A 72089-nucleotide genomic window follows, 5' to 3' on the forward strand; every position below is an offset into this window, starting at 1 on the left:
TAATAATTAAAAGCAGTAAGATGTCATATCACGAATGCAAAATCATGGAGAGAACGAATTGGGGCAGGGCCACAATGGCTACTTACGGTTGATGAGGCGGTGATGGAGTTGCGCTTTCCTAAATCTAAAGGGTGGCATTCTGGCGTTGCGCTCCTTGCCGTGTACAGGCGCTCCCCATTGTGGACTTGCAAGGTGCTTCACAATATTCCCAATCACCGGATCTAGGAAGTTGGGAATCAATATCGGATGTGGTGGCGACTCCGTCCACGGTCGCAGATTCTATGGATTTGGCGGAAGTTCCTCTAGGCAGCAGCTTTACTGAGAAATTTAGATAGAATCGACCTGGTTGCTGCTCACCTGAGAGCCACATCCGGCGCGACTTCAGCCCCCCTGCCCTCTCTCCCTGGAGGTGGCGGCACGATGTGCGTCTCCGCCTCTGCTGCCTCCGTGTGGGCGAACAACAATGAATTAAGGTGGTCGGGAGTTGGGAGAAGGCGGAAGAGAAGCAGGGCGAGGCGGCGGGATTCTTCGATTCCTGGGGAACTCGCGAGGAAGAGGGCAATCTAGCGGAACCGTTTCGGTGTTCTTCCATAATCTCGGGCGGGATATTTTTTTATATACAAGGGGCGTGGGAGATGGTCCAGCGAAAATCATGGGTGAGGAGAATGGATCATTCTGCACCGTGTGATGGGAGTGAATGGAGGGTTTAGATTGTATTTTCCAACGGCACTTCGTGCCTTTATAAGTAGTAGAGATAGAGATTATTTATTAATAAAGGAAGGAAGGTTTCTCCCCAAAAATTTCGTCCGTTTTTAACCTGCCCTTGTTTTTCAGTCGTAATTACAACTCTGCCACTGCCTAAGCAAAATACCGGACAAACAAATCCCCTCCCCTGTCTCCGGGACAGATGCGTGCTCACGATCCCTCCCACAGCTCAGGAAAAAAAATTTCTCGATCGATCCCATGTCGGGGTGTCTGGCCGTGTGCTGCTGATCACCTGGCTCTGTCCGACGGTCTCCCGAGTCTCGGTCCATCGGTGAGGCCCTCTCCTGGCCACCAGAGACGCCACCGATTTGAGTGGAGCCAGGATTCCCCTACGTTGACCCAGAGCGCGTGAGGTCCCAATCCACGATTAACTACGCCGCTTGGCCAATCCCTCGAACGCCGAGGGCCATGGCCATGAGCGCACCGTTCGCAGCTGAGGAATCAAACATACAGGGACTCAAGGTAAGGGGACACGGCGCGCGTGGTCGGACATCGAGCCGCGCCATTAGCAGAGAGGGCGATTATCCTGAAGAGAGCACGACTTAGACCTCTAGGATGTTGATTTGCATCTTGGATACTCGAATTTATCTTCGATCTAATCGATATGGCAGCTGAGACTATTGACAGAAGTAGCAGCCGATTGGGTCAACGAGAGAAGAAGAGTTAGGAGAAATAGCAGCAAAGAACGGCTCGCGTCAGTGGGAGACGGAGTAGAAGAAGTCGCGGTGTTAACTCTGATCTCATCAAGCAGCCGAAGGGGGCGAAGCAACCGTCGCCGCCCTGTCCTCCACTCAATTCTCCACTCCCAGCCTATCCCACGTCCGTTCGCTGATTCATTTTTCTCATATTTCAGAAACCTGCCTGGATGCGGCACGGCGGGAGCCTGATGACGGGGCATACGAGGAGATGGTGTCGGCGGCTGCTCACCTGCGCTTCTACGGTGAGCGGCAACTACGATCTCTCGCGCTCGTGATGGCGCGCTCCAAGATGTCGCGAGCAAGCGGCGGCTAACCAACGCTTTATTCGGTGACTCCGCTCCAGGCAATTTCTCTAAATCCATCCTGGTGGAGTTCATGTCCTCCTCTTCCTGATTTTTTATTGTGGAACTGTATGCAAGAAATAGACCGTGCAAGGAATTTGGTCGATTGATATGGCCGAGCAGTGGTGACGCCAAGACTGTCGTGGCTCGCTGGACAGCGGCAGCAAACATCGTTTCTGATTATCCACGATTCAAATTCAATGATTTTTTTTCAGAATCAGAATGCTTTATTGGTTCAGGATTGGTCTAGGAGCACAAGCAAGTTCCGAAAGACCATGAGAAGTGAGAAAGCTACGTTCAGATACGATTTTCTGCACTTCTATCTACACATCTTTGTGCTAATTGGTCTGATCCTATATAGAGTAAATTTCATTCGGTAGCGTTTATTGACTGATCGTAGAAACACTAGATCAGTTCAGGAATTCACCCCATCAATTTTGTTTGGTGGTTTAGGATCATGTAATACAAATCCAAACATGTGTGAAAAAGTTCAGTCTGTACAAGCCGAGAATCGTGGCCATGTGAAGTGTTGCCGCGTCGCTAGCAGCTGTGGAGTCTAAACATGGGTGAAAAAAGGTGAGCCCAATCGATTAACATGTAGGTTGTAAGGGAGTGTGGACTTTTTTTCGCCCGAGTTGTACATAATTTTTTTTAAAAATTGAAAACAATATTTATGGTTTCAAAAAAAATCAAAAAAAGGAATCTTGACATAGACAATGCTGTGATCTACCTACATGCAAAATATCAATTCCAAATACCATGTATTTGGGGCGAAACAAAAATGTCAAAATCTGACAAATTTTGATGTTTTGAAATTCGCGCTGTTTACTATACGATGGTAGAACACAATATTTATTCACATCTTCCTACTACAGCTTGATGATGTAAAGTCAAGATTTTTGTGAACTTCTTTACAAGAATGTGCTTATGTTTTCAACATTTATTTACTATACATTGTGTTTTAGTGTTCTTACATTGAGAACTTATTTGGTGGATTTTCTGTCAAAATAGTACAAAATTAGCATCAAACAAGAATTAGCATTCTTCTTAAAAAAAAATATTTATTCTTTCAATACATTGTCTTGTCTTAAAAAAAATTCAATTATTCATTAATGAAATTTCCCGTGGACCAAAAATATTAGGTACAGTAACAGAAAATATAATTGGGTGACTCATCTTTTTCGTTTCCGTTGCAACGCACGGGCATATTTACTAGTTTAATAGTAAAGAAGATTGGCTATATATTGGCTATAAATAACATTGCATATTGCTTGTAGCCAACAACCGACTATACTATTAAAGTTGCTCTTATAGAGAGCGGCGATCCCATGGATCTGGTCCGGCGATAACCAGAGCGGAGGATGACATGGACCTCGAGGTCAACCATGGCATATACTAACATTACAGAAACAATAAAAGAGAGGGGCAAAAACAGAACGTGAACCTTGGCCCACATTTTTTGTATTATTTGAAAGTTATGTGGATTTGCTTAAATAATTTGTGTTTGGGTTATTTTGGATACTCTAAGCTAATGGTTCGTGGATTTTGAGTACTCCTAGGTAAAAAGTTGGCAGACTATATTAGACCCTGTTGCCAACAAACTTGCGTAAAGCAAATCGCCCCATGCATTCATTGGATCTAGATAGTAGGGGTGGACGCTCGGTCATGGTCGACAATTCAATCTTCGTATTTCGGACTATTTTAAATTTAGCCATCTAAAATGAAGATTAAAATATACTCGTCACTTTTACTACCGACGAATTCGGGTACTCGATAATTCAGATTCAGGTTCGGTCATGAACCAAAAGTATGGTCGATGTAGTCAACACAAAAAGTAGACAATATTTAGTCAAAAATTGCAGTATTTTAGCTCAGTTTTGTAATTTTTTGCAATGCATATATTTTATTAATTGGAAAAAATAAATGTTCACCAATACCAAACAAAAATAAAATCCATGCTATAGTGTTTGATTGGCATACCGCAATACCACAATTCATTCACATCACACAATTATGGAGTTTGGGGTGGTCACACGTATAGCTCGATCAGTTCGGTTTATTCGGTTGTTAGGAACTAATGACTGAATTGGCTGATTTAAATTTGATCTGAATTTTTTTCTAACCAATTTGTTGATTGATCTTTTCGGTCTCGGTCTATTTGGGTTTGGTCTCGGTCTTTTCGGTTTTGATTTTCGATTATCAGTTTTTATGCCCACACCTAGATCCAGAGGCGGTGACAAACTCACGAGGACCTTTTTGACATTTCAAATACCCATTGAATATCTATCCATATAATACATTTCCTGTAAAAAGTTTGTAACTAATTTTTCAGCGGTTTTCTAAACTAGTTTTACATCTTTCTTATCTCGAAAAGCGCTTTTGGCATATGAGCACAAGTGCTCCTAGTTGTTTTTTCTTAAATCAAAAACATATTTCTATGATTTTAAAAATAAAAAATAAATATGCACATACATATACTCATTCTGAATGAATGTTATAATTTTGGGGAAACATATGTTGTATTTTGAGCTATATAAAATAGACAGATTTCTGATAAAAAAAATATGACTTTTCCTACCTGTACATAACAATATTTTTTTCTGTAACTCAAAATACAACACATTTTTTTAACAAAACGTCACATCAGTATTCAAAACATGTGCATGTAGTTATGGAATAAATTTTATAATTATTTGAAATACAAAAGTGTTTTGGGCTTGGAAGTACCGAGTTTGCCTAGAGGTCGGATCAGTTGATGCACTCCTGGTACGGCCCGTATCGGTAGCCCGCGAAAGAGCAGTTCTAGGCTCAAGGGTTCCGCTTCAAGGGGCGGCTCTACAAGTGCAGACGACGAGCAGCGCCAGGGCAGAGGAGGCGGACGCACGGCGTACGACGGAGGTTTCTGGACGGGTGCGGGGAGGTAGGAGTAGCGGCAGGCGGCGCTTCAGCACCAATCGCCACCACCAGCAAGCCAACCGCCGCCACCACCGGCATCTGTCGAGCCAGTGAGTGCCCTCCTGTACTCTTGTTCGATTCGCCGGGTCGAATCATTCGCTATCTCCTGAAGCATTATAAATTTTGTGGTATTTTTTCTCCTTAACAATTGTTTTGCGGAAATTCTTTCTTACATTTGCTTAACAATTGCTCAGTGAGCAAGGGAGCCAAGATGACGGAGCCGACCACTATTGTAGGCTGTTCTATCTTCCCGTTCAGAGTAGACTACGAGCAAAACAAGAAGCTTCCCATCGGGGAGGCCGTCCACTCCGACGTCGTCTCTGTCGGGGGACACCTCTGGAGGGTCGAGTGCTTCCCGCGTGGTTATGATGAGGCCAACAATGGCGAGTATATTTCTATCTTCTTCAGCCACGCGAGCCGATCTAGAAGCGTCAGGGTCATCGCCGAGGCCTTCATGATTGGTAGGGACGGCGAACCATCTATATCGTACGAGCGGCGCATATGTGAAACCTTCGCAATCAGCGGAGATGAAAGGCTCCACGACTCCTGGGGATGGACTCGGTTCGAGAAGGTTACTGATGTGGAGAATTTTTTTCTAATAGAGAGGCATGTCACATTTGTATGCACCATTGTGGTCATGGATGACAGTCCTATTCCAGTCCCTCCTTCAGACATTGGGATCCATCTTGGCCGCCTGCTAGATCACACTGACGGGACAGATGTGTCATTCATCATTGATAACGAGACATTCCCTGCTCATCGAGCGGTTCTTGCTGCCCGATCACCGGTCTTCAGAGCAGAGCTCTTCGGTTCCATGGCTGAGGCTACCATGTCGTCCATCACACTGCACAACATCACACCTACAACATTTAAAGTTATGCTTCAATTTATATACACGGATGAATTGCCTGCAAAAGATGACCTTGAGGACTCTTCCATTGAGATGATTCAGAATCTACTCGCTGCAGCTGATTGTTATGCACTTGACCGATTGAAGTTTATCTGTGCCCAAAAGTTATGGGATAAAGTGTCGGTAGATACAATTGCAACTATCTTAGCTTGTGCAGAAACCTACAACTGTCACGAGTTGAAGAACAAGTGCATTGACTTCTTTGTGCTGGAGGAAAATTTCAAGCAGGATGTATTCACTGATGGTTATGTAGCATTGGTTATAAAATTTCCATTGGTTGCCGCTGAGCTCAAAAAGAGGGTTAGGGCATAACACGGGTTTGAAGTTCAAGCCTAGCTCTAGTATGGTGTTGGTATATGGTGAGTAATATTTGGATCTTCTGAAGCATACAATCTCTGTTGGCTTTGTTTGGGAGCTTGATATTGCAGAATCTTGTTATGTGTTGGGCTCAGTTGATACCAAGTATTGATAGGTATAATTGAGGTCAGGTGGAGCATGTTGTTAGATGACTTAGATGCAAAGTTAAGGACGCCGTGTTAAATCAGTAGCACATTTTTGTTTTTATCTTTGTGTTGGTCTGAGCATGTCGTGTCCTGAAGCTTGCAGGATTTTCGCTTTTGCTAATGCAGGTGCATAACTATCTAATTATCTGTAGTCTGAGCTCCATGGGTACGTACTATATATGATCAGTGCAAAGCAAGTCAGAGTTGGTCGACAAAGTTCTGGAGTATGCCTTCTGCACATTCCAGTGTGTACTTTAATTACTCGATTCATCTGGTACTGAGTACTGAGATCAGTGATGTCCTGATTGCACCTATCACGTGGAAAAAACACTAACAAAGTTTTATTTTCCATCAGGAAATTTTCCATCAAACATCTAAACAAACTTTGCTATCGTCACTAATCATGACCTGAGTTATAAGTGGAGTTACAACTGAGATTTTTTCCAGTTTCAAGTCGAGTTCCAACTGGGTTCTTTTAGTTACATGTGAGGTTACATTTGACATTTTCTAATTGCAACTGAGTCTTTTTCCCCTAATTGGAATTGTAAAATAAAATATACAAAAAATGAAGTCATACTATTTCTATGATGAAAAAAAGAAGAAAAACAGCCATATTACGACCCACAAATGAAAAAGGAACCAGCCCTAATTTTTTATTATTAGCAATAGTTTCCTATTTATTTAAAACTCAAATATTACAGGAATATCCACATCATCAGGTTGATTAATTGGCCAAAGAAAACGGCCAAAGCTATTAGACAGAGAGAATCTAGCCAGATTGTGAGCTTCTTGATTAGTGAGAAGAATCGAGTGAGAATGAAGTGAATGGATGATTTATTGAAAGGGACTGCTGGGTATTTATAGGTCCCCAAGAGTCGTTTACATGTCGGTTACAAAGCCTCACGGCTGTTCCGAATAGACGTGGTGTCGTTTCGGTATGGGCAGCGTTTGGACAACGCTAGATAATAACTGACAAGTTAGCCTATATCTAACGCTAACTGCTAACTGCTATTTTATCTCTAACACTCCCCCTTGGACAACGCTGTCCAATTTCCATTGTGACGCCATCGTCTTGAATCTTCACATAGTCGTGAGTGTTGAAAAACCCTTGGTTGATCTTGATGCTCTCCGATCTTGTGAATCTTGAGAAGCTTTGATATCCTTCTAAATCCTGTGGAAAAATATAAGAAGGAAATATAGAAATTTTGCTATACCGTAGGTATAGTATTTGTCTCATTAAAACCTATATGAGAAATCCGTTGGAGAACTCATAAGGAAGAGAGTACAATATTTCTTATTTATAAATCAGATGATAATTAATAAGTTCAGTTCTAGGAGTTTCTCCCCCTGAACTTTGCATTCATTTTGCAATATTGTTCTATATATAAATAATATGCATTTGAATAATACAAATGGTATTTTCTTGATAGATAATAGTAGATGATTCTGTTGAATCTTAACTACATAATATCCGTCTTGATATGATTGCGAACACTTTTCAAGTGTTGTATAGACTTTGATTATAAAATCATCGGCATATACATAGGTCATGTAGAATCCAGGGAGGGATTTTCTTAATAACTGCATGTATGCAATCTTTATCCGAGTATCCTTTTAATAGGGAACTCTCATAGTCGATTGTACCACACAATTTTCGACTTTATTTAGTCATGGAGTGACTTTTGATGTTTTACACATTATATTTTGTGATTTGTTTTTGGACATCCATATAGATATCCGAGATGAGTGATCCATATGAGTATGAAATCACCGCGTCTATGAACTGCATGGATAGTTTATTTGTACTGCCAATAATATTGATATCGAAACGTAATTCCACTTATACCAAGAGGGTATGTTACATCATAATCGATGTCGGGTCTCTGCGTGAACCCTTGTGCTACAAGCATCGCTTTTTCACCACTTCATTATGAACAAAAATTCATTAAGTTTTCCAAAAGGGAAGATGCTTATGAGAAGAATGTATTACTGTGGTAAATACATCTCTTTTGTTTAGCGAATGCTATTCCTAATTGCCTCCTTCTAGTTGAACCAATATATGAGTGCATGAGGCACTCTACCATGGATTTTGGTTCAGGGCCCTAAAGGTTTTAGCAATTTAAGGATAAATATTTGTCGACAAATGTAGTCTTTATGTTATATGATTCTGTTGAATCAACGAAAATTATGGAAATAATATTTACATCTTTATAACTCCTCGTGATTTCCCATAACAATGGAGTCAAGGTGTTTCGATTTCCCAACACTTCAAATAGTGTGCACATATGTTGGGTTTGGATGATGAGCATCCGTTATGTTTTATTCAACTTGAGGTTGAACTACATTTACTAGTTGAGGATATAATTTCCTCTATTTCCGCGGATACATAGGAGAACTCATTTCTCATGTGACCATGTTTCTCCCCCTAATGCTCTCATTTGGGGAGAATAGTGGTGGTACGAGATACTTCCACTTTTATGGTACATTGCATGCATGCATAATGTAATTTCATGACGTTTTTGTCATAGGTAAATGTATGTGGTAGATTTGCAATGTGTTGCAAATATATTGAACTTTATGTTCAGTTAATAAGTACGTGAATATGAGGACTGAATGTCTGATGGCATTTCTAATTTATCGGCATTCATTGTGGTACGAATCTCCCCCTAATGCCGAAAATGTCCTTATATTAAGTGTAATCAGCGTATGGGTTATAAGCTATTCTCCTGATAGGAGCTTGAGATATTCATGATTGACGGACAATAAATAAATAGTAATATCTCACATAGATCCTATACGCTGGAGTGGTGATATTGGTAAGAACCAAAATATCGCAGATAGGAAATACTTGTTTCATTTCCACGTACTTACTGCAAGGGGAAGCAGTATGATATGCAGTTGGAATGATCTAGAATAGATCTGCGCGTGTAAGACCGCAGGTCTCCAACAAGATGTTGGTATATTAAGATTATGTATAAAGTGGTCATTGTAATTTTAAGGTGAGAGAGCCTTAAAATTATTTTTCTCATGGCACATGTGGTGCACATAAATTCTGATGACTTGAGATTTGCAACTTTTAAGTTGTGACCAACAGAATTGTTAATAATTTTCTTATCATACCTGTTCCAGGATGATCAAGGCAATCTTGCCAAGTCTTGAATTTATCAAGATTTTGAAAATTATCTTGTAACATAAGGTACGGGTTTTATGTATGTATAACATAATCCGAATGAAGGTATAATCAGTACACAAGAGTGCATTCTGATCTACAATAATAGTACCTATAGGGAGTATGAATATGGTTCTTTAGGAACCAATAATTGTTGTGTTATGCCTATTTACGGTCATAACATCGTCCTTACTCTTAGTAAGAGTTTGGAAATGTTTCGTTTCCCTTAAAAATGATAGAAGTGGTGGTACCACTCACTTAAATAGGATTTTTTTTTTCATCGGATTGTTTCCCGTAAATAGAATTGAATGTATAGAATATATTTTTACTCATATATTCACCAACATAGTATTTATGTTACAAATATCAAATATAAATACATTGCAGTATTATGTCTGATTCACATAATACAATATACATGGTCTGATAGACTTTTATTCTACATAGTCTGATAGACTTTATTCTACGTATTGTTATACAATATAACAGTTTGTAGTAATTTAATGGCTAAATGACATCAAGTGTTTATGGAGTTTAATTGAGGTCTCCAAAAACATCTTGGGTGTAGTCCACAAGCATGTCTTCATCGAGGATGATATCGTCTTTTGGCTCGAATTCTTCAATAGAACTTTGAGATGGACCAACTTGAGAGTTGTCTTGTATGTCGTTGAAGTGAGCTTCAGCTTTGTTTTCATGAACTTGTTTGACTTCTTTGCCATACTTCATGTATAGTTCCACGAGGTGGTCGGGCATACTGCATTCATTAGTACGATGATTCGTACATCCACACATTTGACAAGTTTGAGAGTTGTCATTTTGGTTATTTTTATTAAATTGACCATTCCCCTTAGAAGGACCGTTGGTCTTTTGACCATTGTTCGGTTTCCACTTTCCCTTGAATTTTCGGAAGTTCCATTTACGGTTTCCAAATTTACTAGTAAAATGAGCATTAGCATGTGTTTCAGGGATTGGCATGGCGCCCGTTGGGCGAGCATTGTGATTTTCCATGAGAAGTTCATCATGCTTCTCAGCCTGAAGTAATGTGTATATAAGCTCAGAATACTTTGTGTATTTTTGTTGACGATATTGCTGTTGCAATATCCTCATCGAGGGGTGGAAAGTGCATAAGGTTTTCTCTATTAAGTCCTCGTCTGAAACTTGCTTATTGCAAAATCTCAGTTTGGAATTAATCTTATGCACTGCAGAATTATATGCAACCACAGACTTAAAGTCCTGGAACCTTATGAGAGACCATTCTCTCTGGGCTTCCGGCAACATTACTGCTCTTTGCTGGTCATATCTCTCCTTGAGGGAGTTCCATAAGGCTAGTGGGTCCTCCTCCATTAGATATTCAGTTTTTAGACTGGGATGGAGGTGGTGCCTTATGAAATGTAATGCCACATACTTTACCACTTGTGGTATTTCTGGGGCATTTTCGGGGGGTGTGAGAATGCAAGGGCCAAGGTTACGTCCAGTCAAATTTATCTTTATATCCATGGCCCATGATAGATAGTTACTTCCATCAACTTGTAGTTCTTGGAATTCTTTATTGTTGATGCCAGCCATTTTTCCTGCATGTATGATCATGCATTTTATTAATTTTACTTGATAATAAAATTATTTTGGTAAACAACAATTTTGTTCTAGAGGAACAATTTTAAGCTGATGCTTTAAAACCAAAATGTGTAGATCTTCGAATTTCAAGTTAACACATTGTAGATAATCTCCATTTTATGGAGTACATCTCTCAGTACTAGGAAGCATAATCTGACATATGTCAGTAGACGCCCATCTAGTACCCTGTGTTATACTTTGACTTCAATATATTTGGAAGAGCACTTTGGAGATAATCATTCATCGTAATGACAAATGAATATACCTCACAGTAATGGATAATCTGTATTTGTACAGTAGATGCCATCACCTTGTGATTCGCAAATATGATTCGAGATAGTCACATTCTTTTTATCTCATATTTTAGTAATGAGAGCTTTGCACGAAATTATATTTCAAATGCAAAATAAGATAAAATAAAATAGTTGTACCGAATAGACATGTTATAATATGCTAGAGGCAAATATATAAATAACATGTCGTATTATATTTACAACATAATACATGCTTAAGCTGACTAAAGGACAAACTGAGGGTCCTAAATATAAATTTACGGTACATTTAAATCAGCATTTATGTTGTTCCATGTGACACGAGCGTGGCCTGTAGGCCTTGGCCCATGCGTGTGTCAGGCACCGCTTGCACGAGCAGGTCAAAAGGGGAACAGGGAGGTGCGACTGGAGTACGACCCCAAATCGAAATCCTCTTCACCCGATCCACCCATGGCCATGTCGTGCTGCACGCCGGCGCCATGGACGGTGACTTCAGCACCGATTCGTCCCCTCGGAAGGGTCCTCGAGGCAGAGCCCTCCCAGTCGGTTGGTGATGTCGAGGAGCGCGGGGAACCATGTCCCGGCGTGGATTTCGGCGGGGCGAGCCGCCATGGCCGACGTGAAGGTGCGGAGGAGGACGCGGGCCTCTGGCAAGGGCGTCGGGATGTCGATCAGCGCGGCGTTCTCGTTCTCCTCTGCCTGGGCGCGGAGTACCGGGGCGGCCGGTGCGGGAGCCGCGATCTCGACCTCCTGCATCTCTGCCCCCGGCTGGATCGCGTTGGGCGGCGAGGAGAACTCCGGCACGGTGTCGTAGGCGAAGTCGTGCTCTGGGTCGTCGATGAGTCGCTCGCATTTGAGTAGTTCATCGGCGTCCACAGAGGCGTTGGAGGCAGAGGCCTCGTCCTCGTTTAGAGCATCGACCAGTTCTTCCGCGGCGACCTCCGGCACGGCTACAACGGCTGGTTCGGCAGAGGCCACCTGGTGGCGGCGCTGCACCCAGCGGTTGCCACTATGGTGGCGCCAGGGCCTCGAACGGTTGCCGTTGCGGTGGTGGCGGAGGCCACCGCCAGGGCCGTAGCGGCGGCGACCGTGGATATATGGTGCCCTGCGGTGGTGGAGGCCACCATTTCTGTCCGGGCGACGCTGCTGGCGACGGCGGCCGTGGACACCATATGGTGCCCTGCGGTGGCGGAGGCCACCGTTCCTGTCCGGGCGACGCTGATAGCGACGGCCGGAATTCCAGCGGCGACGGGCGGCAACAGGACCGAAGGTCCGGCGAGCGGGGCGATACTGTCTTGCGACGAACCTTGCAAAGGCAAAGGCTAGTTCCGGCAAAGTTGCCATTCTTTCTCACCTTTCTTCTTCTGGCATGTGCTCTCTACTCAGAGCGAAGCGTGCTGATAACGTGAGAAGAATCGAGTGAGAATGAAGTGAATGGATGATTTATTGAAAGGGACTGCTGGGTATTTATAGGTCCCCAAGAGTCGTTTACATGTCGGTTACAAAGCCTCACGGCTGTTCCGAATAGACGTGGTGTCGTTTCGGTATGGGCAGCGTTTGAACAACGCTAGATAATAACTGACAAGTTAGCCTATATCTAACGCTAACTGCTAACTGCTATTTTATCTCTAACAATTAGAAGCTCGCCGTTCGAAATAGAAAGCGGCACTGTGAAACTCAGTGCTCCACTCTGAAACCAGCCCCAAATGGATATGCGTTTTATGAAAAGACGAGTAAGGACCCCTACACACAAAGCCTACAAGGTCAACTTGGGTCACTACAAGCCCTTTTGGCAGATTACACATACAAATATAAACGACAAAAAAAAAACAGTTTTTTTTTTTTTTTGACAGGGGAAGGGGCCTCGAAGGACCCCGAAACTGCATTCATTGCATCGTCGGTGGGTTACAACTTACAGAAAGGATCACAGAAGAAAACAAAAGTACAACCAGATCCCTGAAATTTGCACTAAAGACCCTAGAATAAAAAAAGAAAACGCGATCCAGTCCAGGTCTTCTTCCAGCTCCATCACCACCGAGATTTTCACAGATCTTGCAAACACGGTCAACCACAGCACCACCGGGGACATGGCCACTTGGAGCGCTGCAGCGGGAGCACACCGTGTTGAAGACGAAGGGCCTCCATATCAGCATCAAAGCCAGGAGGTTGAGCAAGACCTTGCACTGTCAGCAGTACGCTTACTCTCATCCGACTCCGGCGACCAAGGCGAGAAGCGACCGCCATTCGGCTAGAAAGTTCGACGACGTAAAGCGAAGTGCCGCCGAGAAGAAGCTCTCAAGAAACGCGTGGAGTGGCGGCGACACTGCCCAAGATCACGACGGCGGAAATCTGCGTGTGTGAACTCCACTTTGCGATCGAACTTCCCCACCATCGCCGTGCTCCGGAAGCGAACGCAAGACCACATCCTCCCCTCGCCGCCAAGGCCGGCCGGAGGAAGCTTACCCGCGCCAAAGCTCCACAGCACAACATGGCAAAACAAATCCACCAGATTTGATGGATCTTCGAGCTTATTTGAGATAGCGCCTTCTCCAAATCTACTGCAATCCGCCTCCATCCACCATGGACAGTAGCAGAGCAGCAGAAGGAACCTTCTCCGATCGGCCGCTCGGAGGCGATGGAGAACGACGCAGCAACGGCATATCGCCAGAGTAGAAGGGAGAGACGGCCTTATTGCTGGAGATGTCTCGCTCCAGATCCCTCGTAAGCAACCGCTCCTGCCACGAGAGCGGGCCGACGAAGAAGACGGAGCAAAGAACGCACCCGATCCGGCCGAAGAGATCCGGTGACCGACTCCAAGACGCCATGAAGGACAAAGCACAAACCCTAAAACAACTAGAAACTACTCTGGCTCTGCTCCATGTCCAGCTCCGGCCGGCTAATCCGGCGGAGAGGGCATCGGAGAGGCCCCACACAGAGAGGAAGACTCGGGAGCTACTATTCAGCACTGAGAGAGGGGAAGGGGGAAAAGTGCTCAGTCAAAAAAAAAAAAAAAAAAAAAAAAAAAAAACAGTTTGTACAAATCCCGTAAGATATGGGTATCCAGTTTTAGGTACTCCCTCGGATTCAAAATAATTACTCGAAATCACCTAATTTTGGGAACCTTCTCTCCTCTACCAAAAATTGGTTTCGGCCGCTAAATTTGGCAATTCTGCTGGAGATGTTCTAAACGGATGGTTAGGAAAAGGAGACTGATTTCTCAAAGATGGTACGTACATACTCTAGGGAAAAGGCACACTTTGGTTTGGAACTGTGCATTAGGAATTAGACTTCAAGAGTCCTACACACTGTAGAAAAAAAAGTCAAGAGTCCTACTCCAAACCGGACTAGAGCTAGTTCAGATTCTGTTTAATTAATAGAGTGCTGACACAGTGACACGTGAGTTTGTAAACCACCAAACCGGACTGCGGGACTAGGGTGTTTGCATCGCATACGGGTAGCCTCGTGTTGGGCGAATCCCTCTGTATAGTTAGTGCCTTTGCAGTTTGAGAGTAAAGACAAAAGTATAAGTTGTAGGCAAAACCGAAAATTTATCGCCAACGTTTGTTCAACCTAGTTAGGTTTCTGATCAGATCAAGTTTCTCTCAGCTAGCTAGGTTAAACGCCATATTGCGCACACCCACGTGAGAATCGATCTAAATCTTCAAAGCCTGCACAGCAACGGAAATTGACGAGTGTTCTTGGCTCAAGGGTTTCGGCGCCATCTTGCGCGGAGCAAGTTGCCAGGGGCGGTGATCACGAGAGCAGGCGACGAGCAGCGACGGGCAGGCAGAGCAGCGGCGGAGGATCAGAGACGGGTGCCGGGAGGTCGGAGGAGCGGCGGGTGGCGCCTGATCAACACCGATCGCAACCATCAGGAGGCCAACAGGAAGCCAGTGAGTGTCCTCTGCTGCTCTGGATCGGTTCCTTTGATTGTCACTTGCAAATTTGCGTTAGTTTCTTTTGCTTGTTCAATTCTTTCTTTTTGTAACATTTGCTTGAAAATTCTTCAGTGAACAAAAAGGAAACTATTTTAAAGAGAGGGCATATTTAGATTAAGGTGGTATAATAATGTTTAGATTTTAAAATTTATTCAAATTTGAAAATTTTCCTATTTTAAAAAACTCGCGAAAACGTTTCTTCTAGAAAAATGTTATTTTGGAAAACTGAAAATATTAAGAGAAAAGAAACAGCAAAATAAAAAGCAAAAGGGAAAAGATTCGTACCTGATCAATGGGTCTTACCGCGGCCCATTCACGCACCTGACGTGTTGGAAGCCCGCAAACAACAGCTTTGTGCTCAAGGGTTTCGGTGCGAGCGGCGGCGCCCCTAGTGCGAACGACGAACAGCGCCAAGGCAGAGGAGGCGGACATCCGGTGTACGGCGGAGGTTCCTGGACGCGTGGGGGAGGTCGGTGGAGCGGCCGCAAGCGCCTCAGCACCAATCGCCATCACCAGCCGGCCAACCGCCGCCACGGACGGCAGCTGTCGAGCAAGTGAGTGCCCTCCTGTACTTTGTTTGATTCGCCCGGTCGAACCATTCGCTAGGCCGTGAAGCATTGTCAAATTTGTGGTAGTATTTTTTATGCTTAGCTTAATTGTTTTCGGCAATGCATATCAATTGTTCAGTGAGCAAGCGAGCCAAGATGTCAGAGCCGGAGGCGCGGACCACTGTTGTAGGCTCTTCCGTGCAGTTCAGAGTTTACTACGAGCAATTCAAGCAGCTTCCCATTGGCAACCCCATCCTCTCCGACGTTGTCTCTGCCGGGGGACACCTCTGGAGGATTGAGTTTTTCTCTGACGACGACGATGTGGGCATTTCTATCTTCCTCAGGCACATGAGCAAATCCAGAAGTGCCAGGGCCATCTTCGAGGCCTTCGTGATGGGTAGGGATGGCACACCATCTAAGCCGGCTATGCAATGGTTATGTCAAACCTTTGAAGCCAGTGGAGATACAAAGGGCAGCGACAACTGGGGATTGTTGATGGTGGTTCCTGATCTGGAGAAAAGATTCTTAATAGAGAGACACGTCACATTTGTATGCACCATCATGGTCACCGACCACAGTCCTATTCTGGTGCCGCCTTCAGACATTGGAACCCATCTTGGCCGCCTGCTAGATCAAACTGATGGGGCAGACGTGTCATTCATCATTGACGATGAGACATTCCCTGCTCACCGAGCAGTGCTTGCTGCCCGCTCACCAGTCTTCAAAGCAGAGCTATTCGGTTCCATGGCCGAGTCTACAATGTCCTCCATCACGCTGCACGACATCACACCTGCAACATTTAAAACTTTGATATGGTTCATATACACAGATGAATTGCCTGCAGAAGACGAGCATCAGGGCTCTTCCACTGAGATGATTCAGAATCTACTCGTTGCAGCCGATCGGTATGCGCTTGACAGGCTGAAGATCATCTGTGCCCAGAAGCTATGGGATAAAGTGTCGGTAGATACAGTTGCAGCTATCTTAGGTTTCGCCGAAACATACAATTGTCAGGAGTTGAAAAACAAGTGCATCGACTTCTTTGCAGTGGAGAATAATTTCAAACAGGTCATGTTCACCGATGGTTACGCAATGTTGCTTCTGAAGTTCCCATCGATCATTGCTGAGCTGAAGAAGAGGGTTGGGGCATAACATGCGTTCTGAGGTTCAAGCTTAGCTCTAGGATGGTGTTTTGGTATATATTGAGTAGTTTTCTGACGTTAAGCCAAGCATACAGTTTCTGTTTACTGAGTGGCTAGGAGCTTGATATTGCAGAACCTTGTTATATGTTGGGCTTTGTTGATGCTGATAAGTGAGGGGAGCTGCAGTTGGCTGTCAGATAATTCAGATGCAAAGTCAAGGATGTTGTGTTAAATCAGCTGCCCATTTGTGTTTTTGTTTCTCTGTTGGCTTGGACATGTCGTGTGAAGTCAGGTGCCCTGAAGCTTTTTAAGATGTTTAATTGAGCAATGCTTGTGCAACTATCTAGATATATGTAGTCTTAACTCGATGCTACGATATGATCATTGCAAAGCATATCAGAGCTCAGGAAATCTGAATGCTTACTGTGTATGTTGTCAAAATTCTGGACTATACCTTATTACCTTTTGCATACTTCAGTGTTTACTCGAATTCTTCAATGTATCTGATAACTGAAATGGGTGATATCATCAGGATGGTGCCTTCTGGTAACAAAAAGCACAACCTTGATTTTGGTTTATTTATGTTTAGTTACGAGAATGAGTTCGCTCACTTGTATGGAAGCAGTTGTCTTCGTCTAGATATGTTTTCTGATGAAGCGAAGATCTGGCAATAGAAAAAGTGGGTGCTATTTTTTTTTTTGTTCAACTGAATATTTCCAAAATCAGCAAACATGGAATATTTGAAACCAAAAGAGCATGCGACTCCAACCGGCCCGGTTTATTAGTCCTGTGAGTCAGTGAGTGTCCTTAGGTTATCATGCGACTAAAACCACTTGAAACCAAAAGTATTCACTGTTCTGATGATGTGTTACTTTTGTGTAGTTCATAGTTGCTATTAACCCCATCCCAAGAATTAGCAAGAAACACGCTAGTGAATCAAGTAACACTGTATTGTTCTTAGGCGTGTAAGCAGCATGCCACATTTCCTGTGCCCGACTACACGTATGTGTTACTTTTGCAGCTATTAGAATGGAGATTACAAGTTAAGCAAGACAAGGTGCATCTTGCCTCAAACCAATTGTTCAATTAAATTCCATTCCGTGATGCTACCACATTGCACATTATCTAATTCAAGGCAGATCTCTCATTGTCCATGGTGATGGAAGTTGCTCCTCCCCACGTGGTAGCGGTACTGCCACCCCTTGTCTACCGCTGTCTCTTCTCGGTCCGGCCGGCTTCACATCGTTTGCCAGGGTGAGATGATGATGATGACCGCAAGATCATGGTGGCGCATGTTGACGGGCGATAAGTTTGGTGAATGCTATGGATTGTCGAGGGTTAGGGTTTTTTAGGGGTCGGGCGAAATCCTTATCTGTTCGTACGGCACCAACACGGTGACACCTGCGGGCGCCACCCTTCCTTATTGAATGGTGTCGGGTGTACCCCTTCTCCACTCCCCTCCGTGTACCGGGAAAAATTCTAGGACCAGCCCGTCAGCAGCGTCGTCATCGTCGCATCCCTTCTTCAATGTGTTGCTTGGTATGTGACGATTCAACGGCATTGGAGCATGGTGGGACTTCTCTGAAGGGCGCAACGTTTGCGGGTCACCATCGCTTTGTCGATTTTGTGTTGTTAGCATTAAATCCTCTTTCTTTCTCTTGTTTTTTTTTTCTTTCTCCTGAGCGTGTTTGTGTTGTTTGCCCCTCGTAGTTGTATCGTGCGGTTGCTATATTAATATAGTGAGGAGAAAACATGTTTGGAGGATTACTTATGTATAGTTATATTTTCATGACAAAACTCTGGAGTATAACTTTTGCGATCTTCAGTGTGTAGTTCTATTCCTTGATTCATCTAATAACTGAAATTTGTGATATGTACACTGGGCCTCAACAAAACACAACAAGATTCTATTTCGCGAAATTGTTAGAAGGGAAATAGTCTCGCTGCCAGCAAGGAACTGGATGTCCCAACATAAATGTGGTTTATCCTTAAAAATAATTGACAATGGAAAGAAAGAGTGCTATATTTTCCGTTAACTCAAAAAATCATGAAACAAGGAATGTTTGAAACAAGAAAAAATGGGAACCCGGTTGGGGGCGTACTAATGGAAGTCTGGTTCCAAAAAATTATTCTAATGACAGACGTGACACTTACTCTAAGTAGTACAAATATTGTTTTGAAGGAAACTATACATTGTTATCCTCCAGCACTTTCCTCTATCGCTATGAAGAAGACGGTGATCTAGGGTTTCACCATAGCCACCGCCATCTGCTCGTCTTCTTTGTCTCCGACTAGAAATCGATGGGTCCCGTCTCCCCTCTTTGCGGCTCATGGAAGGAGGTGGGGACCTTGGACCTGCGCTCGGCGCTGTTGTAAGAGGTCTCTAAAATAGTCATGCTTGTTGTGTTTTAGGCGGGAGATTATAGATGCCTGTTGCTTTCGTGTTTTCGTGGTGATTTGCATCGCTAAGTAAGATTGCGACCGCCGCGACGTTGCAAATAAAATACTGACTGTTTCGTAAATACTGACGCTTGTGCGGCCCATGTACGCACCTCCCGTGTTGGAAGCCCGCAAAGAACAGTGCTGTGCCCAAGGGTTCCGCTGCGAGGGGCGGCGCCACAAGTGCAGCCGACGAGCAGCAGCAGGGCAGAGGAGGCGGGCACACGGCGTACGCCGGAGGTTCCGGGACGGGTGCGGGGAGCTCGCAGGAGCGGTCGGCAGCGCCTCAGCACCATTCGCCAGCAGACGAACCGCCGCCACTACCGGCAGCTGTCGAGCCAGTGAGTGCCCTCTTGTGCTCTATCTCGATTCCGCGGATTGAATCATTCCCTAGCTTTTCATATATTGTCAATTTTGTCGTAACTTCTGTTGCTTTGCTCGATTTGTTTTGCGGTAATTTCTTCTTACATTGGCTTAAAAATTGTTCAGTGAGCAAGCGAGCCAAGATGTCAGAGCCGGATGCGAAGACCACCATTCTGGGTTCTTCTGTCTTTCAGTTCAGAGTCGACTACGAGCAAAGTAAGCAGCTTCCCATCGGGAAGGCCGTCCGCTCCGACGTTGTCTCGGCAGGGGGACACCTCTGGAGGGTTGATTTTTTCCCGCGTGGCGAGACTGACGAAGACAATGGCGAGTATACTTCTATCTTCCTCAGCCACATGAGCAAATCCTGTAGTGTCAAGGCCGTCTTCGAGGCTTTCATGATGGGTGGGAACAGCAAACTGTCTACGTCCTTGAACGCAGGAAGGACATTGGAAACCTTCGAAATCTTGGGAGATAAAGACTTCGTTGACACCTGGGGATGGACTCGTTTCATCAAGAGGACTTCTGTTCAGGAAAATTTCTTAACAGAGGGTCACATCACACTTGTGTGCGCCGTCATGGTCATCGATGACAATCCTATTCCTGTGCCGCCTTCAGACATTGGGACCCATATTGGCCGCCTGCTAGATGAGACTGACGGGACAGATGTGGCATTCATCGTCGACGACAAGACATTCCCTGCTCACCGAGCAGTGCTTGCTGCCCGCTCACCTGTCTTCAAAGCAGAGCTCTTCGGTTCCATGGCCGAGGCTACAATGTCGTCCATCACGCTGCACGACATCACACCTGCAACATTTAAAACTATGTTACGGTTCATATACACAGATGAATTGCCCGCAGAAGACGAGCATCAGGACTCTTCCACTGAGAAGATTCAGAATCTACTCGCTGCAGCCGATCGGTATGCGCTTGACAGGCTGAAGTTTATTTGTGCCCGGAAGCTATGGGATAAAGTGTCGGTATATACAGTTGCAACTATCTTAGCTTGCGCTGAAACCTACAACTGCCAAGAGTTGAAAAAGAAGTGCATGGACTTCTTTGTTCAGGAGGAAAATTTCAAGGAGGCTATTTTCACTGATGGTTATGCATCGGTTCTAAAATTCCCATTGATCGTTGCTGAGCTCAAAAGGAGGTTTAGGACATAACATGTGTAACTTCAGGCGTTCAAGCATAGCTCTAGTATGGTGTTTTGGTATATGGTTAGTATTATCTGACATCTTGTCAAGCTGCAAGTCTCTATTTGCTGAGTAGGGAGCCTGGGAGCTTGATAATGCAGAGAGTCTTGTTAAGTGTTGGGCTCAGTTGGTACCGAGTACTGATGCCGATAGCTGAGGTGACCCGAGCGTTCTGTCAGATCTCGGATGCAAAGTTAAGGATGGCGTAGCAAATTAGCAGCCCATTTGTGTTTTTGTTTCTTTTCTTTTGGATATGCCATGCCCTGAAGCTTCTTAAGATGTTTACTTGAGCTATGCTTGTGGAACTATCTAGATATATGTAGTCTAAAGTACTCCAATTTGGTACTGTATGATCATTCTAATTTGGAGAGGATGTCAGAGCTCAGGAGATCTGAGTGCTTAAGTTGTCATGACAAAGTTCTGGACTATACCTATTGCATACTTCAGTGTTACCTTTTGTTTTTAGTTACGAGAATTAGTTCGCTGACTAGTATGGAAGCAGTTGTCTGCGTCTAGATATGTGTTCTCTTAAAAGCGAAGATCTGGCAATAGAGAAAGAAGAGGGTGCTATATTTTTGTTCGATTGAAAAATTCCAAAATCAGCATGGTTGTGAAGAATTGTTCTGGTGCTGTTATAATGAACTGGCGTGTGTGTTGTAGTGAAGAAAAGAACTGACGAATGGTCCAACATATTTCGGATCAATTTGTTTTACGGTAGATGATGTCCTATGGATGCTGGAATCTGCCGCGCGTTTGGAGCTGTCATCCTCATGGAAGCTTGGGAAATCGGTACTCCATTTTATTTGTTTTGGGTCAAAATCACATACCCATGCTAAATCAGTGAATCTTCTGACGAGAACTATTCTACCCTGAAACATGCACACCTAATAATTCTTATGTAACATAGCAGGAGAGCTGGAAGGAGTAGAAGACTATACTGGCTCACCATTAGAGCAACTGAGTAATACATTCAAGGAATTGCTACAGAAGAGAAATGATTTGTAGTAATGCAACATACACGCATCAGATGGTACGAATTTACAGATGGATTATCATGTAAATTTAAAGCATTACAAATGGTTCATGCAGTAAACTAAAACTCGAGTAGATGTTGCAGCACAACAGCAACAGCCATCCATACAGACAGATTAATACCCCAGTCCACAAGAACCACTACACAACATACTAGCTATTAGTTAACATAATTCGTGACGGAAAGCTTGAGAAATTGGTATTCCATTTGCTTGGGGTAAAATATCCCAACCGCACGCTAAATCTTCTGATAAGATCTATTCTACCCTGGAATATGCTCGAGAGCTGGAAATAGTTGAAGACTATACTGGCTCGCCATTAGAGCAATGGAGTCTAAATACATTCAAGGAATTGTTACGAAGAATGAGAAATAACTGAGTTATACAACAGACACAGCAAATGGTGAATGTACAGATGGATTATTCATATAATTTGGATTTAGAACATTACAAATGGTTCATGCAACAAACTAAAACTCAAAGCAGATGTTGCAGCACAGTACAAGTCACCTCCATACACATGCAGAAACCGTAGTAACATCCACACGACAACCCAGTTCACAAGACACTACACAAGATACTAGCTACTAGGGAGTAACATAATTCAGGCTTGATGAAATTATCATCATTACTGCGTCGGGATGGGCTGCATCTCAGGAGCCGAGGTGGCAGCAGCGTCGGTAGGCGGGTAGGAGAACACCCTCGCGATGCGCTCCGTGGGGACAAGCGGGAGGTAGGTGGCAACAGAGTTGCCGCGCTTCGCCCCATCAAGCACGGCAGAGTTGTACTTGGCTGAGAGCTGTGCAGCGGTGGGGAGGACAGCCCTGGTCACCGATGGAACAAGAGGGAGACGGTTGAGGGCAGCCCAAGCTTCAGCAGCCTTGCGCTCCGCCACAGGCTCGTAGCGGGTGTAGAGGTCGCGAGCCTTTGGCTCAGCGCGAGCAATGGCAGACTTGGCCAGGCCGGTGGCGGTGCCAACTAAGCCAGTCTTGTGCACCTCAGCCGCCGCAGAGCGGGCATAGGTCGGCACCTCCTTCACAACCGGGGGGACACGGCGGTCCAGCTCCTGGACAGACTCGTCGACCTGACAAATTGAACATTCAGCATCAGTGAGACCGTTGTGCAAGACAGAGAGCATGGACATAACATTCAGTTCATAGAAAATGCTACTAACCCCATCCCGAGAATTCGCAAGAAACACTCTAGTGAATCGAGTAACACTGTATTGTTCTTAGGCATGTAAGCAGTGTGTCACATATCATGTGCCAGACTAGACGTATGTGTTACTTTTGCAGCTATTAAAATGGAGATTACAAGTCAAGCAAGACAAGGTGCATCTTGCCTCAAGCCAATTGAACAATTAAGTCCCATTCTTTGATGCCACCACATTGCACATTATTATCTAATTCATGGCAGCTACCTCGTAGTCAAATCCCATTTTACTGAATTGCCAGGTTAGATGCAAGAGAAGAAGTTGACATCTCAGCCGAAATGATCTCAATTAATCATTGCCTAGCACCAAGCCACCAACTAAGCCGCTACAAGTCAAACCTACAAGCCAGCACCAAACAGACAGATTGTGACAACCAGTTGCATCCTCATGTACTGTAGTACTACGTGTGTAGCTGATGAGAATGGTTTAATAAACACCTCAATTTTTAGGCAAGAGCACTGAACTTCCAACGAAATCATGAGTGCAATTTGAGGGCGAGTATAGCATGCAATTGATTAGTCATCCAGAGGAATGTATGAACAAATATCAGTAGCAAGATCAGACAGGGCTAACCCCAAATTTCATCCCCTTAACTCATGTGGATATTGAGGAGCACAGGGCACTAGGGTCTAAACTGAACATCAAATCCTCGCATATACAGCAAAAACAGCCAAGAGAATAATAAGCTAGTGGCAGGGGGATTTAGTTGGTCGTGCGTGCTCACCTTGCGGTCGAGGAACTTGAGGAGGTCGAGCGGCACGGCGTGGTAGCGGTCGTAGACGGGCCCGACGACGGCCTTGACGGTGCCCTCGACGTGGTCGACGCCGGGGCGGAGCGGCCCCGCGCCCTGCTTGGCGTAGGCGTATGCCGCGGCGGCCAGCACGACCGCCTGCGCCGCCGCCTGCTGCACGAACTCGAGGTACCTGAGCCTGGCCTCCTCCTCCTCGGGTGTCCGCTCCACCGTCACCTCCTCCTCCTGCACAACCCAAACCGCAGATCAGCGAACAACTCGAGAAGAGATCAAGGGGATCGGATGAAGAGAGGGGCGAGATCGGCTTACCTCGGTGGGGTGCGTGCTGATCGGGGCGGCGTCGCTGCCGGACTGCGCCATCTCCGCTGGTGCGCTTCCGCGGGTGGGGATCGAGGCTGGTCTGCGGCGGATTTGACGAGAACGAGACGAATCGGGTCGGGTGATTGGTGATTTGGCTGCTAGGGTTTTGAGGATTTGGTGGATGAATTCGGAGGAGGTGGGGAATCGGATCTCTTATAGAGAGATGAGGAAACGTTCGGACGCGTTCCTTTTTGCCTTCGGAGTTAAGGAATTTTCGCTTAATCGAGGCGAGCGGGTGCGCCTGTCCGTTTCGCGTCAGCGGCGGGGCTTCCAGAAGGGTGCCATTACGGGTCGCTGACGGTGGGGTAAGTTACAACGGGCCCACATGTCGGTGGGTGTGGGTGATGTGGACGGGGCCCGCGTGCCGGTGGGGGCGGTTTTGCATTCACGCGGGACGGGTGCTGCGAGCGTGTGAACGCCGTCGTCCGCTGTTTCCTTTTCCGTTGATCAACATTTTTTTTAGTACGAACAAAGAGGAATAAACTGGAAGTTTCGAGACTCGATCCAGAGAGGCCTGTGGTTGGACCCCGCAGCAGGACATATTTTTCGCACAATAGAGACTCGTAGTCTTGTGCCGACCACAGAACCAAAACCCCTCCACCACGGGCACAGTAGAGTACGTCACTTAGAATCTTGCATACACAAGCTTAGTTTACTATCCGCACAACCTAATCAGGACTAATCTAGTCGTTAAGTTTTGATCTTAGCAGCTATCCCTTCATCACTAATTATATTTGATCTCCTAGTGGAGCTAGTGAACTTATCTTATCGACAGGACCATGCTGATGCTATCATGTAGACTACTTCATCTGTTCACAAATAAGTGTACTTCTAGCTTTTATACTAAGTCAAACATTTTAAGTTTTGACCAACCGTGAAAAAAAAAGTAGCAACATATATAATGAGATTTTGATATAATTTGAAACTACATTTCAAAACGAATCTCGGGATACCAAATTAGTGTCATAAATGTTACTACTTTTTCTCTATATATTTGATCAAAGTTTAAAGAGTTTGACTAAACACAAAATCTAGATATACACTTATTTGCGAACGGAGGGAGTAGTCGGGATGCTCCTGGGCGGTCAATTATGTATGCGCAAGCAGCACGTCCAAGTAAACGGCATCGGGATACCGAATGCAGTTCCAGTTAACACGGCTCATCGACGTTTCCTTCTTTCTTTTACAAAACATGTATACTTCAGGACAATTCAATTCAGACAATATGGCCAACATAATTAAGTCAGAAATAAAAGAAATAGTAAACACTATTTTTTTAAACAAGGTAAAGACTATTAGGTTGATTACTAGGCACTTCCAACTATCTCATCCTACAATGTGTAGTCCACGGACTATATTTTTTTGAAAGCTGAGGCAGAAGATTCAACTCATTCACTAATTAAGAAAAAACCTACCTACAACTCCATGAGACAAACTGGCTACTCCCCAAAACACGAGACCGACCACACAAACATGAGTAGAAACGCTCCAAACACAATACTCCGCCAACACTCCAAAAAGAAGATTCACAACATCGCCAGCGTGCACTGATCTGCCGGTTGTAGCTCGAGAAAAACACATCGGCAAGGCAACGAAGACGACCACAACCATGATGACAGGCCAAGATGCTGAGAGTCATCCATCAGGCAACCGTGGACGCCTTTCCTATGGGGCAACTCTTGTTTTCTTCTACACTTGTTTCATTTCTCCTTCACAATGACTAGTCTAGGGCTATCGCACCGCCATCTTGATCTTATCCCGTATGTCCTTTTCCTTCAATGGAAACCAGTCATATTGCCAGATCCAGGGTTAGTAGCAGTCAAAGTAGCAAGGAAATCGCAAATCTCTTTAGTGAAGAGAGACTTGGGCACATGTGTCAATGCTCCGGATTTAGCAACCACGCCACCTACATGAATCACATGCCCAATTGACTTAGGTGAGAACCAGATCCCACTGTCCACATCGTCACTCTCCTCGATGTCTAGCGCCTAGCTCGGCGGTGAAGCTAGAACTGAATCTCGAGCAAGTCCACCTTCACTTGCTAGATGGACTGAGGCAGAACAAATTCCCCACACAACTCCTAAGCTTGGGTATGGTTTTGCAGCACTGAAGCCATGAATGTCAAGCTAGCCCTCGCACTAGGGGAGAAATTACCATAAAGACGTGCTCCACTCTCGTTCGTGAAATCCACATCAGGCACAACCAAAAAGGCGCAACTCAGGAGAACTCTGTATAACACATGCGGTGTCAAGGAGAGCCTAGCTAACGCAGGCTTAGACCACACCCAAAATACTCTCAATCATTAGCATCTAGCGTTGCATTGAGTCAATGACACCATGTAGAGGCTGGACCGTCTCATCAATACGAAAGGAAGCCATGTCGAGAAGTTCATAGCGTAGCTACTCAGCCTTTCCCTCCAAAGCGGACCGCAACTCTGTCGAAGCTACAAAGCCAACAAGAGCATAAGAGCATCCCCACTCGTTGGCGCTCCCCACGCCCAAATCCGGCGAAATTTTCGTCCGGATTGGAGGAAGATTTAGCGTGGGGAGGAGTAGTTTCCCAGCCGCGTGCCCAGGCGAAGACGACGATGCGAGTTTGAAAAACGAAAACTTGATAAACTTCGGCTAAATTCGGGCAAATATAGACTAAATTTAATGATATTTAGACTAAAACGGGCGGAGTTAATACATAGAGGCCGAATTCGACTATATTTCGAATTCGGCTAGGGGAATTCAAATGCTAATTTTAAAACACGGTGCTCTACATGCCCAAATGGCGGTAGAACACCGTGTAGTCGTCGCCGCCGTCGTCGGAGCCGTCGTCCTCGACCTTCGGCACCTTCGGCGGCGCGGCCTGGCGGCTGCTGCCCTGGCCGTCGTCTCCCCACCCCGGGGATGGCTTGTACCATTCGTCGTCCGAGGACTCGAGGTCGACGACGGGGGCAACGACGCCGGATGGAGGCGTCGCAGGACGGCGGTAGCGCGCGGCGTCGTCGTCGGCGGCGGTTGGAGCGGCGCGCGCGGCGAAGTCGGCGTGCGGCGGCCGTGTCCATCAGCCCGCCGCTGCTGCTCCGCCTCCTCGCGCTCCCACTCGCGCCTGGACCACGCCAGGGCGGCGTCGTCGGGGAGGGCGTTGTCGGCGGGCACCAGGTCGTTGAGCGACCTGGCGATCGCCTCCGCCACGGCAGCGTCCTCCGCGCGCTTCGCCTCCTCCTCGGCGAGCCTGTTTGCGGCGGCGGCCGCGGCGTCCTCCTTTTTCACCGCCTTCCTCTTCCGCCCAGGCTGGGAGGGTTGGTCGCGGATGACGAGGGCGCCGCTGCTGCGCCCTCTGGTCGGCGGCGGAGACGCCGGCTCCTTCTTGACGCGCACCGGTGTCGAAGGCGACGTCGCCTCCTCCCTCTTCACCGGCGCCAAGGATGACCTCGGCGCCGATCCGGAAGACGACGAGCTGGCAGCCATGCGCCGTGGCTGCCAGACGTTTCCCCGGCGGCGGCTCGCCGATGCCCTCGATGGAGGGGGCATCGTGAGCACCGGGAAGTTTCCGCCCTCGATGTGATCGAGGACGGCCTCGAGTGTCCGGCCCGGCGCGCTCCACCAACGTCGGCGGCCCGCGGCGTTGTTGCGCGGAGGCGGAGGCGGCGGGCCGTCGTAGGAGGCGAGCTCCCGCTGAAAGGACACGGATGTCGCCTAGAGGGGGGGGTGAATAGGCGATTTAAAACTTTTACGAGATGGGCTTAACAAATGCGGAATAAAACTAGCGTTTACTTTGTCAAGCCCAAAGCCTATATACTATTGTTCACCTATGTGCACCAACAACTTATTCTAAGCAATGCAAGCAAGTATGTGATAGCAAGATATATATAACTTCAAGCACGATGGCTATCACAAGGTAAAGTGCATAAGTAAAGAGCTCGGGTATAGAGATAACCGAGGCACGCGGGAGACGATGATTTATCCCGGAGTTCACACTCTTGCGAGTGCTAATCTCCGGTGGAGAGGTGCGGTTGCTTAGTGCTCCCGAACGCCACAAGAGGCTCACCTTGAGGTGTGGTTGCTCGATGCACACCAACGCCACAAAGGTCTCACCCCAAGATGTGGTACTCACACCACACACCGAACGCCACGAAGGCGCCTCACCTAAATCTCCGGTGACCCTCGCCACAAAGGCCTAGGTCACGGTTCCACTAAGGGATTTCCTTCGAGGCGGAAACCGGGCCTTACACAAAGATTGGGGCACACATTCACAACTTAATTGGAGGCTCCCAACAAATCGCCACAAAGGCCTAGAATCCGTCTAGGGTTCCAAGAACCCAAGAGTAACAACTTTCTTGCTTTCACCTCCACGAATCACCGTGGAGAACTCAAACCGATGCACCAAATGCAATGGCAAGAACACCACAAAGATGCTCAAGTCCTTCTCTCTCAAATTCCAACAAAGCTACAAAAGCTATTGGGGGAATAAGAGAGGAAGAACAAAGGAATTCACAAAGAACACCAAGATCAAGATCTAGAGAGTTCCACTCACAAAGAGATGGATTTGATTGGTAGAAATGTAGATCTAGATCTCCTCTTCCTTTTCCCTCAAATGGATTCAAGAATCATTGGAGGAGTAGAGGGATGTGGAAAGCTCTCAAGGTCAGCAATGGTGGAGAGCCAAAGGAGGAAGAAGAAGTGGGGAGAAAGAGGAGGAAGAAGGCCTTAAATAGGGGCCTCGGATTTCGCCCGTTGGGGCAAAAATCGCGACAGCCGGCGGTGCCGGCCTTGTGCCACCGGCAGTGCCGGGGTGGCCGGCAGTGCTGGCCATTTTCCACCGGCAGTGCCGGGGTTGCCGGCAGTGCAGGCCTTGCGCCACCGGCAGTGCCGGGGTGCTCCCGGCGGCAGTTCCGGCGGCAGTTCCGGCCCCCCAGTTTTTTGCCCAAACACCCGATACGAAAACTTTAAGAACTTTTGCATCCGGACTCCGATTTTGATGATCTTGGGCTCGTTTCGAAGCTAGTAACAAGCTCTACAAGATCATGCAGGGAACCATCATAGTCCAGTAAGGTAGGATAGAAATAAAAGACGAAAGGTTTGACCTGTCTAAAAAAGACATACCGGTAAAACCTCCAACCTCGAAAATGCAACAAGTTGAGTTAGGAAACTCGGATTTAGGTGAAACCAATTTTGTTGTAAAGGGTATGACAAGAGCTACCCAACAAAGAGTGAAAAGCTTAAGAACAAGTGGGGTAGGTTTTTCTATGTATTTTAGAGTGAAACCTCTCAATACGAGAAACCGAAAAACTCCAATATCGAAAACGCAACAAGTGATTCATGCGGAATCCGTTTTCGATGAACTAGAGCTTGCTATGGAAGTAACCACAAGCTCTACATCACCATATGGATAAGATCCAAATAACAACCAAGAAAGATGATGATGAACCAAACTCGAAACGCAACAAGTGATCTATACGAAATCCGTTTTCGATGAACTAGAGCTTGTCATGAGAATAAGCACAAGCTCTAAAACATCACATGGATAAGATCCAAATAACAACCAAGAAAGATGATGCAAGGATGCAAAGGTTTGAGCTCTCTCCGAATGATACGATCGAGTTACTCACTCGAGAGCCCTCTTGATAGTACGGCAACTAAACTATAAACCGGTCTCCAACTACACTATGAGACCGGTGAGAAAGAAACCCTATCAAGAGCAAACCTTAAACTTGCGCATTCCACTTGAGCTCGATGATGACGATCTTGACCGCAACAAGATGGAACGCCTTTCTTGCTTGTGCTTTCTAGACGAAGTCTTGTAGATTGCTCCCCCATAAACCACCATGGGAGAGCTTCTTCTTCGGCGCAACTTCACATATCCATGATCACCATATGGATGACAAGAGTCAATCAAAGGATCTCTTCGAGATGGCTCATCTTGAACTAGCACTTCATTTCTCCATGGCAAGCTTCAAGCTTATGATCTCTTCGAGTTGGCTCATCTTGAACTTGCACTTCAATTCTTCATTCTTCATCATGTTGATGTCTTGAAGTAACTTGAGGGCACACTTCATCTTCATCTTCAAGACATACTTGACACTTGATATACTTCATCAATTTCTTCTTATTGCAACCTTGAAGCCAACATATGGTTCAAGAATTGCCTATGGACAACTCCTACAAATATAACTCAATGCAAACATTAGTCCATAGGGATTGTCATTAATTACCAAAACCACACATGGGGGCTCCATGCACTTTCAATCTCCCCCATTTTGGTAATTGATGATAATCTCTTTGAGAGGGTTTATATAAGGAATTTAAGTAACAAATAAGTTGAATATATAGAGCAAACTCCCCCATAATATATGCATGTGTGAATGATCTTGACTTTCATTGCATATATTGGCATTCAAAGCCTAGTGGAGTTTCCTCTAAATATTCAACTATGCAAAGCAACAAGATGCAATGCAATAAAGGCACATGCTTAAGCACAAAGCAAAGACATAACCAAATTCCCTTAAACCCTCCAAACTTCTCCCCCATTGGCACCAATTGCCGAAATGGGTGAAAAATTTAGAAGGCCAATATAGTGAGAGTTCCTCCATAGCGTGTGCATTTCTCATAATTTGAGTGGAATCAAATGCACATATCCAATGACGAATATTCGGAAGGAATCACACTATAGATAGGATCAAAGATTGCAAAAAGATAACAAAGTCAAGAAGCATCAACAAATGAAGCAAGCAACCAAATGAACCACAAAGAGGATACCAAAAGAAAGATAGATATTATGATAAGATCAAGAAGATTGCTCTAAATAATATGAGGAAGCTCCCCAAGGTACATGCATAAATTAAAATGTTGTATTTGAATACAATATGCATAACATGGAATCCTCACTCCCTCATTTGAAACACAAACATTTGTAATAGATCATAGATAGAAAAATAAGCTTAACACTTGCAACAAACAAATAGTTGAGCAACAAGTAAGAGGCACGATAATAAAAGGCTCAACCAAGAGGATATGTGAAAGGCATGATAAAGCATATTATAAGACTATTACAAGGATGAGCAAAAAGCATCATCATAGTCTTCAATGAATTATATTGCTTAGCATGACCAATCAACACGCAATAAATAAATAAAATATCAAAAGGAGATGTATCATCTCTTATGTGTATAAGTTTCACTAAGTGGGCAATATCACAAAGATATTTATCCACAAAGAAACATGCACCCACAAAATAGATACGCAAGAAATATAGCATGATATCCAAGACGAAGTCATGCAATATACCAATAAGAATTTTTGCTTAATAGCATGGCCAAAGGCTCAATTTTATCTTATTGTACATTCATGAACTTCAACCACAAACACATCAAAGATATCACAAATATCAACAAGGGAAAGAAGATAGTTGAGATACTTTGAGAGGAGCAACAAGTATCACAAGAAAGGATACCACAACAAATAACTCAATTTGCACTTTCATCGATATTGCACATGTGTGAGCCTTGAGGAATTGATATGCAATAAAATTGCTAGATAGGCATAGTTGGGATGGATGAATCATGAGCATGATTTAGTATACTTCCCAACAAATGCACTCATCTCAAATTACTCACATTCACAATAAAGAGGATTCATTAAGACTTTTGCCAAAAAGCACAATATTTGCAAATCAAGAAATTCATGCCAAGATGCAACCATAAGGTTGGATACAAGAAAAGTATGCATGAGAAGATACTTGTTACCAAGATAGCATTGGTGTGGATGTAGTAGATATGTGTTCGTTGACCATCCTATCTTGCCTCAAGTTACCATTGAGTCACCACTTATTCCCAAGAGTGAGACAAGCATCCAATGCATATCCATTGTACCTAACACAAAGGGAAAGTACAAAAAGGTCCCCAAACTAATTGGGTCCGAAGTAGTTAGACACACTACAACATATAGGACAAACTCCACAATTCTATGTGCATATAGATATGAAATTGAATTTCATGCACATCTTAGCCAAATTAGGATTTGATGGAGTTTACCCTATATATTGGATCAAAGAAAGTGACACATGACATAAGATATACATATATTAAATATGCATGCACAATACTTTCAAGAGCCAAAGGAAGATACAATTTGGACAAAACACCAAATAAACCAAGAGACAATGGTTGTCCAAATTATATCAAAGAATCAAATCAACACAAGATTGACCAAAGACTTATCTCATTATAAGAAGCTAATTAAACCTAATCACAAAGGAATGAGATAACCAACTCCCAAGAGAGCAAGGTTCCAACAAATAAACCAAACCCTCGACACTTTTTATGATGGCACAAAGTACCAAAAAGAAAATTTTATGTCTCCCAAAACTAAATTTTTGATAAAGATCAAGAGATGTTAAGCATTCTAATAATATAGAAGAGCTCCCCCAAGTTTGGTGCATTATCTAGGATTTTTTATATGAATACAAAATGCACAAAACTAGGATCATCACGCTACCTATATCTTCTAACAATGCTAAGAAAGTTTGAATAGACAACTTAGATCCATAAGATGCAAGGAAGACACATGGGAGTCAAAGCACAACAAATTCATGGCAATAAATAAGGCAATATAAATACAAGAGCCAATGTAGATATGATCAAAAAATATCTACCTCATAATTGATTACCAATTGTCCTAGGACAAGAGGTATTAGGAAATATTTCCCGGTGGTAGTTTGTAAGTATACATAAGATCATATTTACAACGAACAAAGCATATGGTAAAAGATAAGAGTTAACCATCATGCAAAGATAGTTTCTTGATAGCTTCATTTAGTCATACCAACATGCAAGGCAATTAATAGTATTCATACCAACATGCAAAGCAATTAATATTATTCATACCAACATGCAAAGCAATTAATAGTATGACTTGAAGCACATGGTTTTCCAAAAATGTATTGAGGGACACGTTGGGAAAAACCATGCCAAGAAAAACTTTCACAAATAAGATCCACAAAGATATTAGCAATGAAGCCATTTAAGCAAATTGGAGCTTGTTTGAGCAAACATGCCACATAGGAGAGAGATAATTTACGGTATCAATTCTATGTGACACAACCTCAAATGTTCACATTTTCTAGGCTTGTAATATGCACAAAGCTTATTACTCCCCCATAATGTGATAAGGAATTTATTTTCACAAGAGGCAAATAAGATCCAACTAGAGATATTAATGAACATTAGAATTTGAATTTCTCATGAAGATGACATACCACATAGAGACTAGATAATCTTGCAATATCAATTCTATGTGATATTCCTCATGTACACACATTGTTAGGATTGTGAAATTCCTAAAGGAATATCACTCCCCCAAAATGTTATAGTCCATTAATCTCTCATAAGAGCCATATAAGATACAACAAGATGCAAAGAGGCTCCAACACAAACACAAATACATGGTGTGCAACCCAACATGCATAGACTTGATTTCTCAAGAAAAAGCAAGTAGGAAGCACAACATATACAAACACATGTTAGGAACAAAACTAACACATGCAAAGGGGCGAGTAACTTTCAATATAAATGAGTTGAGCACATGTTACCGCAAGGAGGAACATTGAATATATGATAGAAGCAAGATAACCAAGACTTGGCTTGAGATAATATAAATGATGAAGATCCCTTAATTCTTCATGATGTAGCCAAGTCTCCAATGCCCTCCAAAAAGCACCTATTGATCAAATTTTGGATTGTTGGTCCCCAACTAAGTTGGGTCCTAAGAGGTTAGTCACAATAGGCTTGGCAACCCAAATGGTTCTTTTCTTGACACCACTTTGAGCACCAACATATTTGGCAAACACATTGCCACCCTCATCCTTTCGAAGAGAATAAACATCATCAATGGTGATAGAGTTGGATGAGGTACCAATAGTGCAAAAGGAGGAGATGTGACCCTTCTCGCGGCATATGTAGCAAGTTCTTTTCTTCTCCTTCTTCTCACTAGATTTCTCCACAATGGGAGCATTGGCTTGATTCTTCTTGGGAAGTGGCATTTCTTCAACTTGAGGTTGAATATGAGTTTGAGCTTGAGGCCGCTTCCCTTTTTGCTTCTTCTTCAAAGGGCAAGATCTAACATGATGCCCTTCAATTTTGCACTTGAAGCAAACAATCTTGGCCGGGTCTTTGACTTGTAATTGGCCCTTCTTAATATTGTTGTTCTTGGACTTGTTCTTGTTGTTGGAGTTGAATCCAAGTCCACTCTTGTCATTGGGGGATTGTTGCACACTCAACATCTTGTCAAGTTTGCATTTCCCTTCATGACTCTTTACCAAGTCGTTCTTCAAAGAAGAGACTTGGGCCTTGAGCTCTTTGATTTCCTCTACATGGTTAGTAACAACACAAGTACTAGAGGAAGTAGAACCTACATTGTTAGAACAACAAGGCAAGGAAGATAATTCATCACAAGATTTAGCAATACTATGAGTGGATGAATTACTAGGACTAGCACATGGCAATATAGCATTTTGAGTAGTAGTGCTAGTATTCACATGAGGCTCACAAGGTGTTGCCTTTGATATGATAGCCTCATGAGCTAACTTTAGCCTATCATGAGAAGCTAGAAGATCCTCATAGGAGCTAGAAAGCTTTCCATGATTTTCTTCCAATTTCCCATAATTGCTAGTTAGCAATTCAAGTTGAGCCCTTAGCTCAACATTCTCCTTCAAGATAGATGCTTCACAAGAAGTAGAGTTAGTAGCACAAGCATCATTATTAATAGCAATGGGAGAAGGCAAGTTGGCATGCTCTTTTAAATAGGAAGCTTGAAGTTGCTCATGGGACTTGGTGAGGATAGAGTGTTCGCTCTCCAAGACCTTGTGGGCCTTGTCTAGATCATCTAGATCCTTAACAAGTTTATCATGACCAACACCAACTTTGGAATTTTCCTTTTTAAGCATTTTTACTTGAGCTTTAGCATGGTCTCTTTCCTTAGTGAGTTTAGAAACTATTTCATTTTGAGACACTTCAAGGGTTTCAAGTTGCTCTTCAAGAGAGGCTACGGTCTCTTGTTCTTCTTCAAGATCATTCTTTAGGGATGCTACATCATTGGCATACTCTCGTTCAAGAGCACCCTTTTTATCAATGGTGTTCTCATGCATCCAAATAAGTTTTTGGCTCTCAATAGCGGTAGTCAAGATTTCAAAGAAGTGAGTGCTAGCAATTTTATCTTTGCAAATAACCTTGAATACGCTCTTACCCTTATCGCGTAGAGAGACAACCCAATCCTCTTCTTCATATTCATCCTCATCCTTATCACCACGAGACATATTAGGTTCCATGGTAGGAGGTACCGTGGAACCCTTGGCCATAAGGCATATATGAGGACCGTGAGATAAAGATGAGGAGTTACTTGAGGCTCCTTTCAAGATCTTGTCTTGAACAATAGAATCTTTGGTTTCCTCTACATTGTTAGACACACAACAACTAGAGGAAATAGAATCATTTTTATCATGGCCACAAGACAAAGCAAGCATATCATCATTAGATTTATTCAAGCAACTTACACATGATATGCAAGGACTATCAACACAAGCATGTAAATCATTTCTAGTGCTAGATGTGTTTAAGTCCATAGATGAAGCATTGTAATGAGATAGAGATGAAGAATCATCAATAGAAAGCTCAATATCAACATTGCAATTTTCATCACCACTCACCATATTATTACCTTGTGTCTTGACACACTTTGGTGAAGTGGATGAAGATGAGAACTCATCACGGCAAGTAATGCAATCATCCTTCATAATATTGGACACATCATATTTATCTTGAATTTTTGTCCATAACTCATGAGCGCTCCAAAAAGGCAAGTATGGAAAAAGACCTACATCTCGCAAAGCATTCATAAGAACATAAGAAGCTTGAGAATTGAGATATAAATTTTTCTCATCCTCTAAAGATAGATTTTGTGAATCCATAGGAGGAGAAAAACCTATATCTACAATTTTCTCCATATGAGGGTCAATGTCCCGAAAATGACTAAGCATGCAAATTTTCCAAACATCATAATTTGTGCCATCTAATATAAGAGTGTTATCGTGCACTAATCCTCTAGCCGACATCTTTACTCTCAAGGCGGTGAAGCCTAAGAATGAGAGACCTGGCTCTGATACCAATTGAAAGGACACGGATGTCGCCTAGAGGGGGGGGGGTGAATAGGCGATTTAAAACTTTTACGAGATGGGCTTAACAAATGCGGAATAAAACTAGCGTTTACTTTGTCAAGCCCAAAGCCTATATACTATTGTTCACCTATGTGCACCAACAACTTATTCTAAGCAATGCAAGCAAGTATGTGATAGCAAGATATATATAACTTCAAGCACGATGGCTATCACAAGGTAAAGTGCATAAGTAAAGAGCTCGGGTATAGAGATAACCGAGGCACGCGGGAGACGATGATTTATCCCGGAGTTCACACTCTTGCGAGTGCTAATCTCCGGTGGAGAGGTGCGGTTGCTTAGTGCTCCCGAACGCCACAAGAGGCTCACCTTGAGGTGTGGTTGCTCGATGCACACCAACGCCACAAAGGCCTCACCCCAAGATGTGGTACTCACACCACACACCGAACGCCACGAAGGCGCCTCACCTAAATCTCCGGTGACCCTCGCCACAAAGGCCTAGGTCACGGTTCCACTAAGGGATTTCCTTCGAGGCGAAAACCGGGCCTTACACAAAGATTGGGGCACACATCCACAACTTAATTGGAGGCTCCCAACAAATCGCCACAAAGGCCTAGAATCCGTCTAGGGTTCCAAGAACCCAAGAGTAACAACTTTCTTGCTTTCACCTCCACGAATCACCGTGGAGAACTCAAACCGATGCACCAAATGCAATGGCAAGAACACCACAAAGATGCTCAAGTCCTTCTCTCTCAAATTCCAACAAAGCTACAAAAGCTATTGGGGGAATAAGAGAGGAAGAACAAAGGAATTCACAAAGAACACCAAGATCAAGATCTAGAGAGTTCCACTCACAAAGAGATGGATTTGATTGGTAGAAATGTAGATCTAGATCTCCTCTTCCTTTTCCCTCAAATGGATTCAAGAATCATTGGAGGAGTAGAGGGATGTGGAAAGCTCTCAAGGTCAGCAATGGTGGAGAGCCAAAGGAGGAAGAAGAAGTGGGGAGAAAGAGGAGGAAGAAGGCCTTAAATAGGGGCCTCAGATTTCTGCCCGTTGGGGCAAAAATCGCGACAGGCCGGCAGTGCCGGCCTTGTGCCACCGGCAGTGCCGGGGTGGCCGGCAGTGCTGGCCATTTTCCACCGGCAGTGCCGGGGTTGCCGGCAGTGCAGGCCTTGCGCCACCGGCAGTGCCGGGGTGCTCCCGGCGGCAGTTCCGGCGGCAGTTCCGGCCCCCCAGTTTTTTGCCCAAACACCCGATACGAAAACTTTAAGAACTTTTGCATCCGGACTCCGATTTTGATGATCTTGGGCTCGTTTCGAAGCTAGTAACAAGCTCTACAAGATCATGCAGGGAACCATCATAGTCCAGTAAGGTAGGATAGAAATAAAAGACGAAAGGTTTGACCTGTCTAAAAAAGACATACCGGTAAAACCTCCAACCTCGAAAATGCAACAAGTTGAGTTAGGAAACTCGGATTTAGGTGAAACCAATTTTGTTGTAAAGGGTATGACAAGAGCTACCCAACAAAGAGTGAAAAGCTTAAGAACAAGTGGGGTAGGTTTTTCTATGTATTTTAGAGTGAAACCTCTCAATACGAGAAACCGAGAAAAACTCCAATATCGAAAACGCAACAAGTGATTCATGCGGAATCCGTTTTCGATGAACTAGAGCTTGCTATGGAAGTAACCACAAGCTCTACATCACCATATGGATAAGATCCAAATAACAACCAAGAAAGATGATGATGAACCAAACTCGAAAACGCAACAAGTGATCTATACGAAATCCGTTTTCGATGAACTAGAGCTTGTCATGAGAATAAGCACAAGCTCTAAAACATCACATGGATAAGATCCAAATAACAACCAAGAAAGATGATGCAAGGATGCAAAGGTTTGAGCTCTCTCCGAATGATACGATCGAGTTACTCACTCGAGAGCCCTCTTGATAGTACGGCAACTAAACTATAAACCGGTCTCCAACTACACTATGAGACCGGTGAGAAAGAAACCCTATCAAGAGCAAACCTTAAACTTGCGCATTCCACTTGAGCTCGATGATGACGATCTTGACCGCAACAAGATGGAACGCCTTTCTTGCTTGTGCTTTCTAGACGAAGTCTTGTAGATTGCTCCCCCATAAACCACCATGGGAGAGCTTCTTCTTCGGCGCAACTTCACATATCCATGATCACCATATGGATGACAAGAGTCAATCAAAGGATCTCTTCGAGATGGCTCATCTTGAACTAGCACTTCATTTCTCCATGGCAAGCTTCAAGCTTATGATCTCTTCGAGTTGGCTCATCTTGAACTTGCACTTCAATTCTTCATTCTTCATCATGTTGATGTCTTGAAGTAACTTGAGGGCACACTTCATCTTCATCTTCAAGACATACTTGACACTTGATATACTTCATCAATTTCTTCTTATTGCAACCTTGAAGCCAACATATGGTTCAAGAATTGCCTATGGACAACTCCTACAAATATAACTCAATGCAAACATTAGTCCATAGGGATTGTCATTAATTACCAAAACCACACATGGGGGCTCCATGCACTTTCACCCGCTCCCACCGCCGCAGGAAGTACGAGTTCCTCGCTGTGTAGTTGTCGGGGTGGTGGCGTGGCTCGGCGCGCTCCTCATCCGTCAAGGTCATCCGCGCCTCCTCGATGGCGACGTCGAGGGCGTGGCCATGAGGCAGCGGCGGGATTGGTACGCCGCCAGCACTAAGCCACCACCCGCCGCCGGGAGGCCTCGTGTCCGGCGGGCAGGGGTACCCCGCCTGGTGGAGGAGGTGCCCCTCCCACGCGTGGAGCGACCGGCGGGGGAAGCCGTTGTTGGCTGCGCCGTCGTCGTCGTAGAACGCCATCGGGAGAGTAGAGGGAGAGTGGAGGGAGAGTGGAGCACGGGGTACGCCTCGCGGCGAGCGAACCGGCGTATATAGGCGCGGCTGGCGCTGGTGATTAATGCCGCGTGGAATGCGACGCGTCCGCGGCGAGCTGACCGGCGGCAGCCTTTAGTGCGCGCGGAAGACGATGCGCGCGCGGAAGACGACGACATTAACTCGCCGCGTGGCCGGCGAATGCAGACCGGCGGCAGGCTTTTACAGCGCGCGGAAGACGATGCGATGAGGACGACGATTGGTTTCTCTCGCCGACAAGTTGGGGCCACCAGACGCGCGGGAAGTTTCCTCGGTGTTTCCCGCGCTTTCGTTTCGTCCGGAGTCCCCGAGCGCTCCCCGAGGGGGGCGGGGATGCCGTGGGATCGCCGGATGAATTTAGGCCCAAATCCGGACGAAAACGAGGAACCGAGGGCGCGACTGGGCCAAATTACGCCGTCCGGATGGAAAAAAAGTCATTCGGGGGCCTCGTCGGGGAGACGAGTGGAGATACTCTAACGACCGATGCCCAGGTGGGAGCGAGGGTTCTATCTAGGTCCAGCCAATGCTTAGTGGCGAGTCAGGGCGACATGGACATAGCAGGGCTTCCGAACAAGCTGAGTGGACGTCGGCATTGTGACACTCGCTGCCTGATGACCGTTCCCAAGGCACCGAGAGCACCTGAAGGCATCTCCGACAAGCAGCTGCATGATGTCTAGGAATGCCATTCCCCGGTTTCGAACTTTGTTTCAGGTTGCACGCTTGGGCAAGCGGTGGAAGCCAAGCACACGACCTCGGCTTCCACGTTATCTGCAGTGTAGGACAGAATGAATAGGTCATCCTTGATCATCTCCAAGTTCTCACTTCCGGTGATAGATGGCTGCTGACAACCTGACCATATTTCCTCCCAGATCAATAATGCCAATAATGCCACACGGCATAGATAGCAACCGACAGTTCGTCTCAGCAACAATCTCATGCAGGTTTCAGCATATTCCATAGAACTTTCCACTAGCTTCTGGCCAACATGCCAACTCACAAAAGAAAGTAGAAACACAAAGCATATGCCGCTTAAGAGAAAACATACCATGTAATGCAATGCATGGTACGGAGTACTTTAAGAGTAGTAACAGTCAACCGCTTATAAGATCCAGCAGAATTAATCAAATTGGGATTGACTTTTATTGGTCAGATCCACCATATCAGCATAAAGCATGTTCTTTCAAAGTTTACCGCTGGGACTTGCCCTAACATCCTGATAATTAGAAACTGCAGACCAAGGGTCAGTGCAGTGAAGACATTCAGGATGCTTGTGGGCTGAGGCTAGTATACAACCTATCAATTAAATCTGTAAGTAAAACTGGATAAACGGCGGAGAAGCATGCCCTGCTACAAGATGACTTGCGAAATCTGCATATAATGTCTGGCATCGGCAAATAGCTGATGAGCAGTTTTCACCTTCCGGCAGGATCAAATACTATTTGCCCTGCTGAAGATTGCCAGTGACTATGATTGTATTCTAGAGCAAGCACTGTTTCTCACCCAGATCTAGTAATGCCAGAATGTTGCACTTGCACTATTGCAAGTACTCGATGCAAATTATACACTACCACGAAAAGCAGAGGCATCCGCAAGCAAAAGCACAAAGCAGAATATAATAACAAGAAGATGGAGGGCAACAACAGTAATACAAAGATCGGTGGAAGGATCATATAGATCTACCAACATTATTCAACTATAGTTCTACATGAATAAGACAACAACTCTTCAGCCAAAATTATGATAGGAACAATCTGCGGATAAGACACGAAAATTGAAACAGATACAGGCGACGGTTCAAATAAATTAGGAAAAGTAAAAATAGATGCTGATGACACAAGTAACAGATGCTCTTCTTGCCAAGCTAATAAGCAAACGATGGTTCACTGGGCCAGATGCTCCGGTAGATGGAGGCAAGTACTGGGACAAGACCCAGCAGCGCGATCTGTACCTGCTCTGAGGTGCTTGTCCTGACGGTGATCTGCCCACTCAGCTTGTTGTTCAGCCCAAGGCGGACCGCCATCTTTGAACCCCTTCCGATCGAGAACTGGGACTGCAGGTTAGCGCCAAGGGCAAGGTCGCGGCGCCACTTCATGAGGGACAGGCCCAAGGTTGACAAGGATTGGCCAATTGGATAGTCTTTGTCCTTCAAGCGCATTTCCAAGTTAGCTCCATAAGCAGTATCCCCTTGAGCTCGCATTGCTCCTGTACTTGCAACTAATGCCAGCCTCTTACCAACAGAGAGCTGGTCCTCAACCTTCAGCCCAGTTGCCACAATGTCACCCAAGAAAGTCACAGAGAATCCTCCAGTAGTCTTGTTCTTCTTGATACTCTTGAATTTGGTCTCACCACGAAGAATATACGCAAGCTGCCGCCCAACAGTCTGGATGTCAAAACCAGCAAGGGAAGACGCATCCTCTCCATGCTTTGCTGAGATGGAAGAATCTAGATGGATGCTAAATTCCTTCTTGTCCTTGGTAACCTGAACTGCCACAGTCCCTGGGAACTTGCTAAGGAGCGCGAGTGACTCTTCAACACTTACTCCATCATAACCGCAGTCATGATCCCACCCATGCGCATCTAAAACAGGCCTAGCAAGGACAGTAGAGGTTGGTTCCAGAAAGCGGTACCGGTATGTCGGATTGTCACAATCAAATGAAGGAGGCAGCACCATGTCAGGTAAAGGGACTGAAACATTTTCTGGAGGAGGATCCTGATCGTTTTCTCCTGCAATACTAGCATACCCATAAGCGTCCATATCAGACTTGCCCCTCTTCTTCATCTCCTTCAACCTGCGGAGCTCGTCCTTCCACTGTTTCTTCTGCAGAAGTTTGACCCTGTAGTCATACTCATCAAAATAAGCATTCTTCTGCTCTTTTGAGAGCCTTGAAAGCTGAGATTTGGTCAAAGGCTTGAAGGGAGGAAGCTGATCATATTCCTCTTCATCTTCATCTTGTTCTATATCAGAATACTCATCCAAATCAATATCAGAATCTCCTTCATTACCACCCTGGTCAGGGGAAAGTTTCGGGTGAGCTCTTGACTGCAAAAGGGAGGATAGCAGGAAAGGAAGCGGCGGGGAACGGAAGCGGAACCCAAAAAGCTTCCCAGGGGAAGGATCCTGAAGCTTCAAAAGTGAGTTGGCTTCTGATAATATCTTTGAAGAGTAGCACAAGAGCAGCATCTGGTGCCTCCAACTTTGCCCATTTGGAAGCACTTTCTGACCCTCACGGTTCTTCCGGCAAGAAGGGTGGTTCTCAACAAGGGCTACTGGGTTCATCAGTCGCATATCCCCTGCAGCCTGCCTGATGGATTGCTGGATAATGTGGGATCGCTGTGCCATTAATACCTCATATGTCATAGGGGCACCGCTAGGGCCTTCAGGAGGAGCAGAAGCAGCATGGGTGAGAGCAACAATAGCGTTGAACCATATGGAAGAACCAAGAACGGCAGTGATGGTTTTTAGAAGAGGCAAATCATTGAGATCACGACTCAGACTATCAAGACGGTCCACATATAGAACAATATCTGGCGGACATCTCTTGGTATATTTCTTGACAGATGCGAGAATTTTTCTGTTGTTTCCTTGGTCCATCACATTGGGCCGAAGGCCCGGTGTATCGATGATCCGTATCTTCACACCATCTACATTGCCGACAATTTCCCGTACACTGGTGGTGGCTGCACCAAAAGCATCAGTTTTGGTCTTCTCTTCACCAAAAATAGAATTTATAGTTGCACTTTTGCCAACCCCAATCTTTCCTAAGACAAGTATGTTGCATGAGAAGCTCAAATCTTCTGTTCCCTCTGCTTCAAGCTGTATGGCTTTCTTCCGTGCATTCTCAAGGCTGAAAGCTCTGTTTGTTTGCCTTCCATGTCGGATACCCTCAGCAAGGCTCAGACGGTACAGCACTTGTGCTGCCACTGTTTCTTCAGGGGTTGCCCCCAATTTATACACAAGACGCAGAAACTTTACACGGATCAACTCAACCTTGTCGTGCAATTTCTTCTCCTCCTCTGTCATCTCGTCATTAGGCTCAGCAGTCACTGCTAGCTCAGAGGGGTTGAAGAGGTTTGACCGGGCAGGTTGTCGTGGAGCAGTTGGCCTCAAAGATGGGGCTGACGAGCCCAGACCAGCAGGTCTATCCATGGAAAAAATTCTAGATCCATCTTGAGAAGAAACTGTGATGTTTCCATCAGGGGATGCACCAGTGGCTGCTTTAAGCAAGGCGGCTAAGGCAGCAGAATCAAACCCCTTCTCATCATCATCCTCATTATCGTCGTCATCCTCATCATCCTCAGAATCATCAAGCACAATCTGTCCATCCATGCTATTAGTGTACTCTCTTGAACTGCTCAAGCCAGACACAGGACTGCCACTGGAGGAACCTTCCCCAAGCTCCTTCATGATCTGCTTCGCAGCTTCAGAATTCTCTATGATTGCAACTCGTGCAGGACTCCTATCAAAGCTCACCTCGTCATCGTCCTCATCACCCTCATTACCACTCCCGTCTTCATCATCAGCTGCAGCTAAAACTATCTCGTCATCAACAGCCTCTACTTCACGGTCAGAAACATCTGGAGCACCTTCATTCTCCTCACCGCCCCTTTCTTCGTCATCATCTGCAGCTACAGCTTTCTGATCATCACCAGCTGCAGCTACAACTATGTCATGATCATCAGCCTCTTCTATATGGCCAATAACCTCTGCAGCATTTTCATTCTCCGCAGCATCATTGTTTTCCTCGATAGGTTCTGGAGCCAACTCTCGGGACAGGATAACATCAGTGCCACCAGCAACAACACTCTCAACCTCTGTCGGCTTCTCAACACTAACATCTTCCACAGTTCCACTATTAGCCACCTGGCCCTCAGCATTTTGTGCATTCTCATTACTTTCATTAAGCACAATGTCTGAGGTTACAGGGGCAAGCTTCTCTGAGATTTCCAAGTCACTGCCGTCAATAACCTGGTTTGGATCATTTGAATTGTTTAAATCCCCATTAATGTTCCTACAAGCGGAAGAATTAAATTTGACATGCCTACTTACCACATGGCTTGCATCGTCTTTTGGCTCAGGCTTTGCCGCCTCATCTTCCACATTAGCCTGGCTTCCAAAGCTAATGTTGTCAGCAACCTGCTTTGGTTCATGTGATTTGTTCAAATCCCAGCTAATGTCAACACCAGAGGAAACAGAATTATATTGAATGTGCCCACTTACCACTGGACTTGCATCATTCTCTGGCTCAGGCTTTGCCGCCTTGTCTTCCACATTAGCATGGTTCTCCAAGCTACTGTCTCCAACAACCTGCTTCATAACAATTGAATTGTTCACATCCCTACTACTGTCGACACTGCTAGCAATAGAATCACAAAGAACATGGCCACTTACCGATGGCTTGGTCACCGCATTATCCACATTAGCATGGTTCTCCAAGCTACCGTTGTCAATAACCTGCTTGGGCCATTTGAATTGTTTATATCCCTCTACTAGTACTAACTCTATGAACAACAAGAATAGATTGAACATGCCTACTTACCACCGGATTTGCATCGGTCTCGGTCTCAGGCTTCGCGGACCCGTCTTCCACAATAGCATGGTTCTCCATCGCTATAATCTGGTTTAGGCCAAAGGAATTGTTCACATCCCCACTAGTATCATCAATAGTGAAAAATAATTTACTGAAGACGCATGCTTACCACTGGGCTTGCGTCGCTCTCTGGCTCTGGCTCTGCCGCCTTGTCTTCCACAGTCTCCAATGATGCTTCTGGAGTTTCTTCACCTCCCACTGCCACCGTCTCCACAGGCGCATCAGCCTCGCCACCCAATTTGCCGTTAGCTTCAGCAACAGGAGCCACCTTATCCTCTGGTTCTGCCGCCTCGGTGCTCCTGGTGGAAACCTCTTTCTCGGTGCCGAATTCACCACCGTCTTCACCTCCAGCGGCCACCTCTGCGTCCTCCAGTTTCTCCACGGACAATTCAGCATCAGGTGCCGCCTCGCCACCATCCTTCACCTCCAAAGCCGCGGGTTCATCGACCAATTCACCCTTATCCTCCGCTACGGGTGCATCAGGGGCAGGCAGGGAAGCATACCCCTCGCCCAATTCGGTGCTGTCGGAGGGCGCCGGCGCCAACGGAGCAGCCTCCGCATCTTCCGCCTCGGGTTCCCGGTCCCCCGACTCCTCCTCGGCTGCCGCCGCCGCCGCCGCCGGCTCGACCTCCCCATCGCTTTCATCTTTCGCATCTCCTACGGCTGCTTCCGCCTCCTCCGCCTCGACCACCCCGTTGTTGGCCTCCGAACCACCGAGGCTCCGGTCCTTCCCCTCAAATCTCACCTCCTCGCCGTCAATTCCTCCGCCGCCCACCTCCGCCGCCGCTCGCTTGCTCCCCTCCGCCGCCGCCGCCGCAGACGCGACCTCGTCCCCATCAGCCGCCGGGGGGCGCTCGTCGGCCGCGGGCGCGACTCGGGCGTCGGTGGTGGCCATGCTGCCGCCTGTTGCTCCGCCCAGAAGCAAAGCAGCGGTGGAAGTGGCCGGATTCCGTCGCCGGAGGTGGAGGTGGAGGTGAGGAGAGGGGAGGAGAGGATAAGGTGAGGGTTTTAGGTTAGGGAAGGCTCTTATTTTATCTCGTGAGAGTATAAATAGGTCAATTCGATTTTGGGTTTGGACCTGGCGTGGCGTGTAATTCTGGGACGGGACGGCAGCCGTCCAGGCGCCAGGGGTGAGGTGAGATGAGGAAGGAAGCAATGGGCAAACTTGGGAGGTGGTGGGTGATAAAGTGTTTTTCAAAACAAAAAAGGTTATTTTTATTATTATTTGTGTCGCAAGCTAAATATATGAAGTATATCTAATTGATTATGAACTAATATAAGAACGGCTATATTAAACATAAAAAAAGATATATAAGGTAATAAGGTATAATCTAAGTGCTCAAAATGAGTGATAGCTCTTTGTAGTAAAAGAAGGCTGACAAGCCTAGAAGTCGAATATATGATTTTTCACTTGTTTTCAAATTTTCTAACATATCACACCTATTTTTAGCTTGTTTCATTTTTTTAGCATAATGAAGAATATTTTCAAAAATGCCCATGATATTTAAGAGAAAAATTTATTGCTCTGATATAAGTTGTTAGCAGTATATATTTTGCAAAAGAAAATAAAAATATTTATACATATATATTGCAACATAAATATATTATATATCTTCAGTTATAGTCAATGGTAAAATATCTTGCATAATTTACACTATAAATTGCTTATGAATCTAGTGCTACTTGAAAAACTGGATGCTCATATACATTATTAGTGCCACTACTCATACTATACTACTACGCTTTTCTTTTTGATATGTGATGATTTTTTCACATGGAAGATGCCTTTCCGTTGGATCAAGCAAAGCGTCCAAGGAACACAGAGAAACAGCAAAGTTACTTAGGGTTGTATCCAATGCTAGCAAAAGAGAAGCTTCAAAAGTTGTTCCCAACACGGTAAAAATGAAGCCTGGGAGCACCATCAACATTCACCATATAAATATTTTAATGAGGTAATAAGAGATAGTACATAATTAAACTACTACTTCAACCGACATGTCATACTAATCAAGTTCACCCTACTAGTGGATTAATGACGAACGAGGGTAAATAAGTGTACTCCCTCCGGCCTCAAATAAGTATACGTCAAGACATCTTAAGTCAAACTTTATTAACTTTAAACCGTCTTCTATGAAAGTAGCATTATTACGACACTACATGAATATCGCTAGATTCATCTTGGCATGTATAGTTCAATAATATTGCAATTTAATGTCACATGTATTGCTATTTTTGTGTAAAATATTGGGAAAAATCTACTATGCAAAATAGGGGGTAGACCAGAGAGGTTGCAGTAATGTAGTGAGGATGATAACCCAGATGGAAATTTATTTGAAATGGTTTTGACCATTATATGAGAGACGGACAAGATTTGTATGAATTTCAATAGAACTAGCTCTTTGGAATTTTTTAAAGAGGCAAAATAATATTTTGACTTTAAAATATCTTACTTGCTTAACTTAGCATAGTAGAATTTTCCCCAAATTAATTGACATCAAAAATTGCAAGAAATGGCATATATACCATTAGCATGCATTTTGGTAAAAGGAAAAAATAAAACAATTTTCTAGAAAATATTTTTGGGTGGAAAAGAGATGATACAACCTATGAGTCACATTTCCTATTGATAAAAACTAGAAATAGTTTTGTAGTTAAAGTAGAGAAGAAGAAATAGGGTGTGATGGTGTTGGATTTTTTTTGGAGGGAACTCCAAACTTTGAAATCTTGATTTATTACCATGGTAATTTGGATTAAGTTTTAGAGGTTAGATTAGGCCATTTGCCTACTTGTGGTTAGAGATAACCAAGTATTTCAATCATAGTCACAAGGAGTCACACACACATAAGAAAGTGCAATTCAAAAAAAAACTAGTAGACAAACCAATAAGTAGTTGCTGATCAAGTGCTCAAAGATGATCATGTCATGGTAGGTTTTTAATAGGGAAGCAAAGCTTGGGCAAGATTTTCCAGAAAATAGTGGAGACAAGAACATCTCCTAACTTTATAGGCTTTTAAAAATTGTTTGAAATCCTCTTGTAAAACATTTAGAATATAAAGTTTTGAAAAGTCGTGTGATCATACCAACTTATAGATCCCTATAGGTTTTATAGATACTTTTTTTGGAAAAACTTTTGAGTGAAAATAAATCTTGGTTCATTGTTTATAAAAAGTAATATCACTTGAAATAAGAGAAGTTACCAATATAATACTTTTGTCAAATAGATAGTAGTATTTTAAAGGACACGATCACTACAGTAGAAATATTGTGTTGGTTCACAATCTTTGTGAACAATCAACCCAAACCTATATGATGAACACATTAACCAAGACAATAGCAAGGAGATATTTTGTGAAGAGACTAACAAAAAAGTTTATGTTAGCCCTCCATAACTTTGCTTAACAAGGTTATAAAAGTTAGGTTGTTACACTCCAGTAACATCCTCTCCCTAAACCCTATGAATCTGAAAGAAGTGAGTCAGGAAGCCATCAGGCCCCAATGACTTAGTGGGAAACATCTGAAATAATGTTGTTTTCACCTAACTAGGATCATAAGATGCAGTCTACATGGCATTTATCTCAGCATAAATTTCGGAGGCACATGATCCAGAAATTGATTCATATTTTGCACCCCTTTGGATATGTAGAGGGTTTTGTAAAATTTTGAGGTCATATGTTAAATCTCCACCCCATCCTCCATAAGGTTACCATTAGATTGGGTTAAGGCCTTAATCAAAGTTCTTTCGCCTAAGCATAATCGATCTTTGATGTCGTTTTATTCATATCGTCGACTTAAAGACACTCAATACGTGAGCTTTGTTGCCACATAATCTCCCCCCTATGATAGAATTCGATCAGGCACCCATTTATTTTAATTTCAACATATCACAGACCTACTCTTAATGCGATGTTACTCAAGGTTTCTAACTCCACCTTTAGCTTTGGAATCTCTTTTCTCACCCTTCAAAACATTTATCCCCATCTTCCAAGGTTATCAGCGATGGATGTTAGACGTCCTCGAACATCAAAAACTGACTGCATGAGGCCACCTTTCCATCCTGCTATCCTGCCATGACCGTTTCTTTCATCTCCTCGTGTGTATTCCACATTGCCTCATATTTAAACTGCCCGCCATGACTCGTCCTAGTGGTCTCATCAATAAGCTTCAGTAACGAGGTTGGTTCCTAGGTCTCCGCCTCTAGGTGACTCAAACATGCCAGTAGTAACTGAGCGCTCCATTCCATCGAACCCAGAGCACGGTCCATCCGAACTCTTGTGTATATTCCTCCAACAACATTCTTTGTCCAGGTCCAAAAGTGGGACTTAAACTCCAGATCGATCAGCTCGCATGTATTAACCACGTCTCAGAAGCCTTGAATATGGGCTTGGCTATGTCCGATACCGACATGACCATCAACTCGAAGAACTTTGTTGAAGTCACCTATGCAAAGCCAAGCCATTGAATTATTCGAGCTAATGTCCTTCCATCATATTTGATGTTTTGAATCTTTCATGAGTTTTGGCCTACCCGTATACACACATCAATCTCCACATTGTGTCTCCCAGTCCCTGAACAGATGCATCAAAGTGATATTATGAATAGCCCAAAATATTCAGATTTATTTTAGTGTTCAAAGAATTCTCTAGACCTCCACTCCGACCCGTACTGTTAGAGTATATCTCTTGTATAGATTGCTAGGCAATATCTGTAACACAATCCCTCCACTGATCTTGTTTATATTCGGTTTGGTAGGTTTAGATTGTTTCCTTGCCTTGCAAGACACTCCGTATTGTGCTATATATATATGATCAAGGACGATCGCCCCATGTGTGGCGTTTTCCCTAAACTACTCGTTTGCATGGTATCAGACGCCGAGTAAACCTTCCCGCCTACGTAAACCAGCCCACCCCTATCCGATCTCCCTCTCCAACGCCGCCTCATGGCTGGCACCGATCTCTCCCTCCCCAGCAGCTCTTGTGCCACCCTCAACAGCGGCTCCGCCGGCGCCCTCAAATCCGGCTCCGTCGCCGCCCTCGCCGGCCTGCCGGCCCCGGCATCCTCCTCCTCCCTCGCGATGAACGTGGCCAGCGTCAAGACGCACGTGCCCGTCGTCCTCGACCTCGCTAAGTCCAACTACGCCAAGTGGCGCATGCTGATCACCGTCCTCCTCGGCAAGTATGACCTCACTGACCATGTTGCTATGCAGACACCCATGGAGGCTCGCACGCTGGAGTGGACACGGGCGGACTTCATCGTCCGCTCCTAGCTATATGGCTCCATCAGCGAGGAGATCCTCGACATCATCATGGCGGACACCCAGATCGCTCACGACGCCTACACCCTCATCCGCAACCTCTTCCTCGACAACCAGATGACGCGCGCCGTTCACCTCGAAGCCGAGTTCCACGCGTTCGTCCAGGGCGATCACTCTGTCACCGCGTACTGCCGTCGCCTCAAGTCCCTCTCTGACGCCCTGCGCGACGTGGGACAGCCGGTGACCGATCAGACCCTCGTGCTGACCTGCCTCCGCGACCTCAACCCGCGCTTCACCGACATCACCACCATGGTCACCATGCAGGCGCCCCTCCCATCGTTCCTGCAGACGCGCTCCTTGCTGCTCCTACGCGAGACGCAGCTCAACCACGCCGCGCCCATCAACTAGTAGACGTCCCTCTACGCCAACAACGGGAACGGTGGCTCGGGCGGCGGCTCGGGCTATGGCCAACCCTCAGGCTATGGCCAAAACAGCGGTGCCAATGGTGCCTGTAATATCCCAGGTATTGGGGTTACAAAAATAGAGGAAACAGATGTGTGCATTGCATTCATGCATAGAAAATCTGGGGAATTTTCGCGCTTTAAAGTAAAACAGTCACAGTAACTGAAGTTTCACTTGACCTTGGTGGAATTGAAGTAGCTCATCAAGTCAAGCGCTATAAACCTCAATGTGACTTTGTTAAAACCTTGTTTTGATTTGATCTAAGGGATTAGATCAAATGGAATTAACATTCAACACAACAACACCTTACTCAATGATCAATTGCTTGATCTTATAAAATATTATAACATGGTATTCCTTGCCATAACATATGAACATCCATTTAATTGGAAATCAAGTAACAATAATTGGAGAAACTGTTCTTCACTTATCTTCTCCATGTCTTAAACAAATCCATGATCCTACCATGAACATCATGGTATTCATTCCACTTCAACATTGGAATTATAACAAGGAGTTCCACTCAAGAAGTATATATTCTTCTACATTCTAAATAGTTTTACCTCAAACCTAGAGAGGTGAGAGTTCTACTATAATTATTAGAGAAGCAATAACAAACCTTGAGCTAAACCTTGGATATACATCCAAGTATTCAAATCATCATCTTAAAGAGAAACCCTAGGATATTATTCAAGACTCCCCTAAAGAGAGAACCCATTTATATTAACCATAGATATTGGTGACCACATAATTATCTTTGGAGAATAACCTTAGGTTAGTATTGAAGTCCTTCCCAAGTGAGAGAGCCCATTCATATCAATTCTAGCTTTACCTATTTAAGAATAAAGGACAACCTCTGAACTAAAGTATTAGGAGGGTAACCATTTCATCTTGGAGTGGTGAGACAACCTATCATCACATGGAATAATACCATATCCATGAACTGATAAAGTAATGAGGAGACTAATTCAACCCAGATAGCCAAGTGGAGTTTTAGACTAAAGACCTATTGAGATATTGTGAGTACACCATAACCCTAGAATAACCATCCCTTTATAAGAGAGCCCAAGCTATGGTGTTACACACAATTAGTTGGGGCAACACTTGAATATAAGGGAGAGAACTATCCATATACCAGATGAGTATATCATCATTGATTAAGTAGAACCCTAACATAATATTTCAAGCATCCTCCTGGGATATATACTTTAGAGGCAACCATAGTAAACCCATTCAAGAAGGTAAATTTAGAAGAGCTATACCTTAACTGATCAAGACAATGCTTGATCATGGAAGTAAAAAACTATTCCATTAGAAATATCTTAGGAAGCCCAACCTTGAACATTATAAATTGAGTAATGATCATAAACCCTAAGAACTTGAGGTAAAGATATTAAGAACAAGTTGATCATGCCTAATCCATGATCATGCTCTTGAGGTATGTGAGGATAAGTTAAACCCTACTAGGATAAGTAGATCCCATTCCCACATAAAATTATAGGGAGATCACTAGAAATCAAATCTAGGCTTATATCCCAACCTATACTTGTGAATCACTTGGTGATCATAAGTAGAATCCTACCACATCTATATTCCATAGATTAAAGAACCTAAACAAACCTTAGAGTAAAACTCCATACTTAATATGGTGAGAAACCATCCATCCACATGACCAAAGTTAACTATAAAAGAACTATAATCAATATAGTTACTTTAAATGATAAATTGAGGTTAATAATAGAAGCCAATTGGTAGAAGATAAAACTAATTCTCAATATCATGATAACTAGAGGAGAACCTAAAATGTTAAGTAAGTAACCATCTTGTCTGGGTTAGGGGAGATTAAACCCTAGCACATGCAATATGGAGACACCCCATCTCTATAACCTAGAATTAAATCTCAACCCTAGTTTATGTATCACTATGGTGATCATAATACAAACCAGGCCATAGTTGTGAGTCAAACCAATTGCCATTAGATGAATCTCATTAGAACCCTAGGATTGCTAATAAACTACATCTTATGTTTCAATTATGAATCTAAGATTAACCTAGTGTTAAATATCATAATTAAAATCATATGTGTGATCAACCACTTATCCCCATAAGTCAAACCCAAACTATGTTGAGAATAATGTTCACCCTAGGGCATTCAAGATAAGATTAATACAAATTCATTAGCACATAGTTATGCACATAAAATAATAGGCAAGTGACAACCTTTTCAAATAGGAGGTCAAATCCTTAGAGATATTCTAACACATGAACTTATGCTATTAAGTCACCCCTTATTGAAATTCATTAATAAGTATTACTTTGGGATTGTCTCATACAAAGTAATACCAACAAAACTCCATATATCACTAAGTAATAAAACCATCATATGGAAAACAATTTTTAACATTCTTAAAGATAATAGTCAAATTCATGTCCATATGGATATTTGAATTCAAATCCCAATAATAACAACTAAACCAAGGTTATAGTACCCACATTAAACTTTCTAATACATTATCAAAGTGGATGATGAATCTTGGGCTATTCCTTGTATTATTAAGAAATACCTGTAACATAGAAAAGGATTCAAATTTGAATTTAAACCAGGATTTAAAACAGAATTTGAAAGCAGAAAATAAAAACAGAAAAGAAGAAAAGGGGAGAAAGGCCTTACCTGGCTACCTGGACCTTGCCAAGCCGACGCAGCCCACCAACCAGCCCATCGACACGGCCCAAATACCAGCCCAGAGGGAGCCCGTATACCCCTTCGTTAAAAAAAAAATGAGGAGCTCGTCCTCATCCCTTCTTCACGCCTGGAGGCCACCTCGACGCCGTGGCCGGCTTCTCCTCGCGCTGGCGCCCTCTCCTTCATCGGCGTCGTGACGAGGCGCGTCCTGGTGGCGTATAAAAGCCTGCGATGAACCCTAGCCTCGGTTTGCTTCTTCCTCGTCTCAATTCTTCCTCAAATCGAAACCCTCACCGAGCCGGACTCCGACCATCGCCGCCGGTAGGGACCTCCCCGAGCCCCGGCGTGGTCACCGTCATCACCACCACCCTCGACATACCCAGCCTACGGGAGGAATCGAGCTGAGAAGCCCCAGAGCGTCGCCGTCAAGCTCATTCCCTCCGACGGCCGGAGCAGTCGATTCCGGCGATCCAGAGCTCCTCCGACCATGTCGTCGCCTCCACTCTGCTCGCGGTGAGCCACTGAGTCTCCCGAGCACCTTAGCTTCCCCTAATTCCCGTTGCATCGTCGTAGCACCGCTCGCCTGTGAGCACCGCCGTCGGGCATCACCGCCGCCGTCGCTCCGGCGACCATTGGGGGGCGGCGCCACCATCAGTCTGTTCGTCTTGAAGCCCTTGTTCGATTGAGCCTAAGCACAGCCCCACGCGAACCCAGACTCGCCGGCGGCGACCACCACTGGCCGCCGGTGATGCACATGGTTGCCACATCGGCACCATGTGGCAGCCACCGTGGCAATGGCCCACTGGCCAGTGGCTGTGGGTAGACTCTGTCTCGGGTAGTTTTAGCATTTAGCATTTAGTTTTAAATCCAGGAAATTACTGCAACTTCAAATAATTATAGAAAAATCATATTAACTCAGAAAAATGAAAATAAGACATCAAAATTCTTATAAAAGTAAATTCTAGTTAATAAAAATATAATATGAAATTTTTATTTTTAATAAAAATTTAATTGTTTAATACTTGTTATTTAAAGCCTTTAATTTTAATTCTAAATTCAGTTAAAATTCAATAATTAGGAAAAAGGTATAAAATAAATAAAAACCAGAAAGTAAATAAGGAAAACATTAAAATTAATTTTCCTTTTCTATTAACTTATTAAATCCTTATTAGGAGGATTTAATACCCTAATTAATAAATGCCTTAATTATTAATTGTTTAAAATAATAAAATATCAAATCTAATATTATTTTTATTTCAAAGTTATTAATAACTTCAACTTTATTAATGAAGTTATTAATCCAATAATTATAGGGTAATTAGGAAACCCTAGTTCCATTAAAATCAAAGTGATAACCTCATCATTTCATGTGTAATCCTAAAACCCTAGTGCCATTTAGACCCTAGATCCATTACTTCTTATGAACCCTAAATTGTTCCCAAACCTAAACCTAAGTAACATGTGATCATGTTACTTCACCAGTAAACATAGATTCATATCTAGCAACTAAATACTAGTTAGAATCCACATAAAATATGGGAAACCTTATCGCTACTGATTAGCATCCCATGTGTTCATCTTCATTAGACCTAAATAATCCAGTAGGGCCAACCAAGTGTAAACCCTAGATTCCATTACCAAAAACCACCATCCTTAATTAACCATGCTTATCATCACATCCTTGTGATGAACCATAATAGCAACTATACTTGCTATTCTGTATTACATACCATATTCCACTAAACCCTACTAGTGTTGGATACTTACCCACCATTCCATTTAGGAGCCACTTATTCCTTACTTAATGAATCCAATAACAAAACCTAGACAACCTCAACCTTAATTGTAATACTTCTTATTACTTAAGAAGTATGTTCTTCAAAAGTTATTCTTTTGAAGTAAATAAAGAATCATCATCAACCCTGCTTATAAGGACCTATAAACCCTAGCCAAATATCACCAACAAGGTATGCCACCTTGATAGCAACTATTGGTAATTAAGATGTTTTAGGCTTAATTCAACAATACAAGACTAGTAGCTGATGAATCCAACTAGGTTGTGATCCATCTAATACTTACTCCAGAAATTAACTGAAACCATAGTCAACCATAGAACCCCCTCAATCTAATTATCATACTTGTTCTTTATTAAAGAATATGTTCTTCAAAAGTTATTCTTTTGAAATATATGATAATCAACCATTAACCATGCCATATAGTACTAAAACTAACCACTGTTCTTTACTTGTTAACATTATGCCAATTATCATTCTCTGTGTGCTCAATTTATTACTATGCTTTATCATCTACCTGCTTATGATAACAAGCAACCAAATCTGAATAAGAACCTTGTTTGCAAATCACTCTAAAAGTGCAACACACCCTAAACCAATCATTACCACTCACTGATCCTAAATCATCGGGGTTAGGTCACGCTTAGAGCGATTGCATCTCATACCTATGCATTATTGCATCCTTGCCAATCTTTTAAACATCGTCCTTACCGGATGATGATGCTATTTCAGAATTTGGAGTTATTATGCGTCTTAGAAGACCTTGTCTGCATAATCTTGCAGTCAAGAAAGGCAAGTTCATCACTTGCTCATGTCATTTGAGTATTTCTATCAAATTACTTGCAAAGTACTATGGTTATCACTATTGCATAAAAACCAAAACCACTACTTTCATAACTATGAATATGACTATGTGGTGGGCAATGGAACCATGGATTGTGTTGATATGGTGGAGGTTCCATTGCACGGGTTTATATCCATCTAGGATTAAACAACAAATGTCGCCAGTGATTCTTGTGCCGTAATACCCGTGTTAACCATAAGATCCGGAGTGGGACGGAGTAGTCAAAAGTGTTTCCACCTCTCGTTCATCAACGGATGCGCTTTACCGTAGACACTTGTATCTGTCGGTGGCAAGCGGTAGGCTGGGGAAGCCTTAAGTCCCCACGGCATAGTCCGTAGACACTTGTCGCTCGAAGAACAAGCGGTAGGCTGGGGAAGCCTTAAGTCCCCACGGTATTGCGGTCTATGATGGGTTGCAGCTACCGGCGTAGGAGTGTATGGTAGAGCCCAGCACTGTCGTCGTGGTCGGGGTCCACCTTGAAATCTACAGGAATAATGGGACCGGCGTGGACCCAGGGTCGGGGCATGCAACAACGGGTGGGTGTTCGAGGTAGCGGAGGAACATGATTGGCTAGACCTTATACCGGGCCTCACACCAAAGGAAGTGTGGACGGGTCGCCCCCGGTTGGCACCAAGGTTAAGATCTCTTATGGGTAAAGCAACACACATCTGCAGAGTGTAAAGAACTGTGACCTGTCACTCCCTGTTCCGGGATAAGGAACTGCGAACGCGGCCGGAAAGGAGCTCCATGAAGTTCTAGTAAACCGGTGAAGGCTGACGGACATAGTTCTTCTGAATAAAAGCAACCTTTTGAAGAAATGGTTATGAAAACTTGCATTGGTATTAGACTTTCTGGTCTAATGCCGTAGCTAGTGCATTAAACACCTCTTTCCTATAATGAACTTGTTGAGTACGCTCGTACTCATCCCACTCTTAAATCCCCTGCTTAGATATGGAGGCATCAAGAGAGGATCTACAGTGCAACTCGAAGGCCGAGGAGTCAACAACTACCTCAAGAGATAAGACCCTGTCAGAGGAGTCAGATACCACATCCAACAAGGAGAAAACCTAGTGTAGCCATAGAAGGGAACCAGCTTCCTAAACCTAGTTCCTACTTAGCTAGAATCTATTCATAGCCTCTGTAGCTAGTCAAATACTCTACAAATAGAGTTCGTGATAGGATTAGACTACGAGTCGTTCTTCTGGAGTTTATTTGCAGATTTACCTCATTGTAAAGTAGGAGGCTGTGATGATCTTATGTAACCGAGTCAATGTTGTAATTCTATAGACATGCCTTGGACCCGCATATGTTTCTGTTGTACCACTCTGAGCGATATAATACTAGTGGAACGGTGTTTCATTGGTGTTATATCAGACTTGCATACTACACCATGCAGTGGTATGCTGGGTCACCACAGTGCCAACGACAACGGCAACCGGCGGAGGAACGGCAACTATGGCGGCAACACCGACAACACCAGCGGCGCTCCCCGCCCGCCTGTCGGTCCCTGGGTCTGCTTCAACCCGGTCACCGGCGTCGCCCAGCAGATGTCGGCGCCCACGTCCTGGCGCCCCGCTGGCGGACCTGGCTGATACGTCTCCAACGTATCGATAATTTCTTATGTTCCATGCTTGTTTTATGACAATACCTACATGTTTTATACATACTTTATGTCATATTTATGCATTTTCCGGCACTAACCTATTAACAAGATGCCGAAGAGCCAGTTGCTATTTTCTGCTGTTTTTGGTTTCAGAAATCCTAGTAAGGAAATATTCTCGGAATTGGACGAAATCAACGCCCATGATCTTATTTTTCCACGAAGCTTCCAGAAGTCCGAAAGGGAAACGAAGTGGGGCGACGAGGCGGCCACACAGTAGGGCGGTGCAGCCCAGCCCCTGGCCGCGCGGCCCTAGTGTGTGGGCCCCTCGTGGCGCCCCCTGACCTACCCTTCCGCCTACATAAGCCTTCGTCGATAATAACTCCAGTACCGAGAGCCACGATACGGAAAACCTTCCAGAGACGCCGCCGCCGCCAATCGCATCTCGGGGGATTCAGGAGATCGCCTCCGGCACCCTGCCGGAGAGGAGAATCATCTCCCGGAGGACTCTTCACCGCCATGGTCGCCTCCGGAGTGATGTGTGAGTAGTTCAATCCTGGACTATGGGTCCATATCAGTAGCTAGATGGTTGTCTTCTCCTCATTGTGCTATCATTGTTCGATCTTGTGAGCTGCCTAACATGATCAAGACCATCTATTTGTAATGCTACATGTTGCGTTTGTTGGAATCCGATGAATATTGAATGCTATGTTTTGTTGATTATCAATCTATCATCTATGTGTTGTTTATGATCTTGCATGCTCTCCGTTATTAGTAGAGGCTCTGGCCAAGTCGTTACTTGTAACTCCAAGAGGGAGTATTTATGCTCGATAGTGGGTTCATGCCTCCATTAAATCTGGAACAAGTGATGTAAAGTTCTAAGGTTGTGGATGTGCTGTTGCCACTAGGGATAAAACATCAATGCTATGTCTAAGGATGTATTTGTTGATTAGATTACGCACCATACTTAATGCAATTGTCTGTTGTTTGCAACTTAATACTGGAAGGGGTTTGGATGATAACCTGAAGGTGGACTTTTTAGGCATAAATGCATGCTGGATAGTGGTCTATGTACTTTGTCGTAATGCCCAATTAAATCTCACACTACTCATCATAACATGTATGTGCATTGTCATGCCATCTTTATTTGTCAATTGCCCAACTGTAATTTGTTCACCCAACATGCTATTTATCTTATGGGAGAGACACCACTAGTGAACTGTGGACCCCGGTCCATTCTTTTACATCGAATACAATCTACTGCAATACTCGTTCTACTGTTTTCTGCAAACATCATCATCCACACTATACATCTAATCCTTTGTTACAGCAAACCGGTGAGATTGACAACCTCACTGTCACGTTGGGGCAAAGTAATTTGGTTGTGTTGTGCAGGTTCCACGTTGGTGCCGGAATCCCTGGTGTTGCGCCGCACTACACTCCGCCGCCATCAACCTTCAACGTGCTTCTTGGCTCCTACTGGTTCGATAAACCTTGGTTTCTTACTGAGGGAAACTTACTGTTGTATGCATCACACCTTCCACTTGGGGTTCCCAACGGTCGCGTGCTGTACGCGTGTCAAGCTAAATTTCTGGCGCCGTTGCCGGGGAGATCAAGACACGCTGCAAGGGGAGTCTCCACTTCCAATCTCTTTACTTTGTTTTTGTCTTGCTTTTACTTTTATTTACTTCTTTGTTTGCTGCATTATATCAAAATACAAAAAAATTAGTTGTTAGCTTTACTTTATTTACTATCTTGTTTGCATTCTCCATATTAAAAACACAAAAAAAAATTAGTTACTTGCATTTACTTTACCTATTTCATCATGTTTCCTCCTAAGTTTACTCTAAAAGATATACATGTAGGAGAAGGGTCTATCATTGGAAGAGATAATATAGAAGCATTTTTCACCCATGTTAGCATGGATGAAGATTTTGAAGATATACCATTATTAAAAGCTGCTCCTACTTATGAAAGTGCCTCTGCCTGTTTAGTACACATGTTGGAAACTAGATTTATTAGTCTCAATCCCATGATACAACACATTTTTCTTACACTCAGTGATATGGAAGAAGGAGAAAAGAAAGATTTTGTATTAGAAACCCTTCTTAAAGAATTTGATGGTGTAGCAAGAGAAGCTAGAAAAGTCTTTGCTAAATATAATATGCTTGACTCTTATACCAACTTTGCTAGTACCCTTGAAAAGATGGAAAAAGATAGACAAAAGTACACTAATCAAGTTAATTATGAGGGGGATATTAAAACATCAATACCTTGCAAGCTCTTAGGAACGTGCGAGGCACTAGAAAATAACTATGCTTGGCTTGTCCCTGCAAATTTGTTTGATGAGAATAGCAAGCCTAAGACTAATGAAAAGGGAGCCTCTGAAACCCACATAGATAAAATACAATGCATAGTTGAGAAAACTCCAAACCCCGATGTTGATGCTTCATCTCTTGATAATACTTGATTCACACTTTCTGCGCCTAGCTGAAAGGCGTTAAAGAAAAGCGCTTATGGGAGACAACCCATGATTTTACTACAGCACTTTTATTTTATATTTAAGTCTTGGAAGTTGTTACTACTGTAGCAACATCTCCTTATCTTTATTTTATTGCATTGTTGTGCCAAGTAAAGTCTTTGATAGTAAGGTTCATACTAGATTTGGATTACTGCGCAGAAACAGATTTCTTGCTGTCACGAATTTGAGAAGTAGTCTCTGTAGGTAACTCAGAAAAATCTGCCAATTTACGTGAGTAATCCTCAGATATGTACGCAACTTTCATTCAATTTGAGCATTTTCATTTGAGCAAGTCTGGTGCACCTAAAAAATTCGTCTTTACGGACTGTTCTGTTTTGACAGATTCTGCCTTTTTATTTCGTATTGCCTGTTTTGCTATGTTTGATGAATTTCTTTATTCCATTAAATTTCAGTAGCTTTGTGCAATGTCCAGAAGTGTTAAGAATGATTATGTCACCTCTGAACATGTGAATTTTGATTATGCACTAACCCTCTAATGAGTTGTTTTGAGTTTGGTGTGGAGGAAGTTTTCAAGGATCAAGAGAGGAGGATGATACAATATGATCAAGGAGAGTGAAAGCTCTAAGCTTGGGGATGCCCCGGTGGTTCATCCCTGCATATTTCAAGAAGACTCAAGCATCTAAGCTTGGGGATGCCCAAGGCATCCCCTTCTTCATCGACAACATTATCAGGTTCCTCTAGTGAAACTATATTTGTATTCCATCACATCTTATGTGCTTTACTTGGAGCGTCTGTTTGTTTTTGTTTTTGTTTTTGTTTTGTTTGAATAAAGTTGGATCCTAGCATTCATTGTGTGGGAGAGAGACACGCTCCGCTGTTGCATATGGACAAATATGTCCTTGGCTTTACTCATAATGTTCATGGCGAAGGTTGAATCTGCTTCGTTAATTGTTATATGGTTGGAAACGGGAAATGCTACATGCGGTAATTGGTATAATGTATTGAATAATTTGATACTTGGCAATTGTTGTGCTCATATGGATCATGTTTAAGCTCTTGCATCATATACTTTGCACCTATTAGTGAAGAAATACATAGAGCTTGCTAAAATTTGGTTTGCATGATTGGTCTCTCTAAGGTCTAGATATTTTCTAGTAAGGGTTTGAACAACAAGGAAGACGGTGTAGAGTCTTATAATGCTTGCAATATATTTTTATGTGAGTTTTGCTGTACCGGTTCATACTTGTGTTTGCTTCAAACAACCTTGCTAACCTAAGCCTTGTATTGAGAGGGAATACTTCTCGTGCATCCAAATCCTTGAGCCAAAAACTATGCCATTTGTGTCCACCATACCTACCTACTACATGGTATTTCTCCTCCATTCCAAGTAAATTGCTTGAGTGCTATCTTTAAACACTTCAAAAGTTATTACCTCTTATTTGTGTCAATGTTTTATAGCTCATGAGGAAGTATGTGGTGTTTATCTTTCAATCTTGTTGGGCAACTTTCACCAATGGACTAGTGGCTTCATCCGCTTATCCAATAATTTTGCAAAAAGAGCTGGCAATGGGGTTCCCAGTCCCAATTAATTAACTTTCATAATTTTACAAAAAAATAGACACTCCTCCATGGTATGTGATTGTTGGACGGCACCCGAGGGTTCGGTTAGCCATGGCTTGAGAAAGTAAAGGTGGGGAGGAGTGTCATCTAAATAAAACTAAAATAAAAAGGCACTCCTTCATGGTATGAGATTGTTGGCAGGCACCCGAGGATTCGGTTAGCCATGGTTTGTGAAAGCAAAGGTTGGAAGGAGTGCCACCCAAAAATAAAAATCTTTCATGGGAGCCGCTCTTTGAAGGTCTGTCTGGCAAGGGGGTTAGAGTGCCCACTACCATTCGTTGACAACAACAAACACCTCTCAAAACTTTACTTTTATGCTCTCTTTATGTTTCAAAATAAAAGCTCTAGCACAAATATAGCAATCAATGCTTCCCTCTTCGAAGGGCCATTCTTCTACTTTTATGTTGAGTCAGTTTACCTATTTCCTTCTATCCTAGAAGCAAACACTTGTGTTAACTGTGCATTGATTCCTACATACTTGCTTATTGCACTTATTATATTACTTTATGTTGACAATATCCATGAGATATACATGTTACAAGTTGAAAGCAACCGCTGAAACTTAATCTTCCTTTGTGTTGTTTCAATATCTTTACTATGAATTTATTGCTTTATGAGTTAACTCTTATGCAAGACTTATTGATGCTTGTTTTGAAAGTACTATTCATGAAAAGTCTTTGCTATATGATTCAGTTGTTTACTCATTGTCTTTACCATTGCTTCGGATCGCTGCATTCATTACATGTGCTTACAATAGTATTGATCAAGATTATGATAGCATGTCACTTCAGAAATTATCTTTGTTATCGTTTACCTACTCGGGACGAGTAGGAACTAAGCTTGGGGATGCTGATACGTCTCCAACGTATCGATAATTTCTTATGTTCCATGCTTGTTTTATGATAATACCTACATGTTTTATACATACTTTATGTCATATTTATGCATTTTCCGGCACTAACCTATTAACAAGATGCCGAAGAGCCAGTTGCTGTTTTCTGCTATTTTTGGTTTCAGAAATCCTAGTAAGGAAATATTCTCGGAATTGGACGAAATCAACGCCCAGGATCTTATTTTTCCACGAAGCTTCCAGAAGTCCGAAAGGGAAACGAAGTGGGGCGACGAGGCGGCCACACAGTAGGGCGGCGCGGCCCAGCCCCTGGCCGCGCGGCCCTAGCGTGTGGGCCCCTCGTGGCGCCCCCTGACCTACCCTTCCACCTACATAAGCCTTCGTCGATAATAACTCCAGTACCGAGAGCCACGATACGGAAAACCTTCCAGAGACGCTGCCGCCGGCAATCCCATCTCGGGGGATTCAGGAGATCGCCTCCGGCACCCTGCCGGAGAGGGGAATCATCTCCCGGAGGACTCTTCACCGCCATGGTCGCCTCCGGGGTGATGTGTGAGTAGTTCACCCCTGGACTATGGGTCCATAGCAGTAGCTAGATGGTTGTCTGATGTCCCACAAGTATAGGGGATCGCAGCAGTCTTCGCGGGTAGTATAACCCAATTTATTGATTCGACACAAGGGGAGACAAAGATTACTTGAAAGCCTTAACAGCGGAGTTGTCAATTCAGCTGCACCTGGAAACAGACTTGCTCGCAAGAGTTTATCAGTAGTAACAGTTTTATAGCAACGATAGCAAGATAGTGAAATAACAGCAGCAGAGTAACAGAGACAGCAATAGTGATTATAGTAAACAGGAGGATTAAAATACTGTAGGCACGGGGACGGATAAAGGGCGTTGCATGGATGAGAGAAACTCATGTAACAATCATAGCAGGGCATTTGCAGGTAATAATAAAACGGTGTCCAAGTACAAAGCAATCAATAGGCATGTGTTCCAATTATAGTCGTACGTGCTCGCAATGAGAAACTTGCACAACATCTTTTGTCCTACCAAATGGCAAGGCAGCGGCCTCAAGGGAATCTACTGGATATTAAGGTACTCCTTTTAATAGAGTACCGGAGCAAAGCATTAACACTCCGTGAACACATGTGATCCTCACATCACTACCATCCCCTCCGGTTGTCCCGATTCTTGTCACTTCGGGGCCATTGGTTCCGGACAGCGACATGTGTATACAACTTGCAGGTAAGACCATAAACAATGAATATCATGATGAAATAATAACATGTTCAGATCTGAGATCATGGCACTCGGGCCCTAGTGACAAGCATTAAGCATAGCAAGTTGCAACAATATCATCAAAGTACCAATTACGGACACTAGGCACTATGCCCTAACAATCTTATGCTATTACATGACCAATCTCATCCAATCCCTACCATCCCCTTCGGCCTACAGCGGGGGAATTACTCACACATGGATGGGGGAAACATGGCTGGTCGATGGAGAGGCGTCGGTGGTGATGATGGCGATGATCTCCTCCAATTCCCCGTCCCGGCGGAGTGCCAGAACGGAGACTTCTGGCTCCCGAGACGGAGTTTCGCGATGTGGCGGCGTTCTGGAGGCTTTCTGGTGACTTCGACTTCTCCCCCGTGCGTTTTTAGGTCGAAGGCAATAAATAGTCCGAAGGAGGGCGTCGGGGGCTGACCGAGGCCGCCACACAGTAGGGCCACGCGGGCTCCTCCTGGGCCGCGCCGCCCTATGGTGTGGGGTCCTCGGGCCCCCACCTGGCTTGCCCTTCTGGCTCCGCCAATATTCTGGGAAAATAGGACCTTCTGCATAAATTCCGAGGATTTTCCTGAAAGTTGGATTTCTGCACAAAAACGAGACACCAGAACAGTTCTGCTGAAAACCGCGTTAGTCCGTGTTAGTTGCATCCAAAATACACAAATTAGAGGCAAAACAATAGCAAAAGTGTTCGGGAAAGTAGATACGTTTTGGACGTATCAACCCCCCCAAGCTTAGCTTATTGCTTGTCCTCAAGCAATTCAGTTAACAACTGAGCGATAAAAGAACTTTCACGAACACATTTGCTCATATGATGTATATATTCTCATGCTATGGCTAACACTTAGGCAGTTCATAATGAGATACATGCAAATAAGATCATCTAACAGCTATGTCAATCATGGAGAGGTACCAACAATTAATAATAAGCATCATGAATCATGTATATAAGCAGGATTGCAATGTTCATAAGAGAGTATGATAAAGTGGTATCTTGCTTGCCCATATTTGATTAGCAAAACATAAATGCTCATGCACCTCTGAAGTTCATAGAAAGACTAGAAGTAGTGATTGTCAAAGATAAAAGCATCAAAGTTATACCACAATCAATCATATTTTGAGACAAGCATATTATACTAAGAATGACAGTTGTGCTCTCAAGATAGTGCTCAAAGAAAGAATGGAGACACAACATAAAAGTAAAAGATTGACCCTTCGCAGAGGGAAGCAGGGATTAACATGCGCTAGAGCTTTTCATTTTTAAAACAGGAGTAAAATTATTTTGAGAGGTGTTTGTTGTTGTCAACAAATGGTAATGGGTACACCAACTACCTCGCCAACCGGACTTCCAAGAGCGGCTCCCATGAATTATTTTTATGTTTATGTGGCACTCCTTCCAACCTTTCTTTCACAAACCATGGCTAACCGAATCCTCGGGTGCCTACCAACAATCTCATACCATGAAGGAGTGCCTTTTTATTTTAGTTTTATTATGATGACACTCCCCTCAACCTTTGCTTACACAAGCCATGGCTAACCGAATCCTTCGGGTGCCGTCCAACAATCATATACCATGGAGGAGTGTCTATTTAGGTTAATTAATTTGGGACTGGGAATCCCATTGCCAGCTCTTTTTGCAAAATTATTGGATAAGCGGATGTGCCACTAGTCCATAATGGAAGTCCGTCAAGAGTAAATGACAAGGTTGAAAGTTAAACACCACATACTTCCTCATGAGCTATAAAACATTAACACAAATTGAGAAGCATTTTGAAGGTTTTAAAGGTAGCGCATGAGAATTTACTTAGAATGGTTTGAAATGCCATGCATAGGTATTTATGGTGGACACTTTGGAATAACTTGGTTTTCAGGTGTTTGGAAGCACGAGCAGCGTTCTCGCTCAGTACAAGTGAAGGCTAGCAATAGACTGGGGAACGACAAATCAAGAGAGCAGTAACTGTCATAATCATGCTTGCGGCAAAATAAATTAACAGAGGCATAAAAGTGATACCAGAACTCTGAAGCAATGTAAATCATAGAGGCTTAATTGACTTTTGTTCAGTCATATGCATGCATGAGCATGTGCCAAGTCGATATAAATGAATTATTCAGAGGAGGATACCACAATGCCATACCTACTTATGAATAAAACAATGCAAGCAAACATCCATGAGATGCTACTCATATTAATAAATTGGGGCTAAACATGAGAGATCATGAACTACTAGACTTTCTCAAATGACATATACCTCACATGAACCAACTAAGCATGCCCACATGGATGAGTATATGTACAAAAATGAAAACAAATAGATTTCATACCAGCCTCTCACCACAATCCAATTGTCTTAGATCGTCATTATTGCCTTTCACTTGTGTAGCTTGGATAATATGAAATGAAAACCACGCTCCAGCCACCGAAGACCATTGAACTCAAGATGAACTTTACAAACCAAAGAAGAACAGCAAATATTTTTGGTGTTTTCGAATTGAAAACAAGAACAAAAGGAAACAAGCAAACAAAGCAAAATCTTTTTGGATTTTCTTATAGCAAACCAACGATAGCAAATAAAGCAAAATAAATGCAAGAAACCAAAGTAAACAAATGGTGAAGAGAAACAACAGAAATATTTTTGGTCTTTTTGTGTTTTGGGAAAGAAACAAAGCAAAAACAAGAAATGGCAAACTAGAAAAGTCACATAAACACAAAGCAGCAGAAATTCGTCAAACTTGACAGCAGTACAGTACTCGATTTTTAAGAAATTCTTCCACTGCTCAAATCGAAAAGTGTTCAACTAATGAAAGTTAGATAACAACCTGGGGAACATGCACAAAAATTGTCTTCGCAAAATACTGTTCTGGCTATTTTTGGGAATGTTTTCGGTAACAGTCCAGAATCTGTTTTCAGGCAGCACTTCCCCAAATATCATCTTCCTCTCATTAGAAAACCACTCAAACAAACTAAACAAGTATATACAAGTATCCAGCAATCATAATATGCAAAGAATGAGTGATGCCGGTATACCTCCCCCCCAAGCTTAGGATTTTGGCCTAAGTGGAGTTCAACCCCAGCGAGGCCATGAAGTAGCATCTCCGTAGTACGGCGAAGATGGATCATATCCCGGGTATGTGCTAGAAGAAGCACCCGGATACGTGACGGTGTAGTTGTAGGAGGGCTCGGCGTCCTCGGAGTCATGCTGCTGGTGGAAGTCTTGTATCTTCATATTTTCCTCCACCTCCTCTTTAGTGCGCAACCATGGTTCCCTGTCAATGCTGAACAAATCTGGCTGGGGAAGAGGGATTTCCTTCTCATCCCCGTCAGCAAACAACATTCTATAAACCATGTTATCTAAAGTGGAATCAGCGGTAACAAAATGATGGCTTTTCATAGCAGCAATATCAAGCCTCCTAGGGGTTAATGGCACATCATTAGAATCAAGAGGAAGTCTTAAATGTGTTAAAATGCGCAATGCAATAGTTCCTCCAAAAAATAGGCCCCCTGTTAGACAGGCGGCGAGCAATAAGAGAACCGAGATGATAAGGTGTCATCCAAAGAAGTGCAGCATTCAAGAAAGCAAGATGGTAGCTAGAAATATTGCTAGTGTTCTCCCTACCAAGAATGCTAGTAGCAATGTAATAGGCAAAATACTTAATGGCGGGGAGTTGGATGTTTCTTATCTTGCCACGCTGAATGGTGCGACAATCATCATCGGTGATCCCTCGATAGAGCTCCAACAGGTCCCGGGGGTTGTCATCAATCCTCCTTGCTGTACCTACAGGGGCAATATCCAATGCAACACAAAATTCTTCCAATTCCATAGTAATAGGATTACCATAGATCTTGAATGCAACTGTCGGCCCATATTGCTTGTTGTGGAACTTGAAGCTCTGTTATCACCAGATTTTGGCCAAATCAGGAGGTGGGCCGTAAGGGAGATGGGCTTGGAAGATTACACGTGGAAGATCTCTGAAGCGGCCTTGCACGAAGAATTTGGGCTAGATTGCCCGTGTATCTTTAATTATAGTAGATTGCATCGTAGATTAAAAGTTAGAGTTTGTCTCGTGCACGGTGGGATTATTCCCACGTTAGAAAGTCCCCTGGACTATAAATATGTATCTAGGGTTTATGGAATAAACAACAACCAACGTTCAACCAACAAATCAATCTCGGCGCATCGCCAACTCCTTCGTCTCGAGGGTTTCTACCGGTAAGCAACATGCTGCCTAGATCGCATCTTGCGATCTAGGCAGCACAAGCTTCATGTTGTTCATGCGTTCCTCGTACTGAAGCCTTTTTGATGGCGAGCAACGTAGTTATCATAGATGTGTTAGGGTTAGCATTGTTCTTCGTTTAAACATGCTGTCGTAGTGCAACCCTAGCATATCTAGCCGCCCTTACACCTATCTTAGGTGTAGGGGCGGCACCCCGCTTGATCTTTATTTAGTAGATCTGATCCGTTACGGTTGCTCCTTGTTCTACAAGGATTAGTTTAATATCTGCAATAGTTAGGCCTTACAAAGGGTTGGAGGATCCAGCGGCACGTAGGGTGGCGTTCGCTAGTCCTAGACAGGATGTTCCGGGGATCAACCTCGTGTTGGTTTTTAGGCCCTATCTAGGATCGGCTTACGATCACCGTGCGTGGCCGCGAGGCCCAATCGTGAGTAGGATGATCCGATTATGCGGTGAAAACCCAAAATCGTCGTAGATCTCATTAGCTTTATCTTGATCAAGCAGGACCACCATATATTCGTGCACCTCGTATGAATCATGGGTGGATCGGCTCCTTGAGCCGATTCACAGGATAACCTGAGAGCCGATCGAGGCTCGTATTTAATGTTTACGTGTATGCCATGCAGGAAACTAAGCGAGGCATCTCCATCACCTTCCTGACCAGGTATAGGTCAGGTGGCACGCCCTTGCATCAGCATCGGACGTGTGACCAGAAAGCTTTGCGGGCCGTCGCTCGGAGGGACCTCGGCCAGCCGCAGCCCTAGGTTGTTCCCGGCTCTACGGTGTTGCCCGTCGCTGCCCGCCGGTGGGTTTTGACAGCAACACATTCTGGCACGCCCGGTGGGACAAGCTTCAACATCAACCACATCGCCATCTACATCTGAGATGGCGGACGGCACGCCAGTCACGTACGAGGATCTGACGGACGAGCTCAAGAAGAAGTATGACGAGATCAAAGTCATCCTCGAAGCCGACCTCATCGGCTCTTTTCACAGAACCCGTTCCCATGGCGTCAGATGGAAAGGGTTCTCACCTGAAGGTGCACTCGATGGGATAGACCTCTCGCCCGTCGAAGAACGCACCAGGTCCCCGCGGGCAGAGATCAACTTCTTGGTGGCCCACTCGCTACACCGCCACTCTGAGAACCTGGTAAACACGTTGGAGCGTGTCGCTCTTCGCGTGATCCAGGAGATCATGAGGCACCAGTATTCGCCGTCAGGACCAGCTCTCGGGACGCATCAAGGAGAGTTGCCACTCCAGTCCCGTCCACCGCTGCCATTTGCATGGGCAGCGCCAGAAGTGCCGAATTCACCGGCATTCGTCGTCTACAAGATCGGTGGTGACCCTAGTGACTACCAGTTCTTGCTTGAGGCGCCTAAGGAGATCCCTCACGGGTACACGTGCACGTATGTGCCAGATTGCGGTAACTGGGCGCTCACAAACCAGGCCACAACATCGGGGACTTCGGGAAAACAGGAGGGACGTCAGCGACAGATCTTGAGAAGCAGACGTGGCTAACTAAGTACGCCACCCCGACGAACCTCCAGAGCTCAGCTCCTGCAGTTGGCTCAGAGCTGGAAAAGCAAACATGGCTGGCTAAGTACGCCACCCCGGCGAATCTTCAGAGTTCAACTCCTGCAGCCAGCACAGCGGATCGGATCAGTACCATAATGAGAGACCAGTTCGGCATGGTGCCGAAAAGGAGGGCAATCGGCTATTCCAAGCCGTACCCCGATGAGTACGAATTGATCCCGCTACCACCTAAATATCGGCTCCCTGATTTCTCCAAATTCAGTGGATCAGATGGTTCCAGCTCCATCGAGCACATAGGCCGATATTTGGCACAGCTAGGACCGGCTTCAGTGTCGGATCAACTACGCGTGAGGTTCTTCTCACAGTCCCTCACGGGATCGGCTTTCGGGTGGTACACCTCGTTGCCACCAGACTCCATCCGGACTTGGAAGCAGTTGGAAGAACAGTTCCATATGCAGTATCACTCAGAGGCTTCCGAGTCTGGCCTTGCCGATCTAGCACAACTACGTCAGAAGCGTGGAGAAACTGTGACAGAATACATCCAGCGCTTCAGGAATCTTAGGAACCGATGTTATTCGGTTCGAATAACTTAAAAGGAAGCAGTCGAGTTGGCAGTAGCGGGCCTTGCAGCACCGCTCAAGGACATGGCCTCCCAAGCAGACTACCCCTCACTGGCGCATATGGTTCAGAAACTGTCGGCATATGAACAGCGCCACCCGGACCTGTACCAGGACAAATTCAAGCGTGCAGTAGTCCTGGTCGAGGCAGAGGAAGACGAAGTTTCTGCGGGAGATCAAGAGGTAGCAGTGGCTGAATGGACTCGGGGGGGAACCCCCGTGTCCTGCAAATGGGTAAAGCCACCAGGCCCGCCCAGGGGGTTTGATTTTGACGTGACCAAAACTGAGCAAATCTTCGACCTCCTGCTCAAGGAGAAGCAGTTGACGATCCCTGAAGGTCTCAAATTCCCCACGGTACAAGAGCTGAACGGAAAGCCATACTGCAAATGGCATAACTCGCTCTCCCATGCCACCAACGACTGCAGGGTGTGGCGTCAGCACATCCAAGCGGCGATAGAAAAAGGGCGTCTAATTTTCAACCAGTACGCCATGAAGGTCGACACCCAACCCTTCCCCGCCGTTAACATGGTGGAATGCACTTACCCTGAAGGTTGCCAGCCAGGGTCCTCATTCAGCATCAACATGGTAGGATCTGGGCACCGCTCTGGCAAAGATGGAGACGAGGGCAGCTGCTCTCGTAGAAAGGACACAGAGGAGGCCGCTCCACGCGATCGGCTCCGTCATGATGGCAAGCGCTACGTCACAGAGGGAGAAGTGACGAACATAAGATATCAGCGACCCCTCTCTGATCACCTCCTCAACAAGTATGTGAGTCAGTATGACCAACGCCGACGATCAAGCAATGATGATGAAAGAGATCGTCTGGCTAGAGAAGCCAGAAGACATCGTCGGCACGATCGCGATGAGGAGGAGCACGAGCGCCGTGCCGAAGAAAAATCAAGGGAGCAAGACGACAATGATAGGCACTGGGACTGCCCCTTCTTCAGACACTGCTGGGATTCAGGAATGAGCCGATTGCCCACAATCGGCAATTGCCCAGAATGCAACCAGAAGAAGAAGGAGGCAGCCAACGTGTCTGTGTTCAAGCGCCTAGGGCCTCTCCCGCCACAAAGCAAACGCGCTGAGTCACCTCGTTGGGCAGATCTCGAGGATTCAGAAGACGAGGGAGAAGAAGAAGAAGACAGGTACCACCGGCCAAGGTGGTGCCCTGACGGACTCAGCCGTTCCCAAAAGCGCAGGGTTCAGCGATTGCGCAGCCTGGAGGAAGCTGAAAGGGTATACTTGCATACGCTAAGGAAGGCACGACCTGATCTGGCTGCGAAAGTTCAGCGAACCCTGGACGAAGAGGGTCGTCCACGGAAAATGGAGTGGCGCCCCAAACAAAGGAAAGCCGATGATGAAACATCGGCTGGCACAAACATGGTGCTCGTCCTTCCGACGGAGCTTGGTGCTCCACGATTACACGATGCACTCAAGGTGGACGACAACAAGCGCATAAAGTCAGAGGTTGGGCTGGTTTTATCCACCAGCCTGACCGAGTAGCAAGGACAAACCGATGAGCAAACGGGGCGAGGCTGATCCTTGTGATCGGCCCCAAAAATTACGGAGGAGCATTACAGAACCTTCAGTCAGCGCTTCAATCGATATGGAGGCCGATTCCAGCAATCGGCCAAACTTATCTTCACCACATGTTCTGCTTGTGTTCAACATTGATCTACTGGGCAGCGGCCACGTCGGCGGATGAAAGTTAGCACGAATCCTCGCGGAGCCGACGTGCAAGTACAGTGCTTTGGCTAACCACAAAGCCGATATCTGCAGTCACCTGGCAGATTCGGCTCGGGGGGCATATAGTCGGATGAACATGTGCAGATAAACATGTGTAAACACATGTGCAGTGAAACATTGGGGGCCGGTTAAGGAAAAATTGGCCAGTAAAAAATATTTTTACAGCCGATGCAAGGGCATCGACTTTAGAACTAAGGAACAAAGCCGATGCGCA

At 44.5% G+C, this 72089-nt stretch overlaps 5 protein-coding genes and 1 long non-coding RNA gene across 6 annotated transcripts; 3 read left to right on the forward strand and 3 right to left on the reverse strand.

The window, feature by feature from the left end:
- The first annotated feature begins 4441 nt into the window (after window positions 1–4441).
- LOC127336381 (BTB/POZ and MATH domain-containing protein 2-like) lies at window positions 4442–6365 on the forward strand. The gene is made up of 2 exons (XM_051363214.1): window positions 4442–4809; window positions 4954–6365. Coding segments are annotated over exons 1-2 (1029 nt in total). The 5' UTR covers window positions 4442–4808; the 3' UTR covers window positions 5982–6365.
- A 3280-nt stretch (window positions 6366–9645) lies between these two features.
- Window positions 9646–12823, reverse strand: LOC127348546 (uncharacterized). Its single transcript, XR_011753992.1, has 2 exons — window positions 12582–12823; window positions 9646–10912 (listed from the first exon to the last, which is right to left on the reverse strand). It is a non-coding gene; the product is annotated as an uncharacterized lncRNA (long non-coding RNA).
- Window positions 12824–15497: 2674 nt separating this feature from the next.
- LOC127348570 (BTB/POZ and MATH domain-containing protein 2) lies at window positions 15498–17325 on the forward strand. The gene is made up of 2 exons (XM_051374558.2): window positions 15498–15719; window positions 15853–17325. Coding segments are annotated over exons 1-2 (1014 nt in total). The 5' UTR covers window positions 15498–15718; the 3' UTR covers window positions 16866–17325.
- A 2080-nt stretch (window positions 17326–19405) lies between these two features.
- Window positions 19406–21302, forward strand: LOC127348558 (BTB/POZ and MATH domain-containing protein 1-like). The gene is made up of 2 exons (XM_051374549.1): window positions 19406–19635; window positions 19784–21302. Coding segments are annotated over exons 1-2 (1038 nt in total). The 5' UTR covers window positions 19406–19634; the 3' UTR covers window positions 20821–21302.
- Window positions 21303–22282: 980 nt separating this feature from the next.
- On the reverse strand, window positions 22283–24412 carry LOC127348581 (REF/SRPP-like protein OsI_017815). The gene is made up of 3 exons (XM_051374564.2): window positions 24155–24412; window positions 23819–24070; window positions 22283–22965 (listed from the first exon to the last, which is right to left on the reverse strand). The coding sequence occupies exons 1-3, from the start codon at window positions 24203–24205 to the stop codon at window positions 22510–22512; spliced, it is 759 nt and encodes a 252-aa protein (XP_051230524.1). The 5' UTR covers window positions 24206–24412; the 3' UTR covers window positions 22283–22509.
- Window positions 24413–40930: 16518 nt separating this feature from the next.
- Window positions 40931–45900, reverse strand: LOC127348593 (translocase of chloroplast 101, chloroplastic). The gene is made up of 6 exons (XM_051374566.2): window positions 44985–45900; window positions 44825–44902; window positions 44677–44739; window positions 44506–44592; window positions 44335–44421; window positions 40931–44253 (listed from the first exon to the last, which is right to left on the reverse strand). The coding sequence occupies exons 1-6, from the start codon at window positions 45768–45770 to the stop codon at window positions 41149–41151; spliced, it is 4206 nt and encodes a 1401-aa protein (XP_051230526.1). The 5' UTR covers window positions 45771–45900; the 3' UTR covers window positions 40931–41148.
- Window positions 45901–72089: the final 26189 nt, after the last annotated feature.

Source organism: Lolium perenne, chromosome 1, assembly GCF_019359855.2.
Source record: "Lolium perenne isolate Kyuss_39 chromosome 1, Kyuss_2.0, whole genome shotgun sequence".
In the NCBI taxonomy this organism is placed as follows: domain Eukaryota; kingdom Viridiplantae; phylum Streptophyta; class Magnoliopsida; order Poales; family Poaceae; genus Lolium; species Lolium perenne.

What these genes read in the sequence shown, in the direction of transcription:
- LOC127348593 (XM_051374566.2), bottom strand. Translation starts at nt 45,770, where the DNA reads ATGGCCACCACCGACGCCCGAGTCGCGCCCGCGGCCGACGAGCGCCCC. An exon ending in AGAATGATGCAAGTCCAGTG is followed by an intron (nt 44,422 to 44,505) that starts GTAAGTGGGCAC and finishes GAACCAAAGCAG; the next exon opens with GTTGCTGACAACATTAGCTT. An exon ending in AAGACGATGCAAGCCATGTG is followed by an intron (nt 44,254 to 44,334) that starts GTAAGTAGGCAT and finishes GATCCAAACCAG; the next exon opens with GTTATTGACGGCAGTGACTT.
- LOC127348581 (XM_051374564.2), bottom strand. Translation starts at nt 24,205, where the DNA reads ATGGCGCAGTCCGGCAGCGACGCCGCCCCGATCAGCACGCACCCCACC. An exon ending in TCAGCACGCACCCCACCGAG is followed by an intron (nt 24,071 to 24,154) that starts GTAAGCCGATCT and finishes TGGGTTGTGCAG; the next exon opens with GAGGAGGAGGTGACGGTGGA. An exon ending in TCAAGTTCCTCGACCGCAAG is followed by an intron (nt 22,966 to 23,818) that starts GTGAGCACGCAC and finishes TCAATTTGTCAG; the next exon opens with GTCGACGAGTCTGTCCAGGA.